General features: G+C 44.4%; 1 long non-coding RNA gene and 1 pseudogene across 1 annotated transcript; one reads left to right on the top strand and one right to left on the bottom strand.

Moving 5' to 3' along the window:
- The first annotated feature begins 24,323 nt into the window (after positions 1–24,323).
- Positions 24,324–25,355, top strand: LOC141372532 (uncharacterized). The gene is made up of 3 exons (XR_012377810.1): positions 24,324–24,462; positions 24,836–24,943; positions 25,265–25,355. It is a non-coding gene; the product is annotated as an uncharacterized lncRNA (long non-coding RNA).
- A 19,097-nt stretch (positions 25,356–44,452) lies between these two features.
- On the bottom strand, positions 44,453–45,000 carry LOC112825824 (ferritin light chain pseudogene; annotated as a pseudogene).
- Positions 45,001–72,089: the final 27,089 nt, after the last annotated feature.

Below are 72,089 nucleotides of genomic sequence, written 5' to 3' on the forward strand. Positions count from 1 at the left end.
GAATTGACTTATTCACAGTTACCTTATGAGTTGAGCTATTATTATCCTCTATTTTACAGTTGAGGAGACTGAGGTTCAGAGGGACTGAGTGATTTATTGCAAGCTTCACACCCACAAAGTGCCGTAGTTAACACCAGAACCAGTTTACAGCAGAGCCCTTGCTTGTAACCATGTATTATCCTGCTTCCCCGTGGAGTGTTCAAGACCTATGAGGTGTCCCAGAGAATACGTCTCGTGGGTAGTTGGAGTCCCAGAATTGAAGCTTAGATAAGAAATATGAGTTGGGAATACAGACTTGTGGTTTATCAGCCTATACATGGTATTTAAAGCCATGGAAGTGAATAGCTGTGCAGGTCAAAAAGAGAAAAAGGCTATGGGAAAAACTCTGAGGAACCCCAGTGTTCATAGGCCCATGGAAATGGAGCCTGCCTGCAGTGGCTGGAAAGTGAGAAGTCATGGAAACTTAGGGAGGGGAACCTTTTTAGGGCAGTATGGCCGCATGTATCAATGCTGTGACAACCTTGAAGAAGATGAGGAGGTGAGCAAATGGCGTCAGCACCATGGAGGTGACTTTAGCGAGAGCCATTTTAGTGGATGGCTGAGTGTGTTCCAGAAGTGAGAAGAAGTAAGGAATGGAGAAGGTGAGCATAAATCACTCTGTCCCCCTTTGAAAAACTTAATTTTAAGTATGAAGAGTAACAACAGGTTAACCTGAAGAGGGTTGGGCTAGAAGGGGAAACTTTTTCTGTAAGATGGGGAGATTTGAGCATGTGTAAACGCTGGTGGGATGGAGGCCAGACGGGGAAGCTGAAGACACAGGGAAGACAGAAGATTAGAGGAGCCATAAGGTTTCTGACCCAGAGTTCAGGTCCTTCTTTTTTAAAAGACATATCCCTTGAGTGTCTACTCCATAGAGGGTTGGGTCTCAGAGGTACCTTTTCATCGCTCCCACTGTGACTTAGGGGGGCTGTGTGGGAAGATTTCTGAGTTGGGGGGGGATGAGGAAGAGCACTACAGGGCCTGGGGAGGAGGGAAGATGATGACTCTGATTCATGGAGTTGAGGGAGGTTTGAAGGCGATGGGGAAAGAAGGAAATAGCCACTCTGGTGACTGGGGGCACAGAAGAGCTGTGTTGTGTTGTGGGCCAGCTGACTGCAGGATGCCATGGAATGGCACCCGTTTGCTCCGGTATGGTGATAACTTCCAGTGGCACCCAACTGTCTTGGGATGGCATCAGGTGGACGCTTGGTTTGAACCATGCTTTCATCCCCCTTCCTTTAGCTGGAAGCAATAAAAGGATAATAGGACAAAAGCATGAGGATATTGGGAAGAAACTAGGTGAACTGATGGACCAAATGGGATCTAGAATATATGTGGAAGGAAGTGAAAATCGAATGGGCCTGAGAAATTAGAATCTACAAACTGGCACTCCCTTCAAAAGGCAGAACCTAATTCCTCTCTCCTTGAGCATGGGCTGAACCTAATGCTTCCCATCTAACATTTGGCAAAAAGCAGAAGGTGCTAGGTTATAAACGACAAATGTGGGGCGCCTGGGTGGCTCAGTCGGTTGTGTCTGCCTGTGGCTCAGGTCCCGAGATCGAGCCCCATGTTGGGCTCCCTGCTCAGTGGGAAGTCTGCTTGTCCCTCTCCCACTGCCCCTCCCTTCCCCCACTCGTGTGCGTGCTCTCTCTCAAATAAATAAAAAAAATAAAAAAAAAAAACAAAAAAAAAGAAAGAAAAAGAAAGTCACTGTGGCTTCCTGCTTGCTCTCTCTTGGATGGCTTGCTCTGGGGAACTTAGTTGGCATGTCTTGCGTCCCAGTGGTGAGGAACTGAGGCAGACCCCTGGCAACAACCAACGTGAACTTGCCAGGTGTGCGAGTGAACAACCTCGGAAGGAAGCACATGCCTCCAGCTCTGTCAGATATCTGGGCCACAACCTCCCAAGAGACCTTGAGCCAGAGCCCTCCAGCTAAGCTGCTCCTGGATTCCAGACTCTCAGAAACTGTGTAAATCAATAAGGTTTTATTGTTTTAAGCGACTAAGTTTGGCGGTAATTGGTTTTGCCACGGTAGATAACAATAAAGGCCCTGAAAAATACGAGAATGGGAAAGGATGGTAGAATATTGGAATTCCAGATTTCAGAGGTTGTATGGTGGTGGGTTCATGGCAATAGCCGTCTGAAGTTGGGCTAGGAGTGATGGACACTGACTGAGAATTCCAAGAAACTGAGATGTTGGCCAGGTTACATCAATAGCAGCAGTGAAATTATCCAAATCAAGGCAGAGGTTGGTTTAAAGAAAAAGCCTATGAGCTGCGGGCTAGGTCTTGAACGAACACGGATAATTAGGATGTGGACACATGAAGTCCATGAGTGGGGGCAGATGGCACACACAGGAATTTTACACAGGAGTGAAGGAATAAGGATTTGAGAGTAACACAAGCTAGAGAGACGGACCGCGTCTGTCTCTGGATTACAGGTCCCCTGTGGTGTGGCGAGATGAGCAGTCGCACTTCGGACTAATTTGGAGACGGCTAGGCTTTACTTAAAGCCCAAAGCTAGGAATCCACTCAGGCAAGAGGCCAAGAGTATAAATGTAGGTAAATACGTTAATGGTGATGTGGGGATGCTGGCTGGCACAATGAGTGGTTTGGAAAGAAAGGGAGCTGAGTGTGTGTGTGTGTGTGTGTGTGTGTGTGTGTGTGTGTGTGTGTGTGTAGGACTGGGGGAGGAAGTGTGGTAGTAAATTAAAGCTGAAGCACATCAAAGAAGATCCACGCAAGGTTAATTGACTTGCTCGTTAGTTTTCCAGGATACCCCTCCAGTTCCTTGCAGAAGCACTAATTCAATTTATCAGTAGTGCATGCCTATAGTATGAGCATTACTGGAGTCTCACAAACACAGAGGCCTTGCGTGCTGGACACAGCATTCGGGTCACACTCGTTCGGAGACACTAAGATTATTTTCTCGGCTAAGATTAAACTAGAAGTTTATTATGCTCATAGAAAATAACGGCTCTTGGAAAAGTACGATTTATCCTTCACGTTGTTTGGAAGAATATAGCTAGAAAAAGACCTCTAAAGGCAATTTTTTTTTTTTTTCAATTCTAGACAGGTAGGTAATGGGTATTGGTTGCTACTTGGTTGGTGTCTTTTCTGTTGTGGTGGTTGGTTGAAGAGGTTATTTGTTTTAATTTCTTTTTGCAAAAAATGAAAAAAAAAACCCACACCCATATTTTCTATTCCTGAGGGTATCCTGTAGAAAATAATTCAGTGTTTGGGATTTACTCAGGTTTTGTAGAACAAGTAAATGTTGCTTCAGTATACAAACAGATAGTTATATAACAGGAATATTCTGGGTTGGAGTTACAAAGATGGTGACTTGAAGTCCTGTAAAGAATGGAGATGCTTATATGCACATACAATACAAGAAAATATATATTATTTGAAGGCCAGAAAGAAATATAAACTCACAGAAGTTTCCCTAGCTATCAAGTGACCGTTCTGTAAATGGGTAAAAAGATAGGCGATGAGGAGGGGAGGTTACTTAGTGTTCACTTAACATGTAGAAACAGCTAGAACTGAAGAATCCATTGAGTGTTTTCTGCAACAGAACAATGTAGCATTCTAGACGCTGTGACATCATTTTTTAAAAATAGCTGCTTTCACCAACAGATAGCAGCTTATAATGAAAACGTTTTTTCATTTCTTTTGGGAAGAGGGAGAGGAGAGTCGGGGGGAAAGGGGGACGAGTGACGAAGTGAGATAAATGTGCTAATTGTCCCCGGTCTCCATGTAAATAGCAATGTAACTGGCACCGAGCGGCAAAGTCACGTGCACGGTCTCTCATGAAAATATGAAGCCAATAGTTCATTTGATTGTTTGGTGTTATGACTAGTAAGTCGTTAACATAATGCATTGTATTATTAGCCTACTTTTAACAGATTAGAAGCCATCCACAGGAATAAGACAAGAATCACCCATGGATACCGCCATGATGACTCTGATGGGAACGCTGAAGGTGTGACCCCCAGAGATGTGACTGGGGCCAGGGCTGTGGTGTGTGGGGGCACAGAGGGCTGGCAACCCCCCCTCCCCAGGGTTGGCCTCAGCCCAGGCAGATGGTGACTCTGCTTTTGGGGTCCCTCTGTGCCTCACACACTCTTGTGTTGCTTGGTATGTCAGATTTCATTGCTTTTGGAGTCACAGAGAAACCTGGTTGCCAGGGCTGTGCTGGGAACGTTGGCTCTTGAGAAAGGTTTGGCGGTGTGAATGCTCACCCACCATGGCCAGTGTCAAGCTTCCCAACTTGGAATGAGGACAATTGGCTCTGGGGAGCCAGGGTGAGCAGGTTCCTGCTACACCCACTGCACCCCCAGACAGCACCTTCCCACCACATGCAGTTACTAGTCCACCATCAGTAAGGTGGGACTCCCTTCAAGATAGAAATCTCCCTAGAAAGCCCGGGGTGTGGGAATTCCTCCTCCTCCCTTCTAGGTCCTTCCTTCCCCCTCCGTCTCCTCCTCCGCCTTCTACTTCTCTTTACTTCCCCTCCTCCAACCCTCTGCCTCTTCCTCTTCCCTTTCAGAACTTACCGATGGCAACTCCATGTTGGACATCGTGCCAGACACTGGGCTGCAAAGACTGGTCAGGATTCGCCTCTGACGGTAGGAACTTAGGGTCTAGCTGGTGGAGACCCACGTAGGAAGGCCACAGACGTTTCCATATTCGGTGCCAAAGGACTGCAGGGCGCACAAGTGGCCTCAGAGGAGAGGGGTTAATTCTGTGCGATGCAGGAGTGAGTATGTAAGGAAGGGTTTCAAGAAGGTGCTGGTGCTTAAGCTGAATCATCAGAAGTGTTCCTCTTTGAACTTGTGTTTAAGATTGAATTCATGTCCAGTAAAAGCCCAACGGTGAGAATAAAAACAGTAGCAGCAAGGTTTACTGAGCACATCCTATGTGCTAGGCACTCTTCCGAGCCCATGTATTATCTCATGTACCCTGACAGCAACTTTATGAAGATTATACTTTCAGTGTCCCTATTTTATTTTTTACTTTTTTTAGAGACATTGAGAGAGAGAGAAAGAGCGAGAGAGAGTGGGGTGGGAGGAGAGGTGGGGGGAGGGAGAAGAGAGAGAGAATCTTAAGCAGGTGCCATGCTCAGTATGGAGCCCAATATGCCTGATACGGGGCATGATCCCACAACCCTGAGATCATGACCTGAGCGGAGTTCAAGAGTCCGATGCTCTGGCGCCTGGGTGGTTCAGTCGGATAAGCGTGTGCTTTAGGCTCAGGTCATGATCCCAGGGTCTTAGGATTGAGTCCCTGCGTCCTGCTCAGCAGGGAGTCTGCTTCTCCCTCTGCCCTCCCCCCCAACGCCCACCCCCACCCATGAGCTTGTGCGCGCTCTCTCTCAAAAATAAATAAAATCTTTAAAAAAATTAAAACAAAAAGAGTCAGATAGTCAACCAACTGGACCACCCAGGCACCCACCCCTTAGTGCCCCTATTTTAGACGAGATGACTGAGGCACAGAGGGAGGTTAATATCTTGCCGAAGACCACGGAGCTAGTAAAATATGGAGCCAAGAATGAACGCAGGCACTTTGACTCTGGAGCTGCAGTCTCAACCATTTAGGATAGACTGCTTCAAATAACGTCACAGTATATAATATAACCGAAAGTTTTTCAGGAATTCAAATAGAATAAATAGGAACGGTGTAAACCACCACACATGCCCTCAAAAGCCCTGGGCCAGGACATCAGTCCTGTATTGGCGGGGCAATCAGACGTTCTGTGTGGAGCCGATCACTGAGCACGCCAGCTTGGCAACAGTTCATTAGCTGTAAGTGTAGTGGTAAATGTGCCATGAAGAAATTTTCTGTAACCAATTCCAGTAATAATTGGATTAGATACTTATTTAGTACAGATTTCAATAAAGCTGCAATGTTAACTTCACGTTCAAATGAACAAAACTGCTTTGCAGAGATCAAATGACAGCGCATTAAATTGGCATTGAAAATCGCCTGCTGGCAGAGTTTTGGTTAAGCATGGGGTCGGATTATCTTGAACTAGCAAACAAAGCTTTGAAATTATGAATGCCATTTTGTACAACATACTATGCAAATAGAGGGTCTCTGCCTCGCTATTACGGAAGTCAAAGGACAGAGAAGCTTAAGTCAAGAGATGGACCAGAGGCTACAGGGTCTTATTTTTAAACACAACATGTGTGAGTTAATTTAACAAAACGTGATCCAGCATATTACATCGATAATGTTCATTTAGATATTATTGGTTTTGTATTTTGATTTGGACTTCCTGAGAAGTGCGTTTGCCTTGGTTTTTTTAAGTGCATAAGCGGCATAAGGAATTTGTCTCTTTTAAGTTAATATTGCAAATTCCAACTTCCTGTTTCATCCTTCGTTTAAAATATTTTGGTGTGTATAGTTTTTCCAATTCTTGAAACTGAGATTTTGACCCTTGGCTGAGATGATCTGTGGGCACCCAGAGCATGCCTTCTCTGTCCCTGGTGTTTGTTGATTACCCCCAAAGGCTATGGCTCTCAGTTTCATGTTGCAAATGTGTAGGTAAAGCACTTAGAAATGTAGGCAGCAGAGAATCCAACTCCACTGACCAGGGAGTTTGAGAGGGCAAGTATTTGTAGTCGAGGATGATACCCCCCTAAGCAAAGTCGGGGTATTGCTAGTAAGGAAGAAACAGAGATGGGGGTTGGGTGGGAAACTAGCAGAGTCTGTTGAAGTGACTGAGTCAAGGAAAGAAAGGACAAAACCATTCTCAGAGTTCTCTCTATACAGTCCCTCCCTCCCACTGTCCTTTCCTTGGTCTCTTAAAAGCAGTGGTGTGCTGATAAATGTTTCACACCTGGCTCTCGGTGGGGAAAAGCCCTGATTTATGTTTGCCAGTTTCTGTGGTGGAAATAGTCCCATCATGGCGGGTTTCAAGCTACTAACGTGCTGTCCCCCACTGTGCGCGGTGCGGGGGAGAGACGCCCAACGGCTCACTGTCACATAGCATTTCCCCCAGACAGATCCAGTAGGAGTCAGTCACCTCAAGATTATGGAACATAGTAAAATGTTGTATCGGTCAGCTTGGATGCACCAGAACAAAATATCACAGGCCAGGTGGCTTACACAGCAGACATTAATTTTCTCACAGCTCTGGAGGCTGGAAGTCTGAGACCAAGGAATTGGCAAGGTTGGGGTCCTGGGAGGTGTCTCTCCTCAGCTTGTGGGCAGCCATCCGTTTGCGGCCTCTTCACATAACTGTCCCGGCTTTCCATGCATGTGTGCGTCTCCAGTCTCTTTGTGTGTCCAAATGTCCTCTTCTTACTAGGACCACCGGTCAGAGTGGGTTAGGGCCCACGCTAATGGCCTCATGTTAACTTTACCACATCTTTATTTTTTTTTAAGATTTTATCTATTTATCTAGAGAGAGAGCCAAGCAGGGGGAGCAGGCAGAGTGAGAAGGAGAAACAGGATCCCTGCTGAGCAGGGAGCCTGATGTGGGGCTCGATCCCAGGACCCCGGGATCAAGACCTGAGCCGAAGGCAGACGCCCAACTGACTGAGCCACCCAGGTGCCCCAATTTTATCACATCTTTAAAGGCCTTGTCTCCAAATACTGTCACATTCTGAGGAGCTGGGGGTTAGGACTTCAACATATGAGTGTTGGGGGGGACACAATTCAGTCCATAACAAATGTCGTAAAAAACTAGGAAGTGATGAACTGTGAGTATTTCCTTTGTTTTTAATATCATTTAGTGAATCATAAGTTCATAGAATTTAGGTTTAAATAATGGCTGTGTTTAGCAGCTGAACTGAAAAAATTCCCGAAGGTTTAAAAAATCAGCTCTCATGAGCTGATGTGAACTGCTTTAAAATAAAACAAAAGCTTAAGCAAACCCCCCTACCCATCCAGAAAAAGACAAAGCACGATTGTGCCAGGGTGTCAATTTTCCTAAGGATCTTTTCCTGGCAATTATCTCATTATTGTGAGGAAACAGAATAATTTCCAGGATCATTCGAGCTCTAATATTCTTTCATTTTGTAAAAGATCTTAATAGTAACTAGAAATCTCATGATGCTTTGCAATTTAAAAAAAATATTTTACCTTATTCCCTGGTGTATTTATAAAGTCTTCACGGAGTACATGCTACGTGTACTCAGTGTGAATATTTGTGTCCCTCCCAAATTCATATATTAAAACCCTAATCCCCAGTGTGATGGTATCTGGAGGTAATTAGGTTTGATGAGAACAAGAGGGTGGAGCCTGGTGAATAGGATTAGTGCCTTTATAAGAAGAGACATGGGACAGCTTGCTTCCTCTCTGTCTCTCCCCTCTTCCTCTCTTGACTCGGCCATGGGAGGATACAGTTGGAAGGTGGCCATCTGCCAAGCAGGAAGAAGGTCCTCAAAAAAACCCTGATCTTGGACTTCCCAGCCTCCAGAACTGTGAGAAATAAATATCTGTTGTTCAAGCTGTGCAGTCCATGACATTCTGTTAGAGCAGCCTGAATGGACTAAGACAGTACCTTCCGGGTACACGGCACTGTGTTGGGAAATAGGGCCCAGAGAAGACAAGAGAGACACGATCCCTCCCCCGATGGTGCCTACATCTAGAGGAGGAGATAGATGTAGAGCGACTAGTCATTTAGTAACTAATTACAGGAGTTGTAACTGCTAGTAGGAGCATGTATAGGGCACTACAGGAGCATTTATCATAGGAGGAATTAACCATACCTGGGAGATCACAAAAGACTTATCTTGGGAAATGACATTTAACTTGTGTTATAGGTTGAATCCTCTACTACCCGCACCGCCCCCCCCCAATTCAGGTACTGAAGCCTTAATCCCTAGAACCTCAGAATGTGACTGGGTTCAGAGATAGATCTTTATTTATTTATTTATTTATTTATTTTTAAAGATTTTATTTATTTGAGAGAGAGAGTGAGAGAGAGTATGAGAGCAGGGTGAGGGGCAGAGGGAAGAGCAGACTCCCAGCTGAGCAGGGAGCCCGATGTGGGGCTTGATCCTGGGACCCTGGGATCATGACCTGAGCCGAAGGCAGATGCTTAACCAACTGAGCCACCTAGGCACCCCTGGAGATAGGATCTTTAAAGAGGTAAGTTAAAATGAGTCTTTTTTTTCTTTAAATTTTTTATTGTTATGTTAATCACCATACATTATATCATTTAGTTTGTGATGCAGTGTTCCATGATTCATTGTTTGTGCATAACACCCAGTGCTCCATGCAGAACGTGCCCTCTTTAATACCCATCACCAGGCTAACCCATCCGCCCACCCCGCTCCCCTCTAGAACCCTCAGTTTGTTTTTCAGAGTCCATTGTCTCTCATGGTTCGTCCCCCCCCTCCGATTTCCCCCCCTTCATTCTTCCCCTCCTGCTATCTTCTTTTTTTTTTCTTGACATATATTACATTATTTGTTTCAAAGATACAGATCTGTGATTCAACAGTCTTGTACAATTCACAGCGCTCACCATAGCACATACCCTCCCCAATGTCCATCACCCAGCCACCCCATCCCTCCCACCCCCCACCACTCCAGCAACCCTCAGTTTGTTTCCTGAGATTAAGAATTCCTCCTATCAGCGAGGTCATATGATACATGTCTTTCTCTGATTGACTTATTTCACTCAGCAGAACACCCTCCAGTTCCCTCCACGTCGTTGCAAATGGCAAGATCCCATTCCTTTTGATGGCTGCATAATATTCCATTGTGTGTGTGTGTGTGTGTGTGTGTGTGTGTGTGTGTGTGTGTATACACCACATCTTCTTTATCCTAAAATGAGTCTTTAATGTGAGTCCTAATCCAATCTGGCCAGTGTCCTTATTGGAAGAGGGAATTTGACCACACAGAAGGACAGCAGGGATGCAGGGATGTATGCACAGAGGACACAGCGAGAGGTAGCTATCCAGAAACCAAGGAGAGAGGCCTCAGGAGAAATTAGACCTGCCAACACCTTGATTTTGGACTTCCAACCTCCAGAACTGTGAGAACATAAACTTCTGTTGCTTAACCCCGCCGGTCTGTCGTATTTTGTTACGGTAACACCAGCAGACTAATGGAACCCGGGGCTCGGGTGTGAGGAGGGGATGAGAAGAGGAGGGGAGGCAGGAGGGCATTCTTTCTTTTTTTTTTTTAAAGATTTTATTTATTTATTTGAGAGAGAGAGAATGAGAGACAGCATGAGAGGGAGGAGAGTCAGAGGGAGAAGCAGACTCCCCGCTGAGCAGGGAGCGCGAAGCGGGACTCGATCCCGGGACTCCAGGATCATGACCTGAGCCGAAGGCAGTCGCTTAACCAACTGAGCCACCCAGGCGCCCAGGCAGGAGGGCATTCTAACCAGAGGAGGGAACATCTGGTGGGATCCTTAAAGCAACAGATCAAAGGCTCAGAATTTAATCTAGAAGGGCTGTTAGGGATATGGGCCCTGGAGTCAAAGGGCCAGACTCAACCCTGGAAAAGTTGTAGGACTAGGCGCCTCTGTTTTCTCATCTGTACAGTGCAGCTGATGCTAGGTTCTTCTGCAGGGATGATGGGGAGAGGGTTAAGGGACTGAGCTGCGAAGCAGTTAGCGCAGTGCTTGGCACACACTCCTGGAAATGCTCAAAAATGTGAGATGTCACTTATTATCTGAGAATAGCTCACCATTCTCAAAGTGTAGTTGGAATGTTCCTTACAGTGGCAAGTCTTTACTGGTACCACTCCAACCCGAGTAAAATCATTTTCTCTCCCTTACTGGGAAGGAAGACCATCTGTTTCTAAAATCTGGATTCTCCATTTTATCTTCCTGAGGGTTTGGATTTTGTCCTAATGTCTTTAGCTATGGGCCATAGAAACCTATCATTTAGAAAAAAGGAAATAAAGTTCAGGCTTTGGGGAGTGAGGACTGCCCAGGCTGTGGGTCGAGCCCTTGATGGTTTGGGGGACAGTACCAGGAGAGGGGAACTCTGGCTCTGACAGGTGTTTGGGTCTCCATCCCTGAGCTCTCAGGTCCTGAGAAGTGCCAGGAGGCCAGGAGAAGAGTCCCGTGGAAGGCACCACTAAGTGAGTATTGGGGCACTTTGAGAGGACATCGCCCTACAACACCGTATTTGTGAGCCCCTCGATAACTGGAAATTCTGCAGGATGGTGGTGACAGACGCACTTGCACCCCCACTTTCATGCCCCCCAAATTAGGGACTTCAGGCATAGGACAGCACGTTTGGCATTAACGACACCATTTTCTCCAATTTCCCTCACTGGACCCTGGTCCTTAAGGACAAGTATTCTGTTTTTCTCTCTGCATCCTCCACACTCAGTATAGAGCCGAACACCTGTATTTGCTGAATAAAATTTGTATTTATAAATTAGGCACCTGAAGCCGAGGGATTGAGTGACTCACTTGAGGGCATACATCTCGTTCTAAAACCGCATCCAAAAGCCTAAGGTCCATCGGTAGCGCCTTTGCTCTTGCCAGCCACCACAAGGGCAAGGGAGGTGTCTTATGCTTTTCCCATGGTGCCTCGTGCCCTGGTGAGCCCGCAGTCGAGCACAGGAAGAACCCGAGAATCAGTAGTGCTATCTAGAAGGTGGGTCAGTGGAATGATTGATAGAGTTGTTTGTGTGGAGGCCGGAACAGATAAGCGTTCTCAACCCATTTTGGCGGCACAGCCATTCATATTCATTTATTCCAAAGACATTTAGGATGGGGATGTCACACATCAGTTTTTTTTCCTCTACATTTATGCCCCGCGAGCTAGTGAACAAAGCATGGACTTTTGGTCATTCATTCAGCATATATTTATCAAGCAGTGTCCCAAATATTTACTGTCTGGCTGCGCAAGGGCCAGCTGGTCTACCTCTGCGTTTCGGGGTCCACACGTATAAATTAAGGACAATAACACCTATTGCATAAAGGTTGGCATAAAGTTCAAAAGAGGGTGAACACATAAAAGCTGCGCATACGTTCATATCACCTAGCCCTCCCATGCGGGACAATGACAGCTGATTATTTCACTTCTCTTTCACAGTGCTGGGGAGCCCACGGGGGCTTCATAAATGTGGTGGAGCTGGTTCTTGTGCCCTGATTTGGTCCCTCAATTATGGTAAAACAAGAGGAACAGGACTTCCCTGGGCAGAGTCTCTCCTGTGCCTGGCACATTAATGATGCACAGTAAACATACATTCAGTCAATCAGTTATTCTGGCCTCTGGAATGAGTGGAACATTTTGATGACGCAGCAAATTGAGATTCACCATACAGCTTTCCTTGTTCTGGCCACGGTCTCTTCCAACAAATCGAGAAAAGAAAGTCCGCGGCAAAATAGGATTATGCTGTTTCAATATCAGTTCTTTATCAATTTGGATTAGGTTCATCTGCATAAGGTAGAAACACTTCCCCACACATGTCCCTTTCCCTATTTAGCCTTTGATAAGATAAAATCCCATTTCTTTTTCATGTAAAAGACTAGAGTTAGGCATTCCAGGACTTGTGTGACAGCTCCACAAAGCCATCAAAGACCCAGGTCCCTTCCAGCTTCTCCCCTAGGGTGGTCTCCTAGTCCAAGGTGACTGCTAAGGCTCCCGCCAGCCATCTCATCTCTGTTCCTCGAAGCAAGATGGAAGAATTGGGGAGAAGAAAAGAGCATTCTCTCCCTTTCAAAAAGACTTCCCTAAGTCCCACACAGTACTTCTTCTATCTCTTCAGTGAGAGACTAGGCACAGGGCCAGACCTTTGCAAGCAAGGCTAGAAAATGAAGTCTTTCAGCTGGGCAGTAATGTGCTCAGCCAAAAACTGGAATTCTAACACAAAGGAAGAAACGGAGGCTGGGGTCTAAGGTAGGCAAATTACAACCTCTCTTACCTCCTCCATTCTGGAGAAGACACATAGCCGTTTTTCCCTTCTATGTTTCTGCCACCCCATGCACAGGCCATCATTAACGTCCTGACATCTTACGTTGAGGGGAAACAGATGAGATGGTGCTGAGGTTTTTCATCCTAGGCCAGAAAGAAAGAAGAAATGATAACATTTGTCCATGTGCACATTCATGCCCTTTTTCTCACATGTGGTGTCAGCCTCTCTCTGTCCCTTCCCGCCTATGTGCACAGAGCTCAGGTTAAAACTGCCCTCTGCCCCTGCAAATGATGATTGCCCTGAAAGTGATCACGGGGTTTTGTGCACTTGGCCCTGGGACATCCACTGCCAGCCGCAGACCTTCCTCTTGTTCAGGAAGACCAACTCTATAAGAGCAGGTAACCGCTCCACACGCTAGCATCTCCCGGGTGAAGAGTGGGGTTCTGTTGGGATTTGGACCTGTAGTCTTTCATTTAATGATTACCGAGAGTTCTCCCCCAGAATCTTCTTCTGTCCTCTCATTTTGAACATAGAGAATTAGTGTCCACCTCTTACCTTTCATATAATAAAATGAAGATTAATAAAATAAATAACAGCTGGCTGTGGCAAATTCCGGGTCAAAACATTTTGGAAGACACCCATTGTCTATGAATCTAATTATTGGTTGTGGCAGAAGTGAAGTCAGAATTTAACATGGTGGTTTGGGGGGAGGGTGGGAGGTGTTGGAATAGGAAGGCCTGGCTAGGCCCTGGGGTAGCCATTGGATTCTGGGTGAACCTGGGTGGTATCTTCATCCTTGAAATGTCAATAAGGATGTCTACCTCACAGCGCCATTTTAGCAGGCTTTCAATTAGATAACACACCCCCTACCACTGGGCCTGACGAAGGGCAAGGACTCCCTAATTTGTTTCCTTTTCCCTGAGGTGAGTAATAGAGAATAAAGGATCAAGAAGGGAAGGGAGAGGAGATAAGGAGTTGAAGTGGAAGTTGCTTTAAATAGGTTCTTACCAACTGGGGGGTTGAAGTCCATGGAGGCTCTGGAAGCAAGCCCACCATCCATTCCACTTTATTTCGTTCTACTTTAGGACCAACTCTGTTCGGCAAACATAGCTTATTCTATAAGACATATTGAGGAGTTATTTTTCAAGCCGCTAAACTCTAAATATTTTTTTTCAAGGTTAGAAATAATACTGGAGCTTTAAAAAAAAATCTGGAACCTAAATAATAGTAGTTTACTTTCCAAGAAGGAAGCAAAGGTAAAGAAGTTGAGTGACTACATCACGCTGCCAAACAGTGTTTCCCTCCTCTCTCATCTCACCCTCCCCTCCTACCCCCAGCCCCAGGACAGAGGCAGACCACAGTCTGAAAGTATTGGATCACAGAGGTGCTAGCACCGGGCCCGCCGTGGGCTCTGTGACCCCCTCCCCGCTCACCACTGGGGGTTCTCTGGCGGCCCCAGGGCTCCTGCCCAGGGGAACACCCCATGGGGGGCCTGCCTGCCGTGTCAAACACAAGTGGGTGTGCGGAAAAGAGGCAGCAGGAGGAAGAACTGAAATGACTCAGAGCAGATGCATCATCGCTCCTGGGTCTGCAGACCGGGCTGGGAGAACCACGGAGCGGCACGTTCCTACAGATGCTGTTTTCTTGATATTTTGTCGGAAGATGCAGACATTAATCCTCAACTGAGTTGTGGGTTTTAAACAAGAGACTGTGTGTGGGGCGCCTGGGTGGCTCAGTTGGTTAAGCGGCTGCCTTTGGCTCAGGTCATGACGCCGGGGTCCTGGGATCGAGTCCCGCATTGGGATCCCTGCTCCGCAGGGAGTCTGCTTCTCCCTCTGCATGCCGCTCCCCCTGCTTGTGCTCTCTCTCCCTCTCTGACAAATAAATAAATAAAATCTTTAAGAAAGAAATAAACAAAAGACTGTTTGAAAGAGGTGGTTCACATGGCCTCCAGCCCCCAAACTCAGCCCCAAATTCTCTATGTAATCCCTCAGCAAACATTATGAAAAGTCTACAAGGTGCTTGGTATGTTTAGATATATTATCTTATCTAATCCTCAGGGTTCTGACCAGGGTGAGGTGGCGAGGTTCTTGCCTCTTGTGCAAAATTTAAGAGGATGCCCCCAAACCCCACCCAACTCTGTGATTAAGATAAATAAGATTTCAATGCAATATTTAAAAAAGAAAAACTAATGCAAAATAACCAATGATGAGAAACACGGCAAGGTTTTAAATATAGTATATCCATGTTTGTGGTTTCCTTATTTGGCTCATCTCCTAAATGGCTTTTGTTCTGGTGCTGCCAATCTTTTTATTCTATTCTTGAGGTAGGGCCATGTCATAGATTGGGGTTCAAAAGAGCTGCATAAACTTAACTCTGGTAGATGGTAGACCGGGAACTTGAACCCGGGACTCCATTGTCTGTTTTCTTTTCCTAGGACTGTAGCCACCTGCCTGGTTTTGCAGGACTGATGTGTGCCTCCTTCAGAGGATTTGTTAATAGGTCTTCCAGGCAGCTGGTACCCTTAGCTTCTTTTTTTTTTTTAATAATTTTTTATTGTTATGTTAATCACCATACATTACATCATTAGTTTTTGATGTAGTGTTCCATGATTCATTGTTTGTGCATAACACCCAGTGCTCCACGCAGAATGTGCCCTCTTTAATACCCATCACCAGGCTAACCCATCCCCCCACCCCCCTCCCCTCTAGAATCCTCAGTTTGTTTTTCAGAGTCCATCATCTCTCATGGTTCGTCTCCCCCTCCGACTTACTCCCCTCCATTCTTCCCCTCCTGCTATCTTCTTCTTTTTTTTTTCTTAACATATATTGCATTATTTGTTTCAGAAGTACAGATCCGTGATTCATCAGTCTTGTACAATTCACAGTGCTCACCATAGCACATACCCTTAGCTTCTGAGATAACTGCTTCTCGGAGGTGCCAGAAAGAGATAATCTGTGGAGCGCCCGGAGGGTTAAATCACCCTGTAAGCCTAAAAATCATCTCGTTGGGGGAGGGCCTGGAGTGAGCAACACATTTACTTCGGTGTGAATGACAAACATGCTGAGCAAGAATTAGCCTGACTGAGTTCTTAACGCCGTGTAATCCTTCCATTTAACCTCTCCCTGGCAGAATGGGTTTCTCAGACCCAAAGCCTGCCCGCAGAATCAGTTAAAGGAGAAACAAGTTTCAAAATCCATTTTGAAAGCCAAGGTTAGGTAATGGTGTTTACAAACTCAGCTGAGGCTTTTCCGTGCTGTATTTTTTTTTTTTCCTTTAATCGCAAAGGTGCCTCTAGGCATCCCTGGTTTGTTTCCAGCACCGCAGGTTGACTAGCAAGAGGACGGAGGCGCTGGAAGGCATTCTGGATTGCAGTGTTTCCCCGGGTGCCGGACGTGGAGCTGGGCTGGGGTCCGGGCCGGGCTCCGGGGTGGCCACGCCTGCCTTCCGCCTCGAACGCTGCACACACACTGCCACCTACGGAGCTCGGGAGGCAAATGAGCCTCCCCGCCCGGCCCTTTCCTCCCGCGGAGCCGGGCCTGCCCTCTAGCCCCACGCAGGATTCCTGCAGGGGCCTCGCCACATTACCATGACAAAAGCTGAGGCTTTCCTTGGGCAACTGAAGACATTCTGTAAAGCACGTCTCGTTTCACCAACCCTCTCTAGCTAACCTTCGGTCCCTCCCCGACAGAGGCCCTGTCCTTTCCGCGGCTGGTAAGACTCCTTCCCCAAATGTACCTTTAGGGCCCGCTAGGCTCACCCTAACGCACCACACGGCGGTCCTCTGCTCCCCCACTGATTGTTCATATTTATTGAACACCCCTCAGATAACAGGCTCTGTACTATGTGCTTTACGTGCATCATTTTATTTAACTTTCTCCAAACCCTTTAAATGTCCTAGAATTGTCCTAGAATTGAGTATGCTGTAGATGATGAAACAGGCTTAGGAACATTATGTAAATTTATCTAAGGTCACTTAGCCAGTGAGCAGTGGTGCCCGGTTTTAAATCTGAGTAGATTTTAAATCCAGGGCCCACATCCTGACTCCCTTAAATTAGATCCTCTAGGGGATTCTGAAGGACCTCATTCAGTCTTCAAGTCCTGAGCATCAACATAGGCCATGTGCTCTGCTTAGGGCTTGGACACATTTTATCTTGTTGAATTCTTACCGTTCCATAAAGTACATACAGATGATAAGACTATTTTACAAATAAAGAAGCGAGGCTCAAAGAAATTAATGGTCTTTTTCTTGAAACCATAAGAGTCTCTTAATCATAGGAAACAAACTGAGGGTTGCTGGAGGGGATGGGGGTGGGGGAATGGGGTAACTGGGTGACAGGCATTAAGGAGGGCACCCGATGTAATGAGCACTAGGTATTGTATAAGACTGATGAATCACAGACCTGTACTCCTGAAACAAATAATACATTATATGTTAATTAATTGAATTTAAATAAAAAATGTTTAAAAAAAAAGAAATTAATAGTCTTTTCCTGTTGGCCATTGTGTCTGGGTATAAGAGCTGGAGTAGGGTAGGGCAGAAAGCTGGAAAGAACTTGGGTTATTCTCAACCAGCCACCTGGAGCCACCCTTTCCAGCTACTTCTGGATTCTTTGTCGTGAAAAATGACAGATATATTCTAAGGATTTGACTTAGGGTTTTTGTTATTTGTGGGTGAAAGCAAAGCAGCTGATGTAACGAGGATTCAAACACAGGTCTATCAGACCCAAGAGCTACTGGACATGTTTTCCAGGCTACCTTCCTGCCTTGTGTTATAAAATTATTAAAAAGTTGCAGATTCCTCAGGGATAAGGAGACTTCTACATGTGCAATCATGTGGTAGAAAGAATCAGGGGGCCTAGAGTTTGATCCTGACTCTTCCCTAGGTTGCTTGCTGATTCACCAGGGAAATAAGTCACCAACAAATGAAATACTAAGAAAAGTGAGTACTAGAATGGAATGGCCAAGCCAATGAATGCTTTCTTAGAAAGTCTTAGAGGGGCTCCTGGGTGGCTCAGTCAGTTCTAAGCATCTGCCTTTGGATTAGGTCATGATCCCGGGGTCCCCGGGGGATCCCGGGGTCCTGCTCAGTGGGCAGCCTGCTTCTCCCTCTCCCTCTGCTCCACCCTCCTCCCCTCCTCCCCTGCTCATGCTCTCTCTTGCCTGTACTCTTTCTCTCTCAAATAAATAAAATAATATCATAAAAAAAAGTCTTAGAACAGAAATTAAATAAGTCTGGCTATCAGGCATTCTGCAAAGGTAAAAGATCCAGATAAACAAAGAAATGGCCTATCCTTATTAACAGAAACTTATTTTCCAAACTCTGCTGAAGTGTTCATTCCACCTTGTATGCAGCCCCATCTGGAGCCCAGTGAAATGAGTAATGTCATTCAGTAACATCGAAGGGCAGTTGGACCACAACCCACCATGCTTGGGGAATGGCATACTCAGGTTTGTAAAATAAATATGCTCTCAAATAATACCCTGTTACTATATGTGCATTACCAGTTTTCAAGAAAATAAGAGGCAGCAAAGTTTAGCTCATGGCATAACCATGTAGGACAGGAGTCGTCCTTTGATGGCTAAGCAAGATTTGTCCTTGATGAACCATGCAGAATCACAGGGCCACTGGGATCGTCACTATAAGGTACTATTGGAAAATAATGGTTTCAGGTTGATGGAGTGCTAAATACACTAGCTTTGACCTAACAATAATTGCTGGGAACACATTTTAATAGCTTTCTAATAAGCCTGTGCGCACCTCTAAGTAAGTGGTTTTGACAAGACTTGCTTCTAGGGACATAGGCCCTGGACTTGATCTACTACATAGAAAGTGGTTGAGAGCCATATTTCATGACAAGCTCCCATCTTTTAAATAATTCCTATCACTGCTTTGTGCCTGCCTTCATTTATCTGTTTATAGAATGGGCATTAAACTCTTTCCCTACTTCCCAGAGAGGGGTAGAGTCTGTAAGGTAGCTTGAGATACAGGCATCATGTGAATATATGGATTTTCCTGTACTGTTTGTTTTCTTTGGATGGCCAGGCCATTCTGAAATAAATTGTTTCAGTTCCTAACCGTTGACTGGCAAATTAATAGTAATGATGGTCTAATCAGGGAGTTTTAGACTTAGCAGATAAACAGAGATCCAGTATCTCATAGAAGTGTGATCTCCTGGTGGTCTTTAGAGTCACCTTAAGGTGGGGGTTATTTAAAGCACATTACTTAAAATACATATTTAAATTTTATTTAAAGGACATTATTTCAAATACATTTGTCTGGGCCCTATGCCAAACCCCTGAATCAGTATATGGGGGGTTAGGGACTAGGAGTCTGCCTTTCGCAAGCTCCTCTGATATCTCTGGTGTATATTGAAGTCTGAGAGTCACTGGTGTGGTCCTTGGAAAACACAATAGCGTGAAACCTGAAGGGTAATCCATGTATCACTGGACATGACTATAGGATACTGCAGTGGAAGGCTCCTTTACCTCCTTCAGTATGTAGTTCTTCAGTCTGAGTGAGGAGGGCCGCTGAAGGAGTCCAGAGGTCTATGCGAGCTGAGAGCCTCAGCGGTGGGCAAGGGTGGACGCACCACTGACCCCCATAGCCCTCCCTCAGCCTGCAAAACTTGGCTTGACCATTCAGGGCAGCCTTGCCTTGCCTTTGTTGCTCTGATCTGTGGTGTAGTTTTTTGGTTTGTTCTTTTAAAAATTGTTCCTAATTATGCTAGAATACACATAGTTTATCATCTTAGCCATTTTTAAGTGTACGGCTCAGTGGCATTAACTACGTTCACCTTGTTGTGTGACCATCACCACCAACATCTCCGGAACTTTTTCATTGTCCCAAACTGAAACTCTGTCCCCGTTAAACACTAACTCTCCGTTCCCTCCTTACCCCGGGCCCCTGGTAACCTCCATCCTACTTTCTGTCTCTGTGAATTGACTACTCTAAGTACCTCATATAAGAGGAATCATGCAGTATTTGCCCTTTTGTGACTGGCTTACTTCACTCAGCATCGTGTCTTCAACATCCGTTCATGTTGAGCAAGTGTCAGAATTGCCTTCCTTTTTAAAGCCGAATAATATTTCATTGCACGGATAGACCACATTTTGTTTACCCATCCATCCATTGATGGACACCTGGGTTGCTTCCCCCTTTTGGCAACTCTGAATAATGCAGCTCTGAACATAGGTGTACAGATATCTTTTCGAGACACCGCTTTCCATTCTTCTTTTTTTTTTTTCCCAAAGATTTTATTTATTTATTTGAGAGGGAGAGAGAGCAAGTGAGAGCACAAGAGTGGGGGGAGGGAGAAGCAGGCTCCCCGCGGAGCAGGGAGCCCAGAGCGGGACTGGATCCCAGGACTCTGGGACCATGACCTGAGCCGAAGGCAGCCACCCACCCACCTGACTGAGCCACCCAGGCGCCCCATTCTTTTGACTTCTTCTGACCAAGAAGGGCAATTGCTGGATGGAATGGTAATTCTATTATTAACTTTTTAAGGAACTGCGACCACAGTGTTTTCAATAGTAGCTCTCTGGTGTGATTTTATGTTGATTTGTGTGATTATCTGATTGTCTGTCCACCCACCATGAGAGCAGGGATCCTGTTTATTTTTGCCACCTTGCCTCCTGTATCTCCATATCCTGAACAACAATGTCTGGGACGCAGTAGTCACCTAAATATCTGATGAATTAGTGAACGAGTCAGCCTGATGGGAACACGGCATTGCAGAGAGACTCAGTCTCTGCACTTAATGAGTTTATAAATTAGTTGGTGAGACGTGACCCACACAAGGCAGTGAGCAAATAAAGGAAGGATATAATTATATACTTCCCACCAACAGTGCACAAGAGGAGGAAACAGTCTTCGCTTGTGATTCTTTCTTGGGGGCCTACATTGGAGGGCTGGGTGCAGAGTTAGGTAAGGAGTCTGGAGACATCAACCCGGGCACAGCAGTATGCAATGTGGATTAGGAGTGGGCACGAGAGGTCCAAAGCACGTTGTTCCTTAGGTCACTGCCATGGGGGATCCAGAGAGCAGCCCCCACGTGACAATTAAGCAGGGGGGCGATATGGGGGGATCTACCATGTCTCCCTCAGGGAGGCACAACAATAGTCCACACCCAGGCCGAGGGCCTGGCAAAAGCAAAGCGTGGCCCAGTAGATAGGGTTGGGAGCTTAGGCAGAAACTGGGCATGCGGGTAGGGAGCACAGCTTGATCCTAAGAACTCAGATGAAAACCAGACTGAAAGGTGTGAGCTGGGCCTTCTTTTGCCACAAAACCATAAATCCCACAATTTTAAGGATTCTTCATGCTAAGGGGCCGCAGCCCTAATGTCTTTTTTTTTTTTTTTTTTTTTTTCACTTTATGGCCTAGTGGGGATGGGATCTGGAGCAGGGCAGGGCTGAGTATGCAAAGAGGGAGAGTGGCCAGCCAGCTGTGGGGATGTGGGGGAAGGAGGCAGAAGGAGAGGAATTGGTGATAAGAGAGGTATGGAAAAGGGAGGGGTGGTAAAAAGGTGCATGGGGAGCAAGATGGGGAAGTGGCCTGCCTAGTCAAGATGGCAGGCGCAGGCTGTAATGGGAGCCACAGCTAGAGCTGGGCTGGTGTTGAGGCAGGGTGGGGAGGCCTGGGAATCAAGGGGAGACATGCTCCTATTTCATTTTCCTTCTCCTTCGGTGAGGAGGAAAAAAAAAAACAAAACCACCGCTTTAATATTAGAATTTGGAGTTCCTAAGGGAGAGAATAGTCTATTTAACCTTGATGGACCAGCCTGGTCATGAAAAAATAGAACCCAGAGCCTCTGTGTCCAGGGTCAGGTATGAATCAGAGTCAGGTAATTGTCTCTGCCAAAGAAATGAACAGAAATGCTTAGTTTGAGGAGTGCGAAAGCTCTGGAAGAACTCTGAGGGGAAAGGATATTGCAGTTTGGCTTTTCCATGAAGCAGATGCCCCGATAGGGAGTGCAGGGTGTGTGTCAAGGAGGCCCCTGGGCTCAGGACCATGGGAGGCAGGAGGATTCACAGACGGAGAGACTGAACTGGACCTGGGACCTGGCGGCAGTCTGGGCCTGTCATGGCCTGTCTGGGTTGTCCCCAGCTGGGCTGAGTGGCCGGGTCTTCCTCTGCCCTCCTCCATCAGTCACTGGATGTGGGCTGCCTCAGAAGGTGTGGTCTTGGGCGAGGTGCGGCTGCCGCACCGCCTGGAGGAGAGGAGAGTTGGAGGTGGTCACACAGCATTCTCAGCAGCAGGGACAAGAGGTCCTTCCTTGAAGGGGCTCTGGGCTGAGCCTCTCTGTGTCCAACGTAGGGCCCTCAGGTTTTAGGACTAGAGCCAGATGTTGGGGTGGTCATCGGGTTTTCCATCCTATGCATGATGCATGTTGAAACAGAGTTTTAATTCTATTTCGAAGGGCAAGGTAACCCTAGCAATGTAGAAGATTTGAAATACGGAGGGGCCAGCATCTGTCCGGGTCATTGTGGTAGCCAGACTTGGAGATGGCCCCTGGTGATCCTTGGCACCTGGTATTCAAGCCTCTCCCACACTAAATAGTCCACCTGGGTGAGCAGTAGGCAATTACAGAAATGATGGCGCGTGACTTCTAGGGCTAGGGAAGAAGAAGACTTTGTGACTTCCACGTGGTTCTTTCTTGGATCATTCCCTCTGGGGAAACCAGTTGTCCTGCTGTGAGGACACAGGCGGTTCTCTGGAGACGTCCCTGGGGCAAGGAACTGATATCTGCCAACAGCCAGCACCAACTTGCCAACCGCGACGTCGGATCCTCAGTTCCAGTCTCACCTTCCATGACCGCAGGTCTGCCTTTCACCTTGACCGTAACCTTGTGAAAGACCTGGGGGCCATGAGCTGGAAACAGCCACCGAAGGTGCTCCCGAGTTTTTGACCCACAGAAATGGAGAAACAGTACAGAGTACAACACTGTTTATTGTTGATTTAAGTCATCGAGTGTTGGGTAATTTGTTATTGATGAAGAAATAACTAATCCATTGTGTTCTTAGTCAAAATTCTTTTATTTTGGCGGATTATTTCCCTTCTCTGCGCCCCCCATACACACTCAGAGTAGTGTGTCACTTTTCTCCCAGACGCTTCAAAGTACTACTTCAAGGATATTTTCAAAGGTTGCTGTGCATTAAAGCAACCTAAAAACTGACTTCTAAATCCTTGAGCCGTATGTATTTCTAACACAGACCAAACACAAGAAGGAAACAAAAACATCTGCTTGCAAGCATAAGGTTCAATTCCCATCCATTTTTTTTAACTTGTGACTTTATTTTATTAAGCATTTACAAAGAAAACCCCCCAAATTTACAAAAGAAACAGCAATACAATACTCCAATATACTGACAACAGAATGAAAAAAATACTATTAGATGTAATGTAAAATGTACACTTTGTGCACCATGCCTTGAACTTCTAAGTGATTATCGTGCTCAATTGTGCATCACTGATTGGTGTTTTAGACTAATTGGACCACAAATCGATTCGGTCGGTGAAAATGGCCATGCTGGCCACACACCATGGTGTTGACACCAGCAGTCGGTGACTAAGCTACAGTGGGAGTAGATGACAGGCTGGGGCTGCAACAATAGAAAAACGAATTATCCATGGCTAGTCATTGCTAATAAAGTAATAAGGTTACACACCTTCTCAAAATGTCTGTGTGTAAGAAGGAGGATAAAAAGGGCAGAGAATAGGAATCAAGTTATGTCAAAGGACCTCAGTAGATTATTTTGGAAAAACAAAACTTGCCACATGGATGGCTTTACCCAGGACTGTGTTAATGCCCAAGCAGCTTCAAATGCTGTTTGGACAGTGGGAACGAATCCAAAGTCAGAACAGGCTATTGGAGAAAGGGTGAGTTAAGACAGAGTAGTATTACTAGAGGGCTGAGAAGTGTTAAGAATCCAGTGAGTTCTGAGTTGGCATTAACGTGATCCACGGTCCGGGCAGGGATCAGCATCCGGCTGATCAGCCAATCAAGAGGACCTCCAGAAGGAGACTGTGATTCAGAGGCAGGAAATCCCACCCCCAGGGTGGGTCTGCCAAGCATATTGTGCTGGGACTTCGCCAGCTCTCTGTCCACTACATGGTCCCTAGATACCACTTCTTATCCCGAGGCAAGCTGCATAGCCATATCCCTCCAAGGCCCTGCTGTTCTCTGGTCCCTGAACTCTCTGAGAGCTTGTGTCGTCTGAGCAGGGGAGGCCCCTCCGGCTGGGACTTCCTCCCCGTTGGCTGTGGGCGGTCGAGCCCCTGAGCCCTCTGAGAGTTCATGGCTCCTTTCAAATTCCCAGAGGTAGTCCCGATCTTTCAGATATCCAGCCCCCTTTGTCACTGCCTTAGACCAAGTTCTCATGACCTGGGAAGGAGGCTCCTTGGGGAACTACTGCTCTGTGCTACACCGGTTCTCTTCCACTGGCCTAACTCCCATCATGAGGACGCAGCTTCTTCCTCTTTCAAGGCGGCTCCATTTATCTTCCTTTCAGGGGACTTGGGGCCTGCATTTTTCTCCTCTCTTTTGTACAGGAATCTTAATACTTACGCCCAGGCTGTGACCTCTGACCTGTAAGTCCCTTTGCAATTTCTCCCCAGGGTCACTCGTGAGGAGGGATAGCCCAGAGTTCGGAAGTGGGAGTGAAGGCTACATTAGCTCGTTGCCAGGCTACACTTATTTTAAGGGATAGAGTCCTCTTTTATTTTTTTCTTCCTCAAGCTCCTTTCCAAAGCATTGTTTATAGCTATTGTGTCTTTAAAAAAAAAAATTGGAAATTACTGCCTTTAGATTTGACCCTTGCAAAAGGTCTAAATCTGTCCTGGGAACTAGGGGTTACAAGATAGAACAAGTCTGGGCAAATAATTTATAGTCTCACGTGGGCCAAGGACGAGCAAGGAAATGTGCAGTCCTAATGCAGATCTGAACGAAGCATTCTTTCCTCAGAAAACATCTAGGGTTACCAGGATCAAGTTCAAGGTCCCCAGCACAGTGCACATGGCTTTTCAAGACCTGACTCCATCCACCTTTCCAAACGCATCTCTCCATTCACAAGTAAGTTGCCCCAGGTTTGCTTATGACTTTGCGTTATGCCCTTTGCCTTGTGTGATCGTTAATTTTATGTACCGACTTGACTAAACTAAGGGATGCCAAGGTAGCTGGTAAAACATTATTTCAGGGCATGTCTGTGGAGGGTGTTTCAGGAAGAGAATAGCATTTGAACTGGTAGACTGGGTAAAGCAGATAGCCTTTCCCCAGTGCGGGTGGGCCTCATCCAATCCATTGAGGGTCCAAATAGAACAAAAAGGTGAGGAAGGGAAAATTCACTCTTTCTGCTTGATTTGGGACCTCCCTCTTCTTTGTCTCGGTTCTCAGACTTTGGACTCAGACTGAGTGATACCACTGGCTTTCATAGTTCTCCAGCTTGCACACATGGGACATGGCCTCCATAAGTGCGTGAACCAATTCCTATAGTAAATTTGCTCTTCCATCTATCTCTATGTATCCTACTGTCTCTGTTTCTCTGGAGAACCCTGACTAATAAATACACCTTGAATGCCTTTGTCCACCTCTGAGCAATTTTTTTTTAAAGATTTTATTTATTTATTCATGAGAGACAGAGGGAAAGAGAGAGAGGGAGAGAGAGAGAGAGAGAAGCAGAGGGAGAAGCAGGCTCCCAAGGAGCAGGGAGCCCGATGCGGGACTCGATCCCAGGACCCTGGGATCATGACCTGAGCTGAAGGCAGACGCGTAACCATCTGAGCCACCCAGGCGCCCCCCACCTCTGAGCTCTTATTTATCTTTCACGAGGCGGGTTAAATGTCACTGTCCTGGTGACACTTCGCCAGATCTTCCTATAGTTAGTAACTCCTGTTCTGCTCCCACTTTGTCCACACCTCATGTCATTACATTGTAATGATTTATTTAGATGTCTTACTGCCCCAATAGCTTATGAGTTCCTATGGCATGAGCTTTATTCGTATCTGTATTCCTAGTACAGAGTAGACACTCAATAAATGTTTTTTAGTAAAATGAATGAATGAGTGAATGAATGAATGAATGAAATCTTGTTTGGCAGGATAATTTTGGGTATTTGGGTCTAGCATGGGTTAATTAGGAGCATGGAGGAGGGACTGGGAGAGGCAGAGGACCATGTTCTCGAATAGGAAGATGAGGGGGGACACCAGAAGTGAACGTAATTTTCTTAGTAATTTTGCCTTAGATTTGCTCTGCCTAAGGGGGTGTCTTGTATGGGAAAGAATTTCATTTGACTCAACCTTTGACCATTGACCCTTTATGGACATTTCTCAGGAAGTTTATGGTCCACATGACCCAAATCTCAAATTAAGTGGTGATCATATTTGGATTTCCAAATTTACTGTGTAATTTATTTAATTCTAATATAGTAATAATACCATACAATTATATGGTATCTTTCATCTTCCAACCTCAAAGCATTTTCTAAATATTAATTGACAGGAACAGCTCCAAGTGTTTGATGCTGCTGGATCCATTTCTCTGCTGGGTAAGTGTATGATGGAGAGTTAGCTAACTTGCCAAGAGCATGTTATTATTTTTCAAAACATATTTCATTATGGAATATTTTAAGCACACAGAAGTAGAGAGGAGAGTATAATGAACATCTGTGTACCTACCACTCAACTATGAAGTTGTGGCCAATCTCGTTTTACCTATTTCTACCACCTTGTGTTATTCTGATGCAAATCTCAGGTATCATACATTTTCATCCATAAATTTTTCAGTATCTACAAAAGATAAGAATGCTTTAAAAAAAAACATGACCATGGGGGAACTGGGTGGCTAGGTTGGTTGTCCGACTCTTGGCTTTGGCTCAGGTTGTGATCTCAGAGTCTTGAGATCAAGCCCTGCATCAGGCTCCCCACTCAGTGCAAAGTCTGCTTGAGATTCTATGTCTCTCCCTCTGCCCCTCCACCTGCGCTCTCTCTCTCTCTGTCTCAAAAAAAAAAAAAAAAAGACCATGATAACCGTATCACACCATCGACAGTAGACCATAACTTTTTAATATCAAGTATTCAATCTATTTTTAATTTCCAATTGTTATATAAATTTTAAAATTTTGTGGTTTTGAATCAAGACCTAAATATGGCTCATATATTGTGTTGGTTGATATCTTTTATGTTTCCTTTTTTTTTTTTAAGATTCTATTCATTTATTTGAGAGAGAAAGAACAAACAGAGGGGAGAGGCAGAGCAAGAGGGAGAAGCAGGTTCCCTACTGAGCAGGGAGCCCAACGCAGGGCTCGATCTCAGGAGAATGAGATCATGACCTGATCCGGAGGCAGACACTTACCCGACTGAACCACCCAGGCGCCCCTCTTTTATGTTTCGTTTTAAACCTTTTATGTTTCGTTTTAAACCTACAGGTTTCTTTGGTGAAGAAATCAGATTTTGTCCTACAGAGTTCTCGCTCTCTGGATTTTTCTGATCGCACGTTCATATTACCAATTAACATGTCCTTTCCTCCTATTTCTTGCAAACTAGGAGTTGGACCCAGAAGCTTGATCCAGAATTGGGTTTAATTGTTTTGGCAAGACAAGTTTATAGGTGTTGGTGTTTTCTTCCATCAGGAGGTAGATAATGTCTGGTTGTATGTTTCTTTTCGTGATGTTTGTAGTTGTTGCTAATCTATGTCTACAGTCATTAATTTATTAGGGATTCCTTCATTATTTGTTAATGGGAATATATCTACAAAGAGAAACTTCATCTACTCTTTGGTTATTCTAACAGTTTGGGCAATCCTAAAATTTGTAGGAACCGCAAAAGATCCTGAATAGCCAAAGCAATTCTGAAAAAGAAAAACAAAATTGGAGGCATCATGATTCTGGATTTCAAGCTCTGTTACAAAGCTGTAGTCGTCAAGACAGCATGGTACTGGCGCAAAAACAGACACATTGATCAATGGAACAGAATAAAGAACCCAGAAATGGACCCACAACTATATAGTCAACTAATCTTCAACAAAGCAGGAAAAGAATATCCAATGGCAAAAAGACAGTCTCTTCAACAAATTGTGCTGGGAAAACTGGACAGCAACATGAAAAATAATGGAACGGGACCACTTTCTTACACCATACACAAAAATAAATTCAAAATGGAAGGAAGACCTAACCGTGAGATAGGAAACCATTAAAATCCTAGAGAACACAGGCAGCAACCTCTTTGACATCAGCCAGAGCAACTTCTTACTAGACACGTCGCCAGAGGCAAGGGAAACAAAAGCAAAAACGAACTATTGGGACTTCATCAAGATAGAAGCTTCTGCACAGCAAAGGAAACAATCAACAAAGCTAAAAGGCAGCCTACGTAATGGGAGAAGATATTTGCAAATGACATACCTGATGAAGGGTTAGTATCTAAAACCTAGAACTTACCAAACTCAAAACCCAAAAAACAAATAATCAAGTTAAGAAATGGGCAAAAGACATGAACAGACATCTTTCCAAAGAAGACACACACACACACACACACACACACACACACACACATATATGGCTAATAGACACATGCAAAGATGCTCAACATCACTCATCAACAGGGAAATACAAATCAAAACCACAATGAGACACCACTCACACCAGTCAGAATGGCTAAAATTAACATAAGAAACAACACCTGTTGATGAGGATGTGGAGAAAGAGGAACCCTCTTGCACTGTTGGTGGGAATGCAAACTGGTGCAGCCACTCTGGAGAGTAGTTGGAGGTTCCTCAAAAAGTTAAACATGGAACTACCCTATGATCCAGTAATCGCACTACTAGGCATTTACCCAAAGGATACAAAAATACAGATTCGAAGGGGTACATGCACCCTGATGTTTATAGCAGCATTATCAACAACAGCCAAACTATGGAGAGAGCCCAAATGCCCATCAAGTGATGAATGGACAAAAAAGATGTGTCATATTTATATAAAGGAATATTACACAACCATCAGAAAATGAAATGTTGCCATTTGCAATTATGTGGATGGAGCTAAAGTGTATTATACTAAGGGAAATAAGTCCACTGGAGAAGGACAAATACCATGTGATTTCACTCATATGTGGAATTAAAGAAAGAAAACAGATGAACATATGGGAATGGGGAAAAGAAAAAAAGGAGAGAGGGAAACAAACCATAAGTGACTCTAAACAATAGAGAACAAACTGAGGGTTGATGGAGGGAAGTGGGTGGGGGATGGACTAGATGGGTGATGGGTATTAAGGAGTGCACCTGTTGTGATGAGCACTGGGTGTCGTATGTAAGTGATGAATCACTGAATTCTACTCCAGAAACCAATATGGCACTGTATGTTCGCTAACAAAATTTAAGTTAAAAAAAAAAAGTACAATTTGGGTTAGAAAGAAAAAAATGCTTGATTCTCTTTACTAATTATTGAAAATAATGCCTTCATTTTTAGCATTATCCAATACTAAATGATTTGATTATTTAATCTATTTATATATTAACATGAATATTGAGGTATAATGGACACGGATTGCACTTATTCAAAGCGTATAATTTGATGAATTTTGATAAATGTATACATCTGTGAAACTGTCACCATAATTATGAAAATGAACATATTGCTCATGAATTTGATTTTTTAGGTATTTTATAAGCTGACAAATTTAAACATGTTGATATTTTCAACCGTCTTAGTTATTACTCTTTTTGAAGCTCCAATGGTCTCATTTTTGCACAAAGGGAGCTTATGTAGGTTCTCCCATGGTCCTTTGGAAATGACTCTCCTTAGGCTTTGTTAATTTCCTTGCCATCTTGTCACGACAGGATGCTCCAGATCTGACATCAGCCCTTTCTCCACGCAGCCCTGGTCCTTTCAGTGGGAAACAGGATGTGTCATATATTATATGGTGGTTAAACAGAGCAGCAAAATCCAATAAAATTTTTGGTCTGAGTTCACTGTAGTCAGAATGCAATCGCGCTTTACCAAGCAGCTCTATAATTATGTCTTTTGTTTCTGTAGTTCCTTTCACTGAAGTGTTCAAAGTGATTTTACAGCATCAAATTGATCTTTAGGGCAATCTAAGGATGGAAGAAAAGGTTAGAGATATTATTATCCCATTTTATAGTTGGGGAAACAGATGCAATTGTTGTGACTTGTCCATTAGTTTGTAGAAAATTGGGTACAAGTTTGAATCGAATCCTAGCCAGGAAAACAGGGATTCTCATCTTGCTGCTAGGGTCACCCTGGCTTAACAACCTCAGATAAACTTTTCCTTTTTTCTTTTTTAATAAATAGGGGATAAGATTCAATAAGCAATGGAAAGGAAGGGAAATAGTTTTTTCCTTTCTTTTCTGTTTCCTTCCTTCCTTTTTTTTTTTTTAATTTAAAAATTTTCAGTGGCTCTCCTAAGGAGTTGAAAAATATATGAGAAGTGGGATGAGAAATTAGGGAATCACAGGATCCTGGGCTTTGAAGAGTCTGTAAACCTTGCAAGCCCAGCCTCTTTCATCCAGACAGCACTGCATCGGGGCTAAATCCAGATAAATGGGCAGCTCTCCTTTTAGACAGATGCAACGAAGTATAGTCCACTGTGAACTAAATCAATTTAGACTTACAAAAGCAAATCCCAAAATAGCAGCCTGGAGTTCATGAAAATGAATCCAAGTCTGAGTGCTCTGGGAAAAATAGATGACCAGGAATAGACTGCGCTGCGAAACTCTGAGAGTGCTTTGCAGCTGTGGCTTCCATTTCACTCTGGTCCTCGCTGAGGAAATGGGAAGGTAGCCTACTTTGTGCTAACTAAAGAATTAATGATTCCATTAATTAGCTTCACAGATTTTCTCTGCAGCTTCAATGTAGGCCACGGAGAAACATTATGGATTCATCTTCCCTAGAGGTCTTTAAAACTGTGTAGTATCAGAGGAAGGAGAATCAGAGGCTTTGGAGTCTGGGTTGAAGAAGCTGGAAGCACCTTGTGTAGCATCCAGGACAGTGTTTCCCAAACTGGTTCCGGGGAGCACTAGTGTTCTGGGGAAAACAGAGTTCCGTGGTAAAATAAGAGACATAAGGCTATATCGCTGTCTCAAAGATTCCCAAAGCATATCATTATCTGAAAGGCTTTTAGAAGTCCTGCAATAAATATCTTGGTCTCTGTTTAAATCCGTTTCCTCAGATGTATTTGACTGTGGAATCCTCCAATACCTTTTCGCCTTATGCTGTTAACTTGTGGACATGAGTGTACCAAGAGACAGTAATTTTAGAAATGTTGACATAGCCCCTTCCTTGTACAGACAAGGAGAATAAGGACCAGAGAGGTGGGACAGTTTATTCGGGAGTCACAGCGTGAGTCATTGGGAGCCAGCATTAAATAGAGGAGAAAGCAGGGCATTTGGAATGAGACAGACCTGGGTTCAAATCCCTGCTCCGCAGCCCTCTAACCATGGGATCTTGGGCAATATCCTAATTCCTTCTGAACCTTGATATTTTTATTTGTAAGATGGGCAATATAACGCTGATATCCTGGAACTGTTACTTGTGAAATGTGTTGTGAGTTGGTGGTTCCATTAGAGAACAAGTCTGAAGCCCAGGTGTCAGAACAAGGACAAGCTGGGTGCCCGACTAACTCTGAGGTGAATGGAATCTCATGGCTGGGAGCCTGGCTGAGTTGTGGGATGGACTCTAGACGAGGATCCGGACAGTGAGTGCTACTGTAGCAGGAGGAGGGGTTGGTAGAAGCTGGGAACCAGACAGCGCTAATTGGTAGTTCCCCACAAGGAAGTATGATTAGAAGGTAGAGACAATGCCTCACTTTCAGACGAACACAACACCCCCTTCCTCTTTCACTCTGCGTTACAAACTGAAGCAGCTGGACCGGAGAAGGGGGAGGTTGGGGAGGGAGTGGTCTAACTCGACAGTGAGAGCTGATCATTGTTTATCTTTGGTCTTTGTTTCCATGCTGGTGAAAACTTGCCATGTTTTACAGGGTCACCCACTAAATAGAATGGTGACTTAGGCTTTATTAATTGTAAATTAGTAGCAATTTGCATGGATTATTATGTTTCATGCTCTACTAGGCTTTGGATCAATTATATATAGCCTTTCTGGGGGTGTTGGGATATTTTCGACTGGGATGAGGGTGTTGCAGCACGATCTCCCCTAAAGCAAACTAGTGCTCATATTTACGTGGTGGGTTTTCCCGTCCGGCGTGTCGCTGGCATGTTCCCCCACACAACAGGCTCTATGTGGGTCAGCTCGTTTTTCATTCTAAAAATAATCTCCACTTCTCTATTTTTTCCAGCTTTATTGAGACACAATTGGCACATAACATTGTGTAGGTTAAGGTATACAACGTGATGATTTGATACATGTATATATTGCAAAATGACTACCACAATAAGGTTAGTTATCACTTCCATCACCTTGCAAAATGACCATTTATTTTCTTCCTGTAGATCATTGGTCTTTTACAGATGGAATCCTCATCCCTATTTTACAGATGAAGGCAAGGAGCCCGTCCTTTAAGTAAACATGCCAGAACTGGGTCCCTCTGAATGAGTATCCTCTCTCCTACAGCATCTTCTTGGCACTCTCAGTGCTTGTGGCAGAAGTGACCTTGGCCATGGGTGTCGGTGTCAGAGGCACCTCCTCTCACATGTCCTCAGGGCTCACTACTCTTATACAGCAGATTTCATTTTTGAAATCAGTTCCAAGTCATTTGGAGCGAAATCTGGTAAAAGAAGGTGAGTGACCCAACTTGAAAGGGCCATTTCTATTTCAAAAGAAAGTCCTAGCTGACACAAATCAGAGGCAATCCCAAGGAGAAATTCCAAATACCTTGTGAGCAATGATAATGTCAATGGAATGAGTATATAGACTTTGGAGAGGAGAGTAGTCCTTTAGATTCATGAATTCTAGTGTTTTGGTGTGAAACACCTCTTTAATATGGAATCAAACCTTTCAGAGCTGGATTCAAATAACAAATGAGAGTGATAAATTCAATCCTTTGAAATGTACTTTCTTTTCTGGCCAGGCCCCAGTTCAGGCTCCCAAGTTGGTTCCCCTGCAGCCACTGATAACATCATGGGCACCTCCAGAGCCTTTCCTGGCATTGTTCTGGGTGTCATTGATGTTAAGCAAATGGGGAAGGAAATGCAATTCAGAGCTCACAAAGCTAAGGCGAACTGATTTTCGAGTTCATGACTTTCAAATCCATGGTACAAAAGCATATGCACGTTCGCTAACTAGGTATGTGAAGATGAAGTTATGGCTCTTGGATCTGTTCTTCCCTTTTAATGGGAAATGCTTGTTAATTAATGTTTTTTTGAAACTTACTTTACCACACGAAGAGGCTTGTTCTCATGCATTTTTGATTTAATGCCTTCCTACGTGTTTGGGTGAAAAGACTGTGTAAATAAGGCTCTGGAAAATCAAAGGTCTCATGAACTCTGAGCCTATTTAATTCAGCAAACGTTTATTAAACACTGGTGTGTTCCAGGCAGTGTAGTAGGACCTGGGTGCGGAAGAGGAGCAAGACATAGTGCATACGCTCAAGTAATTCACAACCTGATAACAGGATTGACAGGAACACAAATAAATGGCAGAAGAAAGGGCTAGGAGAGCAGTGTGAACAAGAGATAGGGAAATAGGTGGGAGGATGGCAGAGGACTCGAGGGCACAAGCGGTATTTTAGTTGAGTCTTAAAGGACAGATTAAATCCTAAGTGTGGTGAAGATGGTGGGCAGGATGGGAAATCCAGAGGGAAGAAAGAGTAAGTTAGGACCTGGAAAATGCAGAGGATCCTGGTGACATGGTGCCGATCCAGTCTCCCTGACCATTGAGGTGGGGGTGGGGGAGTAGAGGCATAGACTCTGAGAGAGAGAGAATGCCAGAGAATGGATGCCTGAACTCGTCTCTCATGCTGTCATGCGGTGGGATCCCCCTTCCCTCTGCTTTCTCTTAGACCTGAGTGATTTCAGGTGCTGTCCCGCAGAGCTTGTTTTGCACACCGATTCATACTAACGTGACTTGACTCTTCCTGCGTATGTCTGCATCTTAAAAGGAAAATATTTAAGAACACAGTGATGGAGCTGATGGAATTACTTTTTTACAGGGAATTTTAAAGATTTATTTATTTATTTATTTGAGAGAGAGAGAGAGAGCAAACGCGCGAGTGTGAGTGTGGTGGGGAGGGGGGGGCGGGGGGAGAGAGAGATATAATCCCAAGCAGACTCTTCACTGATCCTGGAGCCCAACATGGGGATCGACCTCACCCCCCTGAGATCATGACCCGAGCCAAAACCAAGAGTCAACTAACTGAGCCACCCAGGCGTCCCTACAGGAGAGTTTTGTACCTTGAGCAAGGGGCCTATAAGGAATGTACTAGCCATGGGGGCTGGGGGGTGGGGGGCATTGCTGGAGCACATAATCATTTCATCACAGTGGGTATGTGAGCATTGAAGAAAGAGGGTCTCTGTTCAGGGGTGGGCGTTTGGGGGAGCAGAAGAGGGAGGCGGTAGATGAAACCCCGAGTTGGGATTGGTGGTCCTACGTCTTATCTTGGTATCTTCCAGTGAGCTCACCAATAAGCTCTATTTCTCCCTGGTGCTTATTTATGTGCCAGTCTCCCATTTTTATCCTTTCTCATCTTCTTCCTTTAACTCCATCCGCTTTTTCCAGATCCAACACCGTCATACATCCACCATATGGCATGATGTTATAATTTGGCAAACACCAGTAAAATGAAATCAAACTCTCCTTTACATTGCCCTTTTCTTCCCTTTCCTTCTGTTGCTAGTTGTGGTTCTGTGGGAGGCTCACGCAGCTGGTAGCCTGTTGAAGGAGCCATAAAATGATGTAAGGCGCCACTTCGGAGATAAACACATTGATCCTGCAAAATGCCCAAGCTTAACAGTGGAAGGGAAATCCAGCAGAGGCCTGAGACAGATGAGTTCATTGTGATTGTGTTCTTTGGCATTAAAGCATATCAGTTACACCATATGTCACATACCCACTATCTCGAAGGCATGAAGTATTCCACTGAAATGCATTTTAAAAATTACTGAAGTTATCATGTCAGGGATAAAATTAACACTTTTCCATTTGAATCTTTATAAAACACAATCACTCTCTCACCTTCATTCTGAGTATTTTAGTAAGAATGTAAGAACAACCTTCAGATCAAAAACTAATGATGTAATGTATGGTGATTAACATAACATTAAAAAAAAACAGCCTTCAGCATATTTTTTCCTTTGTTTTAAACAAGAGCAAATTTACAGAAAAATTGGAAGTACTGTACAAAAACGCTCATTTTCCCCAACCATTTGAGAGCAAGTTGGTGAAATAATGCCCCATCATTCCCCTTAATATTTGTTATGGGCTGAATCGTGTCCCCTTGACATTCTTATGAGTCCCTAATTCTTGGGACTTCAGAATGTGACTGAATTTGGAGGTAGGGCCTTTAAAGAGGCAATGAAGTTAAAATGAGGGGATTGGGATGGGCCTAATCCAATGTGACTGGTGTCCTAATAGGAAGAGGAAATTTGGATACAGATGTGAAACAGAGGGAGGTTGATGTGAAGACACAGGGAGAAGCCGGCCATCTACAAGCCAAGGCCCGGAACAGACCCTTCCCTCACAGCCCTCAGGAGGAACCAACCCTGCTGACATCTTGATCTTGGAATTCCAGCCTCCAGAGCTGTAAGAAAATACATTTCTGTTGTTTAAACCACCTAGTCTGTAGTACCTTGTTATGACAGGTATAGCAAATGAATATAATACTGTAGCGGACATTTCCTAAACAAGGACATTTTCCCACACAACCAACAATACAACCATCAGAACCAGAAAATGAATACATTACTCCCATCTAATCCTTAGCTCTCATTCACGTTTCATGAGTTGTCCCTGTGCAGAAAAAGGATCCAGTTGAGAAGCACGTCTTGCATTCAGTAGGTCCTTAGGCTGGAGTGGTTCCTCCGTTTTCCCTTGACTTTTGTGACACTCATGCTTTTCAAGGTTGCAGGCCAGTCATTTTGTAGACTGTCCTTCATTTCCTTTGTCTCATGGTTTTACACTATGATATTCAGGTTATGCTCTTTTACAGCAAAGATGGTGGATGATTTCCATTTGTCCTTTTCCAGGTGATGTTCACTTTGTCACTTGATTAATGCGGTAGTGGCTTGTCCTCTGTAAATATTTTCCCTTTACAAATATCAAGTGTTTTGTGAAGAGTTATTTTGAAAATGAAAGTATGTTGTTCCCTCTCAAACTTTCAATTAATTAATTAATTAATTAATTTTTCTATTAAGTTTCTATTTTATTTAATGGGTTATAATATGTTACTATCATTTCTTTTGATGCTTAGATTGCTCCCAATTTAGAAAATGGGAGCTTCTTCAAGATATCCTCTGTGTTCTTTTGACATGTTCCAATATGCTTTGAATCCTTTCTTGCTTTTTAACACAAAGAGATACTCCAGGCCCATATTGCAATTTTCCTGCTTTAGGCCTGGAATTGGCTATTTCTCCAAGGAATCTGGTTGCTTTAGTGGATAGTGGTATTTGGAATCCAAAATTGGGAAAGTAGGTATGCTCATTCCTGTGGGGCTATCACTGTTCCCGTGACAAAACTAGAGAACGTGTGTGTATATATATTCGCACATATACATGCACCTTTATTTGTTTCTTTATCTAGGCCTGTGTCTATCTATGTATCTACCCATGTCTGTCTGTCTATCTACCTACCTTAAAAATAATGAGTTCAAGCTGATACCTTCCATTTCAATTCACCATTATGGGGCTCTGACTTCCCACACTAGGCTGCCCACTCTCCTCACCTTGCTCAGGGTCTGATCCCCACACTGGGCAGCCCATACCATGGGGGTACCCTCCTCCCTTCACTTCTGTCCTAGGCTCTAACACCTCATATAAAGGCCCTCTTTACACCTCTTTATACCTGCGCCGAGCAGCCCTCTCCATGTATGCACTTCTCAGACTGCTTGGACACTGAATTCTGCGCAGGTGCTTCTCTACCCCCACACCTACCTTATCCTACAGCCTTCCCTGCCCCATCTAATGGCTTTAGGATTGAGTTGTTCAGGACTAGAAGGGGAAGGGAAAAAGAAGAGAAAAAAAATCATGTGTAAGCTCACTCATTTTAAGTAACTATTTTCATTTTAGTTTACTTTGAATCTTGACCTTGTGTATATATATATATATATATGCATATATATATATGTATATGTATGTATGTAGGTAGGTAAGGCCTTTAAAGAGGCAATTAAGTTAAAATGAGGGGATTGGAATGGGCCTAATCTAATGTGATATACATTGGGCCTAATCCAATATATATACACATACATATATATATTATAATATATATATATTTCTACAGTTATCATAGAGTAATGCAATTGTTTTATATTTAAGGTTAACATTGAAATTCTTCTTATTTTTCTACATAGCTTCTATAAAAAGTGATTATTGGCCATAGAAAATGCCTTAAGAAGATAAGCCTTAATTTACTCAATCATTTCTCTCTTATTGGTTATTTATGTTGTTCCTAATTTTTCCCATATAGATAATGTGGGGAATCTCCTATGAATATGACTTCCCTTGTCTGTTAGATTAATTTCCTTGGATGATGCCTAGGAGTGGGATTATATGGCTGGAGAACATGAATCCTCTTGAATATGTGCAAAGCACTTAGTAAGGGTTTAGCACCCTAGTAAGTCCTCAACACATGTTTGTTGAAAATGAGTAAGGATATCGCTTTCCAAAAAGGGTGTTGCAAATGACTGTGTTGAGAACAGCGTTTGAGAGGTGTTTGTTTTCTTCTTAAACAATTTGCTTGATTTGGACAAGTTGCTTAAATTTCTAAACCTCAGTTTCCTCATCTCTAAGTAGAGTAATCCACAGTCTAATTGTACTGTTAACTCCTCACCCCTTCTCACAGGAGACTGTGTGAAGTCCCTTATCTGTAGGTACTTGAGGAAAACTAACATCTGCCCAGTCTCCCTCAGACCCTGTCTGGTGCCCCTTGGTTCTACATTGCCCACACAGCATGTCCTTTGTCCTTCACAGGCAATTCCTAGTGTCACAGCCTCTAATCCTAATTGTAGAGTTCTCAGAACACCGACTGTTCCCTGCTTCCTGCTTCTGTCTCCACTGCAACCACAGCTGAGGTGGGCCCATCTCTCCATTCTGCCCAGTGGTGAATGAGGAGTGATAGACATGGCTCTGGATGATTTGAGTGGAAAGGAAGCATCATTCCAGAGCAAGTGGAATCTAAAAAGAATTTCTTGACTGTAGAAATCAGGAATGTATGATATTTGCTGTGTTCCACTGTAAAACGTTGTCCTCTGCATTTAGAAGCCTGAGGCTTTTTTGTTATTGTTGTTGATGATGATGTCTTAATGGTTCCCTTAAGCCTTTTTGACTTTATTATTTTTTTAAAAAGTTAAAAACATCAAAGCAATGTATAAATGAAATAAAACGTGACCTAGCACTGCCAGATTTTTAATAGAAAATGGCAGCTCTTCTCCATCCCTTCTTATCTTGATTGCTTCTCTGAGGCAACTACTTTTAACTCTTTTAGCCATTGTTTTCCTAATATTTGCCTCCATATTTCTAAATAACATTTTAAAATACAAGTTGCATTGGCTTTTTATCTTGGTAAAATAACTAGAGTGAATTTTGTTATTTGTGTTTTTTTTTTTATAGATTTTATTTATTTATTTGAGAGAGAGAATGAGAGAGAGAGAGAGCACGAGAGGGAAGAGGGTCAGAGGGAGACGCAGACTCCCTGCTGAGCAGGGAGCCCGATGCGGGACTCGATCCCGGGACTCCAGGATCATGACCTGAGCCGAAGGCAGTCGCTTAACCAACTGAGCCACCCAGGTGCCTGAATTTTGTTATTTGTTAAGAAAACAAATGTATTAAGGGATTTAGGTGGCTTACTGAATTTGGGGGCATTCTGGAGAAAATGGATTGAAGCTGAACTTCTAGAAATAATGTCCCAGACCACACCACAGATTAGCCTGCTGGGGAAACTGGCTACTGACCGCAAAACCACACAGCCGGGTCCATCCTTAGGAAGCATGCCAGCCAGGGGTCTCTCAATCAGTGTTTATGTGGGAGCCAATCATGGCTGCATGTCTATATATAGATAAATGTGTAAACTAAAACTCATTGTGCAGCTCCCCTTTAGCTCACTTCGGCCACCACCCACGCCAGCCCCTCACCAGTGTTTCCTTTGCTTTCTCACTTCTTTCAAGTATGTATGTGTGATTGGTGGAATCTAGCTGCAAGTTTAAACATGAAAAGTGAAATGTGTCATTTTTTCACAGAGAGCTTGGTGACCCAGTGTGTGGGTTGCATGTTGTCTACTTTTTCCATTAGAATATTAATACTATAGTATATTAGTTATAGTATATTAATACATTAATCATAGTTATTTTTTGATGGTCTAATAATTTTAACATCATTGCCATATCTGAGTCTGGTTCTGATGCTTGTTTTGTCTCTTCAGACTGTGCTTTTTGCCTTTAAGGATGTCTTATAATTTTAGGTTGAAAGCCAGACATGATGTACTGGGTAAAAGATGCTGCAGTAAATAGGCCATTAGCAGTGTGGTGGTGAGGTGTGTGTGGGGAGTGTTCTACAGTCCTATGATCAGTTCCCAGTCTTTTAGTGAGCCTGGCCTGGGACTGTGAACTTCACGTGTGCTTCTCAGTTCTTCCCTCCCCTCTTGGGTGGGACAGGGTGGCTAGAGTCAGCCGGAGTTGGGTATTTCCCTTCCGCAAAGTCAGTTAGGCTCTGATAAAACCCTGGCAGATTAGGGCCCGACTAAACAGTTTCTCCTAAAGTCAGTCCTTGTTAAGAATGGAATGCTGCTTTTCTCCTTCTGCTGGAAGCATGAGAAGAATTTTTTCTGATCTTCACAGTGAGAACCTGGTAGAGCTCCAGGAGGCAAAATTCACAAAAGTATGGGGGTTCTCTCATGACTGAGTCCCCATTAAGTTTTAATGCTCAGACTTGTCCACTCTGTGCCTCCCCCAATTTATCAATTACAGTTCAGGTTTCCGATCCTCCAGGCACTGGTTCCTACTGTGGTTTCTACCCTGGTGTGTTGTGATTCTCTGGTTCCATCTACCTATCTCTCCAATTTTGGGAGAAGCACTTCGCCCTGTGACCTCAATTCTCTGATGGATCTAAGAAGACTTGTTGATTTTTAGTTTGTTCACTTTTTACTTGAGAGGACAGAGTGATGACTTCCAAACAACTTATATGCTGGACCAGAAACTGGAAGTCTCCTCCTGACAGTTTTGGATGTTCTAAAGTATTTCTCCGCCAGAGGAGGACCAGTAAAATTAGAAAAACCCCATTCAATGTGGCAGATTAATTTCATATGGGTTTAGTAGGTTTTATTTGAGACAACCTGAAAGACAGGGGCTTTGGAATTGGCTATGGTTTGGAAACCTGATGTGACTGATGTCTGCCTGTGTGATTTTGGACATGTTACTTACTCTCTCTGAGGGTCAGTTTTCTAATACATAAAATGGAGGTTGGATTATACTCCTTATACAATTGCCTTCCTGTTGTTATTGTTATTCCTAACTTAGAGAATAGGAGGCAGCTGGGCAGGATAGTGAGGAAATCTCTTCCTCTACTGTGTCCTCAATTCCTTTTGTGCCCTGCTCTACTAGTTTACTTCTAACAGTAACTGTCTTTACTACCTCTTCTATCTTTCATGGTAAGCCTTCAATGTCATCCTTGTCTCTATATAAAGATAGAATCTATAGGGCTTTGCTATAGTATTACATTCTTCGATGAGCATCAAGGAAACCCTGATATAGACATCTGGCTGAAGTTTGTAAATTGGTGATTTCTGTTTCCAGCTAGTTTTCTTTTCTGAGTCAGAATAATTTGAAACTCCCTGTATGTTCCATTGGTACTATGTTAAGTAGCATCTCAATTTCAGTGACCATATTAGTAGTCAGGACATTACTGAGGTTAGAGTTGGGTTTGGCTGTAGGAATTCCACAGCTTCTTTCCTCATGTCTTGCTAAGTGAAGTACTTAGACTCTCAGTTCCTCATTATGAAGATTCTAGGACACACCTCGATGAGTACATTCAATTTGTTTCTAGCAACCTTTCCTTGGCAGATGAGCTAAAAGGTCAACTGTTAATTAAGGTGGAGCAAAAATGAGGTGAGCCCTGGCTGAGTCATGGGTTAGGACTTGGAGCACTTCAAAGCTGGAGATGGTTGGGTCCAAGTAAGTTGGATCTGTTTCCTCCTGTTGCTATTTCCAAAGGCCCTCATGGAGGAGGGGAGGAAATGAGAAGCAAGATGCAAAAGACCAAAGGATGAAGAGAGGAGAGGGCAAGAGATAAGGAGGAGAGATAAGAAGGAAACTAAACTTTATTGGGTGTTCCTCAGGTATCAGTAACCATCTTATGCACTTCACGCTATTGCTCCTTAGAGTCATCCTCTAGAGTAGCGATCACTCCTGTTTGTCTAGTATCTGCTTTGTGTCATGTACTGTGTGATGGGCCTGGTGATGTCATGATGAATACTTCATTCACATCTGCCTGAACAGGAGGTGTTGACAGTCTAGTAGGGGACTCTGACATTGAAAGAGTTTCCATACAGGGCACTAAGTGCCTTGGGAGTGCCTGAAGAGTTTTCAGGCAAAAGTAATTAGTATTGCCTGGGGGAAGTAGGTCTGGAAAGAATAAGGTGCATGTGGAGAGGGTTCTCTAAGTGGAGGGAGAGGTATATGCAAACTCATGAGGGCATAGAACATCATCATATAATTTGTTGTGCCTGGAACACAGGGAGTAGAGGAAGGGAGTGGCCTGATCATGGTGGGTCCTATGCGCCAGCCCAAGTTTGGGCTTCATGATGAGGGAGAAATGCCTCAGCAGAGAAATAACTTGGTAGCATCTGTCTTTTAGACAGGCTCCTCGAGCAGCATCATGCAGGATGGGTTGGAAGTTGTTGAGAGTGAAGTGCAGGTGACTCCAAGGAAAGGTCTGTTTAAACAGTCTAGACACAGACTAATACATGTCTGAATAAGACATTGAGGGTGAGAAAACTCATGGACTCCAGTGACTGTTATAATACAATCGAACTTAGTGACTGATTGTATGGTGATGGGAAGGATGAGGGAGATCTAAGATAATACTCAGGCTTCTGCGTAGGGTAATCAGGATCAGAGTAGCCCACTACCTTGTGTTAGAAATTGGTCCTGGCAATCAGCCCTTGCTGCTTCTCTAATGCAGTTGCCAAGGAAGCAACAGTGACAAAATTGTTCCTTTTGGAACCAGTACTGGGGCTGGAGCATGCAGATAAGAGTCATCTCCTCTTCCTCTGAGTCTCAATATTGGAACATCCTACCTAGATGTGGAAGAGAAGGGTCAAGCCGGTCAAGTCAACTTGCCTGTCCAACCACATTCACAAATGAGATGGAAGAGCAAGAGAGTGGAGGATACACAGAATTTAGTTTACAGTAATCTCATGCCACCACTCAATGTGCTTCAGTCTATGTCTTGGATTAGGACCAATCTGTTTTGTAATTCTTCCACTTTGAGTGGGATGGATGGAAAAGTAGGAGGCAAATGAAAAAAAGGAGCAAGAATTTCCTCTTCTATATCCTGGAGAAGAAATTTAGGAGAAACAGGCTTGAGATGGGGAGATGATAATCATTTCATTTTTTTTTTTAAAGATTTTATTTATTTATTTGACAGAGAGAGAGAGAGGGAGAGAGAGCACAAGCAGGGGGAGCAGCAGGCAGAGGGAGAAGGAGAAGCGGGGCTCAATCCCAGGACCCAGGGACCATGACCCGAGCTGAAGGCAGACACTCAACTGACTGAACCACCCAGGTGCCCCAGTCATTTCATTTTTGATGTGCAGAGTCTGAGATGACGGTAGAACATCCAGGTAGTAAAGTCCATTACAAAGTTGAAAATAAGATTCTAGAGCTCAGGAGGGAGGTCTGGGCTAGAAAAATGGGTTATGGTATTATCTGAAAATAGGTGATAGTTGAAGTCTTGTCTGCGGTTCACAACAGGGGACGCAGAGTAAAAATCCGGGAGCATGACATTTAAGGGACAGGTGGGGAAGATAGCTCATGAAGGTGAGTGCTGAGAAATTAATGGGTAGGAGAAAGACCTGGAGAGTGAGGTCTGGGAAGCTACAGGAAGAAAGTCCTGAAGAAGAGTTGTCAGTAGGGCACAAGGACAGGTATGGAGCACCAGGAGAATAGCTTGGAACAGCTACGAAGAAAAGGTGGAAAGAGCAGAAAAAAGATGAGTAAAAGGCATTTTCAAGCTGCCGTGAGAGCATAGCTGAAAATGGAATCCCATCAATCATGGTGCCAGTCCCCATGAAAATGCCACTTCAGCAAAAGTCAAATGTCAGATTGCTAGGATTGGGGATTTGCTGGGTGAATGTGGTGGGAGGACAAAAGCACGGGGAACCAAAAATGTTGGGCTCCCGTTCAAAAAGAAAAGGAAGATATTTCAAGTGGGATTGGGAGACTCTAATAGGCTGCAGAGTTCAAGCGACTCCCTTGGGGTCTCTATGCAATAAGAGAGTAGTGCAAAGGCAGGAAGATGAGGAGGTGGTGGTTTATAGACTGAAATGTTGGGGTTTAAGGTTTCAGAGGCAAAACTGCTCCTCATGATGACAAGGGCCACTGTGGCCATGGGAGTAGATTGTAGAGGGGGGAGGGAGTTGGAGTTTATCGTCACTGAGGCTTGGGACTAAGAGGCTAGTGTGTTGGGTGTGCTGCCCAGGTGGAAGGTGAATTCATTTAAGATGATAGCAGATCTAAGGTGGAGAGGAAGACAACCAGTTATCAAAATACTTGATGAACGTAGAATTGTGATGCTCACTTTGGTGGATTGTTACCTAGAAGAGTAGAGGGAGAAATACAAAATGGTTGAACCGTAAGAAAAAGGGATTTGGTACAGGAGGAAAAATAACATCTTGAGAGCATTATTAGAGACTTAAGAGAATGCCAATACTACCTTTGGTGTCCCTGTAAGGGAATGAGCAGCCTCCATGAAAAAAGAATTTAATATCCTCAGGGAAGAGACAGGATTCAAACAGCCAAGGAAGTAGAGAGAACATTATAGAAGGAGGATGTCATCCCGGAGGTGGCTTATATTGCTTACGGCATTTTCTGTTTCATTGACTTTTTTTCTATTAAGTATTATTAATATATTGTTTAAATTATTATGGCTCTAGAATAAAATTTAATTTCTGGTGTTTGAAGTCCAACTTTGTTGCTCTTTTTTCCTTTCAAAGTTTCTTAGTTATTCTCACTTAATAAAATTATTTCACTGTTATTCAAACAGATTTTGAATAAATATATATAGTGGGCCTTTGAACAACCCAGGTTTGAACGGCACAGGTCCACATACATGTGGATTTTTTTCTTTTCCTGTGAAAAGCTTTATTGTTTTCATTGGATCCATGGCTTGGGAGAGGCCTCCAGGGTATTTAAAAAGCTGCCTGCAGGGAAAGACTCAGGCAGAAGCTCTGGCACCAGGGGGATGCCAGGGGGCCCCTCAAAGACTGCTAGGCTCCTGAGGCTCCTGGGTGTGCTTGAGCGTGAGTCTTTCCAAGAGATACTCATCCAGCCCAGCCCGGGGGCCAAGCCTGTGAAGTTAGCCAGGTGGTCACCATCTTCTCAATGAGTCTCACCTGCTCACCCAGGAAGCCGTTCTCCAGGAAGCTACAGAGATGAGGGTCTGAGTGGGCGGAAGTGCGGGCACACAGATCCAAGAGGGCCTGCTTCAGGTTTTTCTCCAGGACCACGCGGATTCCACGGAATCCAGGGCTTTATCCCACTCATCTTGGAACAGCTTCTGTATGTCCTGGAAATGGGCGCAGCCCTGGGCTGGTTTTGCGTCTTCAAAGGATGCTGCCTGTTCTCATTTTTCTCCTCTGCCAACTCGCGGAAGAAGTGGTCCATGCCCTCCAGAGCCAGATCTTCGTGGTCAAAATAGAAACCCAGAGAAAGAAAAGTGTAGGAGGCCTGCAGATGCATGTTGACCAGGCAGCTGATGGCAGTTTCCACCTCAGTGGAATAATTCTCATGAATCTGAGCGCTCATGGTTGCTCAGCAGTAAGGAGCTAAGCTCGGAAGGTGGTGTTGGCTGGTTCCAGAGGCAGAGGATGGCTGAGAAGATGCCTCTACAGGTCACGACTGGACAAGAGTTTGGAGGATGGTGGGAGGCTGAAAGAAGGGGTGTCCCTGGGTCTGTTCTGTCCAAGCACGACTGAAGCAACAGACAGATCTGGGCGACTATCAGGACCACTGCCTATACAAGGATTTTTTTACAGTGCAGTGCTATAAATGTAGTTTCTCTTCCTTGTGGTTTTCTTAATAACATTTTCTCTTCTCTACCTCTCTTTATTTTAAGAATACGGTTTGTAGTACATATAACATACAAAATACAGTGTTAACTGACTATGTTATCAGTAAAGCATCAGTCAGCACTAGGCTATTAGTAATTACATTTTGGGGAAGTCCAAAGTTATGTGCGGAATTTTGATTGTGTGGAGGAGTCAGTGCCCCTAACCCCCAGGTTGTGCAAGGGTCAACAGTACTTTAATCTGGGTCTAATTGATATCCTCACCTTTTGTTGTAGGTCAAGTTCTCTGGGAAGCAGACTCTGAGAGGAAGATTTCCATGTAGTAGGTTTATTAGGAAGTGCCCTTGGGGTGGGGGGCATCTGGCTGGCTTAGTCGGAAGAGAGTGTGACTCTTGATCTAGGGGTTGTGAGTTCAAGCCCCACATGGGGTATCTCTATACCCCATTTGCTTAAGTAAATAAAATCTCGGGGAAAAAAAAAGTACTTCTCTGGGCATGAAGGAAGTGGGATGAGGCAGAGCAAGGGGTTGAAGTCACAGACAGGGGCCTCAGCTGACCCCAGAAAGTTCCGGGAATAGGATGGAACTTCACAGTTGTCCCGAACTGAGGCAAAGGGGACCAGGCCTTTGTGAAACTTTCTCCCCCACCACTGAGCAGTCACCTGAGAACTACCCAGGAGAGAAGGCGGCTTTCTTCAGATAAGGGAGGCTCCTCAAGAACAAGCAGGCAGGAGCTGTTAGCAGCCAACACTCCGCAGCTAAAGGAATGAGTGTCTTGGTTCTGAAGTGGGAAATCTGGATGGCACATCACAACACGTCCGCTTCAACAAAATGGGTGCATATTGCATCTTCTCATTTATTCAAACCTTTTTTCCAGAGATTTTCAAAGATTCAAATAATCACAAAGACTTAAAACATTTTTTTTTCATATATGCCTACCACACTGCTTGTTAAATTTATTACAGGTTGTTTTGTATTTTGTGTTAGAATGTTGAATAAGAACTTTTCCCATAAGATTTTCTAGCTGTGTATTCCTTGTATGTAAGAACAATGTGTATGGATTACTATATTTGTTTATTGTATTTTTTCAGCTTTATTAAGGTATGATTGACACAATAAACAACACATTTAAAGTGCATACTTAGATGAGTTTTTTAAAATTTAAATTCAATTAATTAACATATAGTATATGATTTGTTTCAAGAGTACAGGTCTGTGATTCATACTTATGTGAGTTTTGACATATATATTCCTTTATAAAAACATCATCGCCCCCAGAAGCTTCCTTATGACCGATTGTCAGCCATTCTTCCCTAGTGTCAGCTCCTGGCCCAGGGCAACCACTCCTCTGCTTTCTGGCACTATAGATTAGTTTACATTTTGGAGAATTTCTTATTAATGGAATCACAGAGTACCTATACTTTTTTTGCTTGTCTTCTCAGCATAATTATGTGGAAATTCATCCATGTTGTTTTGTGTATCAATAATTCGTTTCTTCTCATTGTCGTGTAGTATTCTATCGTAGATAGACCACACTTGGTTTATCCATTTACCGGTTGATGGTTATTTGCTTATTTCCAGTTGGGGCCGATTATAAATAAAGCTGCTGTGAACATCTGTGTACAAGGCTTTGTGTGGACATATGACTTCTTTTCTCTTGGGTAAATGTTTACAAGTGGAATGGTTGGGTCATAGGGGAAATATGTGTTTAACTTTTTTTTTTTAAATCAGATTGCCTGTTTTCCAAACTATTTTCAAAACGATCATATCCTTTTACATTCTCAACAGCAGTAAATGAAAGTTTCAGTTCTTCCATATCCTTTGCCAGTACTCAGTATGGTGAGATTTTTTAATGACCAATGATGCTGAGCATCTTTTCATGTGCTTATTGTATTTATTTTTTACAGATCTAACTTAATTCTTTTTTTTTTTAAAGATTTTATTTATTTACTTGAGAGAGAATGAGAGATAGAGAGCACGAGAGGGAAGAGGGTCAGAGGGAGAAGCAGACTCCCTGCTGAGCAGGGAGCCCAATGTGGGACTCGATCCCAGGACTCCAGGATCATGACCTGAGCCGAAGGCAGTCGCTTAACCAACTGAGCCACCCAGGCGCCCAGATCTAACTTAATTCTGATTATTTCTAAAACATATTTATATATTTAGTTGGGTTTTCTAGGTACACAAATAAATCATGTGTAAGTTACGCTATTTATTTCCTTTCAAAGATGTTGTCTTAGTTCTGTTTTTTGTTGAGAACTTAAAGAGTAGTGCTATCTTTGGCTTCACCCTGACTAACATAGTCAGTTACAAGTCATATAATATTATTGGCATTAGAATATTTAATTCTTTAAATATACCTGTTTCCATCCAAATTTGCTAAGATTTTTGTTAAGCAGTTTACCCTTAGGGCTGCCTGGGTAGCTCAGTCAATTAAGCGTCCGACTCGATCTCTCAGCTCAGGTCTTGTCTCAGCTCTCATTTTGTAAATAAGACCTCAGCTCAGGTCTTGATCTCTCAGCTCAGGACATAAGGAAGCTGAGTTCTTAAAAAAAAAAAGAAAGAAAGAAATTTACCTTTAAATTACATTTTTTCCACAATATTAAGATAATTATGTTTCTCCTTTTTCCTTTTTAGATATAAAAATGGAAAAAAAACTATATACTATTTTCTAATTTTTTTGTAGATGTAAACTTTTATGATGAGCATCTTCCTATGCATTGACAATCATTCCATAACATTATGATTAAAGGCTGCATAGTATTTTATTTTATAGTGGTACTGTAATTTAGTTGGCCAGTCTTCTATTATAAAATATATAGGTTATTTAAATTTTCTCTTTTGCTATTATAAATTTTGTTGAGATAAATATTATTGCAAATTAAATCTTGGTGGGCATGTAGGCCTATCCAGCTAAAATTTCTAGATGTGCAATGCTAGGTCAGAGTCTGAATATTTTTAATGCTTTAATATTTACTATAACATTTCTCTCAAGAAAGTTAGTAGCCATTTACAGTTTACCAAAATTCTAATCTGCTCTTATAATTTGGGGGATGACCAGTGTTGCCTCATGTGCCGTGAACATTTGCTTTAGTAATTTTCATTTGCCATTGATTTTACTGATCATTTTATTTTTTTAAAACACTTTTATTTATTTGAGAGAGAGAGAGACAGAGATAGAGAGTGGTGTGAGGAAGAGAGAGAGAGGGACAAGCAGACTTCTGCACTGAGTGTGGAGCCCAATGTGGGACTTGATCCCAGGACCCTGTGATCATGACCTGAGCTGAAATCAAGAGTCAGATGCTTAACTGACTGAGCCACCTAAGTGCCCCTGATTACACTGATCGTTTTAAATGTGTGTTTTATTTTTTATTTTCTATTTTACTTCTTTGTTTCCTTTCTGTTTTGTTATACGTACAGTCGATCCTTATCATTTGTGAATTCTGTATTTGCAAACTCATCTACTAAGTAGATTGGTTAGTAATCTCAAGCTCCACATGCATGGCATTTCTGCAGTCATCCACAGACATGCGCAGAGCAGTGAAAATTTTGAGTTGCCTGACGTACATGTTTCTGGCTGAGGTCAAACAAGAGGACTCTCCTTTTGTCTCAGCTCTCATTTTGTAAACAGGAGTACTTTACGTGGTCTATGTAGTGCCATGCTTTTGCAGTGTTGTGCCTTTTGCTGGTGATTTCACCATTTGAAATGACCCCCAAGCACAGTGCTAAAGGGCTGTCTGGTGTTCCTAAGTACAAGAAGGCTATGATGAGCCTCACCAAGAAAATACTGTGTTAGACGAGCTTCGTTCAGGCATCAATTATAGTGCTATTGGCTGTGAGTTCAATGTTAGTGAATCACAATATATATTTAAAAGGTCTCTTTAAACACAAAAAAAATCAAGTCATGTATTGATCGATGGATGTAAACATCGTGACCAGAAGCTTGTAGGTACCTAACCCTATATTTACCCTAGGAGCAGTGGCTCAGTATTTGCTAATTCAGTGTTTTTTGAGGACTTTAAAAACATAACTGCTGCCAATAATGAGAACTGACTGTTCTATGTTTTCTATGGATTTTCCCTCCAAGATTTAGAAGGTCTGCTCTCAGCTCATTATCATCTTTGCCCCTTCCTGAGCACTTGTTTCCCAGAATCACTTGCCATCTGGGTTCCAGTTCAGGGTCTACTGGTGAAAAGTAGTCATGTGAGGTTAGGAAGGTGGAAGAGGAGAAGACAGCTGTTCCCTGCCACCAGCGGCAGACCTTTAAGTGGGCAGATGGTAGCATCCTGGTTTCTGTGTTACATGAAGCCTGCAGCAGCTTCCCAGGGAGATGTTGCAAGGTGCCTGTTTTGATGCTTTAGTGGGCTGAATCATTAAGAAATCATCCTTTCCCAACAGCCTACCACAATAGTCCCGACCTCTGCTTCCTTCAGTCTTCCAATAATTCTCTAAGCACCCGGTTCTCTGTTGCACTCCTTATTTGAAATACTAGACTAGTTTTTGTTTTCTTGACTGAAGCCTGACTCATACAGTTTTAATACTGGAAGAGGGTGCCTTCTCTCTGAAGGATGAAAGGAGCACAAATGTTGGATGACCAGACTGCTGGTCTTCATCAGAATCCATGTCCTTCTCTTCACCTTAGGCATACAGCTAAGCAAGATTTCTTGCTTTCCTTATGTCTAGGTGGGCCTTGTGAGCAGAACTCTTCCCAACACCATGGACTATGCCATGAGCAAGAAATACATTTTACTGTGATGCGTCATTGAAATCGTGGGACTCTTTGTTTTAGCAGTTTGCCTACCCTAATACAAATGGTATTTTAAAATGGTACTAGTCCCTCCTTTTTATATTTCTAAAAATATTCTTGGTTCTGTTATCACCAATGATAAGAATGAAACAGTATTGATTAATTCTTCCATTAGTAAGATGAAAAACTTACTGTGTGTTTACTTCCATTTACTTTTACTCCTGTCTTTGTTGGTATAATCTGAAATTACACTGAGGTTATACTTAATTTTTTTGACATTTGCATTCTATCTTAAGGTCATATTTCCAATAATCATTTAGGCTTCATTCAACATAGAACAGGTGTTAATGCTCACCAGTCATCCTTTTACTGCATAAATTAGCCTTTGTTGAGTTCTTTCTTTGTTTTATGTCTCGGTTTCTGTAAGAAGCCTTCCGGTACTTGTCTTAGGAAAGAGACAGAGAGAAGATAATGCTTTCAGAGTCCTTGAACAGCTGAGACTGTTTCTTTGTTGTTTTTCTACAGGATTTGACTGAGTCCATAAACTTGATCAACTACCTTAATCCCTCAAAACTGTAATAGTTGACATATCTTCTTTTAGCATTTAATATGGTTTTATAGGAGAAGGTTGAAGTTAGATGGATTTTCTTCCTTTTTAGGTTACCCTTCCCTCTCCCTCAAATGCTTATAAGATTTTTTTCCCCCAAATCTTGATATTTACAAATACTGTCACGTGTATCTATGGGTTGGTTCTTGTCATTAACTTTGCTTGGTATTCAGTGAGCCCCTTTGAAATGTTGAAACTTCTGCCAGATACAGTGCCAAGTGCTCTATATGTATTACCTTATGATAACACTATGAGGTGACAGCTATTATCCCTCCCAATTTACAGATGATGAAATTGAGGTTCAAGGACTCATAGAAGATCATCAACAGAGTTAGGATAGGAACTTTGGTCTACCTCACTATAGGGTCTGAGCTTTTAGTCACTGTACCACACAATTTTTTCAAAGGAAAGAGAAATATCTCCTGTACTGTATAATCTCTACAATTTTGCTTTTGCTTCCTTGGTTCCTGATTCTCCTTCAGAGACAAGACAATTGCCCATATGGCAGGTCTCTCTTGTGTAGTTCTTACATATGCTGGTTTTTATTTTGTCATTCTTTTCTTTTATATTATCATAGAGTTTGGCAAACTTACCCTTCATATTTGGATTATGTTTTCTGCAATTTTGTGCTTGTTCTTTTCTGATACTAATGCATTTAAATTTTTTAAATAGGATTTTTCACTTTTCACTTTCCCTGCCTCATCAATTTCCTTTTCTATTTCTCTGCCCTTTAGCCAGATTCACTGACATCTCAGTCCTTCCTCAGTTTTGTTAAAATCTTGTTTTATGGTCTGTTTTCTAGCATTTTCTTCTGTTTCATGTATTAAACAGTGCTCAAGGGTATGCTCTTCCTCTATGCTGAGTACTGTGCTCTCCATCCTTTATGTCTCGGGATATTTTCATAAGCCCCATGGTGGTTTTGTTGCCTTTAATGACCCGTTGGTTGGTGGGAGTTCTGCTCAGTGCCCGTGGTTTCCCATAAACAATGGAAGTGGACGCTGTTTGAATCTTCCTCTCAGATCATAAGGAGAAGGGATCATCAACATAAATGTACATTACCTGTCCAGCAGTACATCATTCTGGGGAGAAAGTGGAAACAGTGGATGCAGAGGTGGGTCTGGGGAGAGGAAGGGAGGATTTCACTTTTGTATCATTTCTTTTGTCACAGAATCATCTTTTGGACCTGCCTCTATTTGGGCCAACCTCTATGGCTGCAGTATTACCTGGTAAGGTCATGATATTGCTGTCTTAGAAGGGAAACTTGAGACTTCGGTGTGGATAATGGTGACAGCGGGACAGACCATTTGTGGTAGGTGTGGTGGGTAAATGGTGGCAGCTGTTGAGCACCTGTTTCACACTATTCCTGAGGATCGGGGCTATGCCTGCCATATGCAGAATAGCACTAGGGCCCGAAGCATCACAGAATCTTGCTCCCTTCAGCAATGGTTCAGCCAAGATAGGCCAACACAGGTTCAGAACAGTCAGTCATGGCTCTGCAGCCACTCCCCTGCCAGCAGATAACAGGATGGTACTATGACCTTGAGCTTGTGCCACATGGTATATTAAGCCCTGGCTCCATCCCTGGGACTCCCGTTTCTGGTAAGTCACTCCTCCTTCCTCTGCCAGACCCATGCCTAGCTGACCTCAGGATACTGTTGAGCTATCAGATGCAGTTAATTGAAGTTAGAGAAGTACAGCTCCCCACCTCCACCTCTTCATATCTTTATCAGCAACATAGTTATCTGTGGGGAAGGCAGACAGTTCCCAGCCTAGAATGGAATCTATACCTCTTCTCTCTCTCTTTCATTCCCTCTCTCATCTACATTATTGACCTGCTAGATGCTTATTAGATTTCACCGTTCTTTCTTAGCCTTGCTGATAGCAGCTGTATTGATGGTGAAGATGGAGGCACCAAAGCCCTTGCTCCAGATGTCAGAACACTTGGTCCAATGTTGGCAGCGGCAGCATGGGCAGCAGCACCAGCACAGGACATCTTTTGTTTGCCTTTCCAGGTGCACTCTCCGTCCTTTCCCAACCTGCTCTGTGTCCTGGGAGGCTGACCCATATGGTCTACTTCAGTGATGTGCTGGAGCCTGCAAGAGCTGATTATGTGCATCTCTTCCTAACTCCATGCTTGGTGACCATAGTAGGAATATTTCCACCTTGGAAGTGGGTGAACACTACAAATAGGCATATATACACCTACCTCAGAGCTTGTTATTAAATATTTATTGACCAGCACACCACTGGGGCTGTGTCAGTGTATCAGTAGACTCCCTTGCCCTCTGACTTCTGGTTGAGTTTGGCCTTTGGGAGCCCCTGAAGGGATGAAAGGGCAGGAAGAGGGTGTGGTCAGAATTTTCATTCTTCTGGCTCCATCCGTAACAGGTTCCCACAGATTGGTTGCCTCCCTCTACAAACACTTCAGCTGCTGTCAGGCACCCTCTCTAAACATCCATCCTCTGTGGAAACCAGACACCCCTTCTCCTCCCTTCTTTGGGCCTTCGGGGTGTTCTGACTGGGTGGGGGCTGGTGGTGCAGCTGGTGAAAGAATTCACCTGAAGCAGAACGAAGGAGCTAGAAGTTTATTGAACACACTGCAAGGGACAGCGGGCAGGACAGCAAAGGAAAGATCATGTGCCATGAGGTGGTGGTGAGGGACTATATTTATAGGGTGGAGTGAGGAAGTATAGGGAAGTATGGAATTTTCCCTTTTTTGGTAACTGTCTGTGCCTGTTTGTAAGCATCCCATTGGCTAGTTAGGTCCTATGGCTATTTTGAGGTGGATCATTTAATGAACCTGTTTGCATTCAGCTCGGTGGTCACCATGGGCCCTTTTGCCTTGCTCAAGTTTCCATGGCTCAAACCTGTTGCCTAAAAGTGGTCTCTACAAGGCCTATGAGTGGTAATGGCTCCCCCAAACCCTACCTACACCAGTAGTCCCTTCATGATGCCCTTCTCTAACAACACCTTTGGGTGCATGTCACTTCTTTCCTCCCATGACCATGACCCTGACCCTTCCATGACCAACACAAAACCTAATCACATCAGTCAGGTAGGACTACTTACTTGCTTCCTGGGTGTATTTCCTTGGTCTTGCTTGGTCCTAACACCAGTGGTTTTCAAACTCTTCATAGGCTTTCTTGGGGATGTTTTCTTCAAATGAAATCTTATCTGAAAACTCAATGTGTACATCAGATAAAGTAAAGATTCTTGTCTTAAGTAGAGTAGGAGCTAAAGGCTGGCTGCCCCCTACCTCCACCCCTCACCTTTCTCTGCCATCATGAATATACATCACTGGAACCTTCAAGGATCCAAGAAGCACAATTTTAATACCATATTCCTAGAAGACAGAGACCATGACTTCAATTTCCCAGGGCACCTAGAGAGATGTGGGTAAACTACAGGCATATTTTCAAGCTACCATTTACAGAGTACTTACTTTATGCCAGGCTCCCTTCTGAGTGCGTTCCGTTGGTTCGTTCACGTAATCCTCCCAGCAACCTGGTGAGGGGAGGGCCTCCATTACTTAACACTGTCTGAACGAGGCCACTGAAGCACAGTGTGGTGAAACTCACTCAGGAGCTCATGGCTGGCATAGCTAGGGAGTTGAGCTACAGAGCTGTGCTCTCAGGCACCTCGTATGCTCCCCTAAATACGCTTCTGAGTAATGAAATGAGAAGCATGTGAGCACAGGTATGAGAAAAACCTCACAGCATCAGAATCCAAGTGAGGAATGCCCACTGCCCTGTGGGTTTCCTTGGTGGCTTCACATAACCTCCATCTCTGACAGCTCAGTTACGGGGAGACAGTCCCCGATGCAGGAACACGGCACTGTTGCTCTGGAAATGTGGCTGATGAGGGATTTTATCCTCCGGCTGGCAACCCATTTCTGAAGTAATCAGTGAAACAAGACAATGGCTTCTTTTTTTAAGCTTTTAATTTTTTTTAAAGATTTTATTTATTTATTTGACAGAGAGACAGCATAAGCAGGAGGAGTGGGAGAGGGAGAAGCAGTCTCCCCACTGAGCAGTGAGTCCAATGCGGGGCTTGATCCCAGGACCTTGGGATCATGACCTGAGCCAAAGGCAGATGCTTAACAACTAAGCCACCCAGGCTCCCCTTTTTTTAAGCTTTAAAAACTCTAACTGTGGGGTTAATTACTGCAGTCTGGGTGCTGGCTGTCTTGCCACTGGTCTTTTGCTCCACTCCAGATGTAGAAGGGCAGATGCAAGCTTCCTAGGCTGCTGTGGGCATGGCGCCGGGGCTTCCTGAGGACCGTACGAGTTTGAGGCCTTTGAGCCACACCCTCTGGGGACTGAACTATCAAAATCTGGGAGTTTTGATAGTTCTGTTTTGTTTTTGGGAGTTTAATAGCACCTCTAATCCGAAATGTTAAAAAAACAAAATAATATAAGCCAAGCAAACCTCACACAACATGGGGGTGGTATGGAAGTCTCAAGTTTCTGATCTGCCATATATTTGGGAGTGATGTCAAATGTTGTTTTGAAAAACTTTATCCATTTCTCAATTAGGAGTTCTCAAAGATGTGAAGACATCAAGAATACCTGAAGAATATACAATCATCTATTTGTCCTTTCCTCAGGTAGAAAAATAAACTTATTAGAATTTTGGGGAGAAGTCAGTGGGGGAGACTTGGCTTTTAGTAAATAGCAGAAGTGAATTATTACTTCGTGTGAGGAATGAGAGCACATTCTCATGCCCTAAATATTTGGAATTCTAGAGCCCAGCCTGCACACTTCCTAGCAGCAGGCCTGGCTACACAAAGTGGAAATGAGGGGCCCCTTGCTTAAATGCGTTCAGAATTTCCAGACAGCAACAGCAGAATTTTGAGGTGAGTGCAGGCCTGTCAGAGTGGGGAGGCCTGTGTGGACGGCCACAGAGCTGGCCCTGCCTGGGAGCAGCAACCCACATTTGAATCCTGGGAGGGTGAGGATAAGCCTACCATCCTACCAACGGATGCCTGAGAAAGCAGCAATCATGTGTGGAGTCCCCCGAAAGATGGCTGAAGTCAAGCCACTGCTCCCAATATCCTCCTCCTCCATGCTTGTGTTTAGAACAAGAATCCCATGCTCTCCCCACTCACTGATCCTGTGTGTGTGTCACTATTAGATGAGACCCACTTTCTGGAATAAAGAAGAAAGGATTGGTCTATGCCAGAGGATCGTCACTTTTTTTTTTTTATTAATATGCTTTATTTTTTAGAGCAGTTTTAGGTTCACAGCAGAATTGAGAGGAAGGTACAGAGATTGCCCATTTACCCGGGCCCCACACATGCAGAGCCTCCTTGACTATTGATATCCCTCAGCAGAGCTGTACATGTGTTATAATTGATGACCTTACACTGAAGCATCATTGTCACCCAGAGTCCATAGTACATTAGTGTTGTACATTCTATGGGTTTGGACAAATGAATAATGTCATGTATCCACCACACAGAATGGTTTCACTGCCCTAAAAATCCTCTGTGCTCTGTCTTTTCATCCCTCCTTCCTTCTAATGATCCTTCACCTTTTCTTGGTGCCATGGACCCTTTCGTTGGTCTGGTGTAGTCTTTGGGCATCTTCCCCAAATAAGAATTTTTATACATAAAATATGATAATAATTGAAGTACAAAGGGAGTCCTACTAGTTACGAACCCATTACAAAACAAAATCATGTTGGCATTATTTTGCTTCTTTATTAGCACACGAAATTACTAGGTCTAGCAGCGAGTCTAACACCTATAATTTTAAAGTAGTGATGGTAAGCATAAATGGTATTTTGAAATATCTGCCACAACTCTAATGTGCAATGAAAACATTGGTGATGGAATTACAGATACTGCTTACACTACTGTGGTTTTATCCATTTATTTTTGGCTCATATTCATAAGGGAAGGAAATGCTGGATCTCAGAGAGAAGACAATGAAAATAAAGCTGTGACTGTGTTTTCCACCCAAGCCTCCATGCCCTGGGCTGGTTGTTAAGCTCTCGTCTCTCAGCTCCCCATCCATCCGCCAGAGTCAGCTCTGGGATGCCAGGGCTTGGCACTCCGTGTTTCTCCCTGACAGCTGGCCCCCTATAACATGGACATTGGCCAAAGAGCAATGAAGAGGGAGGACCGGAAGGCTGGAGGAGAGAGCATGTGATTAGGGTTTGCTCGTTGTCTCTCTCAGCCTCATGCCAACAATGGTGTTCCAGCCCAGCAGTAGCGGGTGACTCCAGGAGTGGTTGTTTTAGCCTCCAGTTATTTCCATACCCTCAGAATCAGCCTCAGGGTCTCCCCTCAGAAATACCTCCAGCCGGCACTCTCTTCTCGGCTACCCAAACAAAGCACCAACGGCTGAGTGGCTGAAAGCAACAGAAGTTTATTTACTCTCTTACAGCTCCGGGGGCCAGAAGTCAGAGATCAACTTGTCCACGGGGCGCTGCTCTCTCCGACGGCTCTAGGGGAGGATCCTTCCTTGCTTCCTCTGGTGTTGCCAGCAATCTTTGGCCTTCCCCGGCTCTTAGAGACATCACTCCAGTCACACGGCTGTGTCCACATCTCCCTCGTCTGTAAGGACACTGCCATATTAGATTAGGGCCATCCTCATTACCTCATTTTGACTTGATTACCTCAGGAAGGACCCTATTTCCAAAGAAGGCCATATTCAGAGGTCCTGGGGGTTAGGACTTCAATACATTTTTTTGGAGGGGCACAATTAAATCTATATCTCCCAGAGGTCTGGGTCCCAGTTCTGTGGAATGTTTCCACAAGCTTCTCTGTCCACCAGACCTAGGTTGGAAGCTGTGTCCTGCAGTTATTTCTGTGCTATCTAGTGTCTCCCTTCTGTCTGTTTGTCCTCCAATACCTGATTAATCAGTTCCTTACATGACCTTCTCTCTGTTGAAAATAACTGGTGTGGTTTCATTTGGCTGACCAGGTCCTGGCTGGCCTAGACCCCTGTATCTTCAATGTGGTCCCCAGATGAAGAGGAGCTGATGTCTTAAATGGATAGCCGGAAATTATTTTAAGAGAGAAGCAAGGATTCTAAGCAAGGATTTATAACTCACAAAACAGTAAGACTTCTAAAGTTTTTGCACTTCTTTCCTTGTTTTAAGCGTCTCAGTTATTCCGTTTTTGTGTTCTTGCAAGGGATGCTTGAAAGTGAAGTGGACCCATGAGTTTGTCCGTAGAGGCAGCGAGGAAGGAGAGGGCTGGCAGGGGCTGGGGTGGTCCTGGATGGGGATCGACCCAGGGGCAGAGATGGGGCAGCACTAAGGAGAGAGTGCGAGTGGTTGAGCCCCTGGGTCTGGGGTAGGGCAGAAAAGAAGAACACGGTAGCTGGGCCTGAGAACTGGGGTAAAAAAAAAAACAAAACTTCGGGGCTCTTTAACCCACTAGTCCTGCTTCTAGGAAGCTCTCCCAGGACAACCATTCAAAGGAAATCATGTCTAGCCCCCTGAACTCTTCCCATTCTGTCTGGCCTGTGGGTGCAGACACGAGTCCATTAATGTTGTGGGTGCAGACGTGAGTCCATTAACGTTGATGTCCATAGCCCTTGGCCTCCTTGGCCCATCTCAAGCCCCTGCCTCATAGCCCCCCAATTCAGCTCTTAGAGTCCCCCAAAGTGTCTCACACATGCTAAGGACCAGACGTACTTCCGTCCTGCTCCAGCCTGCTTGGGAAAGTCACGGGCAGTTGGCACGCTGCTTCTGCGCCAACTACTCCACCCACATGAAAAGGTAGCACCTGGGCCATTTTCAGGAACATGGCAAGCTCTGCCGCCGTCCCCTGCCTCCCTGACTTATAGCCACTGTGTTGTTCACACCTGAACCAGGAAGTGACAGTGCTTGGCTCACGGGTCTCATAAACCTTTCATCCAAAAGACACTTCCTGTTGTTGTCTGTTCACCCTGTCTCTACCAAAGATCAGAACCAGTGCCTCTGGCCAGCTATGGAACAGACACCATGTTTTCCACTTCTCTTGTCTTCCCAATCTTGCCGGCAATGCCACCCCCTGAAGCCAGAACAGGCCCACTCCCCATTGTGGGTCACGTCATGCAGAGGGTCGCCTGCCAATTTGCCAGCACCTATCCCTCAGTCTTCCCTGCGGCGTCTGGACTCTGAATGCTGCACTAATGTGTTCATCATAATGTTAGGTGCAAAGCGGAGAGCAATCTAGAAGAGCCCCGGAAGGGAAGGGATTTGGTAAACGATGTGGTATAACCTCCTGTGGGGTAGACGGTGCCAATAACAATTATGAAGACTCCATAACAACATAAAAAAGCACTTATGACTTGATTGTAAGTGATAAAAAAGTGTACACTATTCACGACCATGATTTCAGCTACCCCAAAATGGCAAATGCCAATGCAAGGAAGAGAAAAGAAACTCGAGTGAATGAAAACCAGTTCAGCCTGGAGTGTTCCCTTAATTTATCTGTAATGTCATTCATTTAAGAAAAATGTAACGGTTATTAGCAAAGGGTATGAAACTGCTTGATCCTGCTTCGAGAGCCTCTTGGTACACACGGCAGGTGCACCTGAGCTCCAGGAGGGGGCTCGGCCTGACCAGACATATGGGGTTGACCGGATCCTCTCCCTGGGAGCATTTCCAGCTTGGAATTCTAGAAGCGATCCAAAAGACCCTTCTTGTCTATGGTGGCAACGTGCAACCCCAGGGCTTCAGGAGGGAAGAATCGTAACATCTAAATATGGAGTGTTGGGGACCAATTAGAACATGGACATTCTGAGAACTGCCTCCTTCAGAGCTGCCTCGATCAACCTGCAGTGTGGGGTTGAGAAGAGAAAGCAATTGGTCGAGGGTTAAGAGACTGGACCTCTTTTTTTTTGGCACTGACACCTATTTGTTGTGTGTGTTTAGTGTTCCTCTCACATCAGCTAGGAAACCACTGATCCACACTTGAGCCGCCACAGCCTCGCCCCGTGAAGAAATGAATCAGCTTGCTCCTTTTGGTTTGCTTTCACATCTGGGTTTTTCTGTTTGGATTCATGATTCACTCTAGACTTTTCCCCCTAGCTCTGTGGATTGCTTTCTGTGATGAAGCTCCTCTCTTCCGACACACTAAGACCACGGGGCGAGTGTGGAGGGCCACGCAGGCCTCACCTGGAAAACACCAAATCTCACCCACCTGGAGTCCAGCACCTGAACTCATGCTCTGACTCCAGGAAGTTCTATAGGTATACGGATTGACTTTGATCCTCCATCATTTCCAGTGTGCTTGGCTTGGCATTTTGGCTCACCTGTCTTGCCCTGCCTGTTTGGATTTCTATGCCTGCCTCTGAACTCTGTATCCCCTACTTTTTATAATTACCCCTTGGCTGCAAAGACTACACTGGGGGCGGCAACAGATCAGGGCCATCCCCAGCTGCACTCTCCATCACCCTCCTGGCCTAGGGATCCTGACGGGACCAGTGGGTTACGGATGAGCCTCTCTGTTGCTCCCTCAGTGAAACAGGAAACATAACAGCTGTTCTGTGAGTCTTACTGAAATTCTGTAGCCTTAAACTGGTTCATGGGTGAGAAGTTATTTAAATGCTTTGCAAGCAAGTACCAAATCTTGCTACTTTTTAAAGGAACTACTGAAGTGCTTTGGACACTGTGCTTTCAAGTAGAACGATTTCTCCAGGGACTCACTCAGAGGACTCAACAGTAGCACACGAATCTCTTGCTGAGGGCAGGGGCTTGGAATGAGGGGACCTGGATTCAAGGCCTGGTTCTGCCTCATTCCAGCTGTGTGACTCAGGCCTCACATTTCCTCATCTATAGAATGGGAATAACAATAACATCTGTCTAACAAGGTTGTTCTGAGGATCAAATGAGGTGCTGTGAAAGTGTTAAAAATAAAAAGCAGTTGTCTTAATTATTAGTGCTATGTACCCGATTATTGTATTAATTACAATGGAGCAAGGGTTAAAAGGACATGGAAGACTTGGCCTTGCCCACCAAGATCTCAGGCACAGAAAGAAAATGACCATGCTGGCTGTGCAGGCAAAGGGTTCAAGTTCAGGGTTCACATCAGAGAGTCCTCTCTGGAGGAACTGAATCAGGTGGGCCCCCACCCTAATAAGAGAGACCTCCGCTCCTGCTTCTGTGCCTGAGATCCCAAGCTGGGTCTCAGAGAAAAGCCTCTGTGGGCAAACCGCAGGCATGATGTCTAAGAAGCCTGCCCCACAAGCCGCTGCCAACCAACCACAGGCCTCCTCGCACTCGGATCTCCTGGGAGAAGCATCCTGGGAGAAGTCGCCGCTTCCCGTCTCTCCCCGCTTGACGCGGTGCATCGCGCATCGCAGGGCGCGTCGCGGGGCTGGGCTCAGGGCGCCGGCACCTGCGGTACCCTGTGGCAGGGGGACCCCCTTGCCAGCTGAAGTTCCGGCGAACCGCAGAGAGGGGAGAAGGAGCTGACAGCAGCCCCCCCCACCCCCCACCGGAGGTCTGCCGAGTGAGATGAGAGCGAGCAGCTGTGGCTGCGTCCGGTAGGAATCTCTGGGATAGTGCCCCTGCCTCGGTTCGATAACTTGATGTCCTGAACTCCTCGCGACCGCCTCAACTTGTTGGCTCACCGGTAATAAATAGGTTGTTAAAATTCCGTGAAAAAGATAGTAAAGAACTTGCTAATTATTCAACAAATAGTAGCTGCTGTTGTCCCCATCATCAGCAGTAGCGCTGCTGTATCATCTGTGAAGGCTGAGTCAGCCCTGCCTCTTGCGGCGCCAACCCGCAGGACCGCCACGTGTCCGAGGCTCTTTAGCGCCACCGTCTGGGAGGCGGCTGCCATAGCCTCTCCGCCGCGGGAGACCTGGAGCCTGCGAGCCAGGGATCCAGAGATCGGAGCTGGAGCGGCTTTCAGGTCACAGTTCCCGCATGGACCTCCCCCTGCCCCCCAGCCTCCCTCGTTCCCCGTGCTTCTCGTGGAGCCATCCAAGAACTGGATTTCTGCCGGTTTCCTTGTCCCCACGAGGACTGCGGGCGCTCGCTGGCCCCCCAAACTAGGCAACCCACCTGGCTGTCCCTTCCTGCATCTCAGGGATTCCCATAGAGGAGAGAGACTCCCCTCCTGGGGGCAATTGGAACTTGGTGGGAGCATTTTTATCACTCAAAGGGGAGCCTTACTTGCATTTAGTGGGGTTGGCCGGTGATGCTAGAGCCCCGGTAAAGTGTGGGACACTCTTGCACAACAGAGAATTGTCTTGCATGACTTATGGATGTCTTGTAAGCGAAAGGATATTATTAATTATTTGAGCTACACTCTAACTCCATTTTACGGATAAACAAACCTTTTTTTCCTGCAAGACTTTTTTTGGGTATTTTATTATGGTGGTAAGAATACGCAACATAAAATTTCCCCTTTTAATTATTTTTAAGTGCTCAGTTCCATGACATTAAGTACGTTCACAGTGTTATACAACGGTCACTACTATTTCCAAAACTTTTTCATTACCCCAAACAGAGACTGTACCCCGAAGCAATAGCTCCCCATTTCCCCTTCCCTCAGCGCTTTGGAACCTCAAATCTACTTTCTGTCCCTGAGAATTTGCCTATTCTAGGGACCCCATATAAGTGGAATTATATAGTGTCTGCCCTTTGCTTCATCAAAAACTTTACCAAGAGTCGCTCCTCATATTGGGAAATTGCGATCACCAGTGACAAAGCCATGAATGGTGTTCAAATCATCGAATCATCGATACAATTTACATGTGTCAGTCTGCTGCATTCTACACAGCTGCGAGCCTCTGACACTTTGTTTCCTAACGTCATTATGTCCCCACATTCACATACTGAAATACATGTTATTTTATTACACTTTACACTCCTTTTTTTCCCAAGTTAAAGTATTATTTATTTATATTTTAATTAATTTATTCATTTAAAGATTTTATTTATCCATTTGACACAGAGAGAGAGACAGAGAGAGAGCACAAGCAGGGGGAGCAGCAGAGGGAGAGGGAGAGGCAGACTCCCCGCTGAGCAGGGAGGCCGACGCGGGCTCAATCCCAGGACCCTGGAATCATGACCCGAGCCGAAGGCAGACGCTTAACGGAATGAGCCACCGGGTGCCCCAAGGCATTTTTTTAAAATTATGTGTTTGTAGCTTAAATAAGCTCTTAATTTCATTTTAGCTTAGTAAAGGGCACATTATAAAATATTTATTATAAAAAAAGGCATTGGGCCCAGTGGGCTTGAGAATCAGGGATTTCTTTCCTGTGGTCCCTGACAAGTGACCAGGTATGAGGGAACAGATTTCTGGAAGTGAAGTGTGCTGTTGACCAATCCTGAGTACTGCCTGTGATTACAACCTCCCACAGCCAGCCCACCCCTCAAACAGGAAAGCCTCAATCAAACTACTGAACCCGTTGTCTCCCGGGTCACCACTACGGGCTGGATGGTCTGGCCAGTGTGGCCAGGCAGCGAATTTTGCTCCTGTCGCCAACGCTAGCCAGTGCAATCACCACCATTCTGGATTTAAGGATGGGCATGGGCATCCGAAACAAATTGCGATCGGACAATATCTAGGCAGGCACCTAGAAGTAAAGCTGGATTTTCAGCATTCAACAAAATGACTGATTCCAGTGTAAGTCCTGGGCCTCTCACGAGTGGGAATTTGGGTCCATGCTGTATTCATATCCTTGTTTCAGATTGATCTCCATCTAGTTGGGAGCATCCAGATATCAGATTTCTTCTAAATAAAAAGGCCAGAAAAAGTAGAGATATTGTTTCCTAACCAACTGCCCCTTTAATATCCACACTTCCTTAGATCAGCCTCAAAGTCTTTCTTGAGAGTGTGTAATATCACAAGAGTTTAAATGGGCTAAAATGTGTTGCTAAAATCAATTCTAGGGGCATCTGGGTGGCTCAGTCGGTTAGCCTCAGGTTCAGCTCAGGTCATGATCCTGCAGTCCCATGATCGGGCTCCCTGCTCAGTGGAGAGAGTCTGCTTCTCCCTCTCCCTGTGCCCCTCACCCTGTTCAAGTCAGCTTCTCCCTCTGCTCCTTACCCTGCTTGTGTTCTCTCTCAAATAAATAAATAAAATCTTTAAAAAAATAAAGTCAATTCTAGGCATTATAATGATGTAAATAATTATATATACATGTATCTATCTCTGTAATGTGGAGCCTTGGATCTGTGGTACTGTGAGAAGAATGTAATGTGACATCTGAATGATATTACATTTCCTCCCTATTCTGGGATTCCTTCACTGAAATGCTTTCTAGCTCTTCACTTGGAGCTGATGTCACACAGATGAATAAGATCCTTGGCCTCAAGGAGTCTGGAGGCTTACACAGAGACTGGCAAGCAAAACATGGCCATGCGGTGTGATGGATGTTTTCTCAGAAGAGGGAGGGAGTGGTCACCCTGACTCAGAAAAAGACGTCTGGGAAGGCTACTCAGAGTAGGGAGCCTAGGGTGCTTTACACACAGACACACACACACACCTGTCAATCTAAGTGCTTTAACAAATACTCAGTTGAAACCCTTGTGAGAGCTTTGTGTCACGAAACATGAAAAAGACAGCTTGAGGCCGAGAAATGTCAAGGGCTGAGCACCTACTGTGAATAGATCTAAGCCAGTTTGGCTGTTTGCAATTATGAGGTCTTTTTGGTAGAGATCAGTGGCTTCCAAAAGTTGCAGCTAAGTGAGGGTTACGGGTGTCCCCCCTTCAGTCTTGCTGTCAAGTGGTATGCTCCCAGCAAAACGTGCATCAGACTGAATTCTGCAATCCATTATCAGTGTTTATTAGCCAGGGGCCCAGAAAGAGTCCTATAATCCATTTAACTGGTAAATTTGATGAAGTTTCTGCTCTCTGTCCCTTCCTACATTGCAACAAGTCCTTTAATGAATGTTATGGAATGGAATGCCATTTGAGGCACATTTCAACCAATGTTCGAGTTGGATGAGGAGACAACACCCTTCTAATGGCCTATCCCAGATCTGACAAAGTTCGAGGCCAGGATGCCACTCCAAAGGGTTTAGAGTCTTCTGGTATGGCCAGATTATTATCTCTTGTTCATGTAAAGGTGAAGATGCCTATTCAGTGTATATAACAAATCTATGTGTCTTTTTTTTTAAATGTTTTATTTATTTATTCATGAGAATCAGAGAGAGAGAGAGAGAGAGAGAGGCAGAGGCAGAGGGAGAAGCAGGCTCCCCGCCCAGCAGGGAGCCCGATGTGGGGCTCGATCCCAGGACCCTGGGATGATGACCTAAGCCGAAGGCAGACGCTTAACCATCTGATCCACCCAGGTGCCCCCATTCTATGTGTCTTGAATACCACATACTTCGTCAATTAAAATTAATTTTTTTCTTTTTTGAGAGAGAGAGAGGACATGTGTGTACGGTGTGGGGGGCAGGCAGAGAGAAAATCTTAAGCAGGTTTCATGCCTAGTGAGGAGCCCAATTCGGGGCTCGATCTCATGACCTGAGCTGAAATCGAGTCGGATGCTTAACCTACTGAGCCACCTAGGCACCCCCAAATTAATTTTTAACATCACTCTTCTAGTTAATAAGCCCTCTGGGGCAGAGGGAAATTAAAAAAAAAAAATAGTTGTAGTGGCTGTAGGTGCATGGGCTGCTGGTTCTTGTACGAGGTAACTGACAACCTCTGGAGGGTGTATTCATGGCTTAGGGCACTCCAAGGGTTACCTTGCTGCCTCTAAGCTGTAGAATAAAAACCAATGAACACACACATATATATCACATTTTCCTTGATAAAATATTTTAAAGTAAGTGAATGAGATAGCTCTCAAACCATAAAACAGCCTGGTGGAAATGCTAGAAGAGTATCTGAGGGGGAACTAAGTTGTGCTGTACCCAGAAGAAATGAGCTCTACCCCTAGTTAATTGATAGTGAGAACATATTTCCCGTAACAGGTAAACACTGGTGAATGTGAGGTACATATGGATACCTGGATTTTTTTTACCTTTTTATTTAAAAAATAATTATAGATTCACAGCAAGCGGCAAAGATAGTGTGGAGAGGTATCTTCACCCAGTTTTCTCCAGTAGTTTCATTTTTTTAAAAAAAGTTAATTATTTTTATTTTTTTAAGTGTTATTTATTTAAGTAATCTCTACACCCCATGTGGGGCTCAAACTCATGACCCTGAGGTCAAGAGGTGCCTGCTCTTCCGACCGAGGCAGCCGGGAACCCCGAAAGTTAATTATTTTTTAAATTTTTCTTTGGGGTCAAGTACACCTAACATAAATTTTGGCCATTTTAAGTGTATAGTTCAGTGGTGTTAAGTACATTCCCATAGTTGCGCAACCAATTTCTAGAGCTCTCTTCATCTTGCAAAACTGAAACTCTGTGTCCATTAAAAAACCAACTCCCTGTTTCCGTTCCCCCAGCCTCTGGCAACCATCATTCTACTTTCCAAATTTATGAATTCGCCCACTGCAGGTGCCCCCTGTGAGTGAAATCATACAGTATTTGTCGTTTTGTGACCCTAATGGTACATCTTATATGGGTATAGAACAATACGAAAGCCAGGAAGTTAACTTTGGTACAATGTGTGTATATCATTGTGGCCCATTGTATCACATGTGGAGATTCCTGTAAACACTCCCAGAAACAAGATCTAGAACGTTCCCACCACCACCATAAAGGGATTGCATGGGAGCCAGTATCCCTCTTGCGGCTCTTCTGTAGTCACACCATCCACCATCTCTAACCTTTGGCCACCACTGATCTCTACAATCTCTACGATTTTATCATTTTGAGAAGGTTATATACAGTAGCATACGCAGATTTTTCTCTCACACTGTAGCATACACAGATTTTTCTCTCACACTGTTGTAATTATAATAACCAAGCTAATGTTCTGGCTTGGGGAGCAAGTTCAGTTGTTTTTAAGGCTGCTTTTTGTTCATAGTAATATACCCATGCCGTTAGCAGAGCGGGAGCCTGGGGCTTCTATTTCATTTGTTACAGTGGCAGCCATACACACAATTCATCTAACTGGCTGTGTCTTGCTCTTTAAATGTGAACTTAGAAACACCGGAGAGGTTGGGGCGCCTGGGTAGCTCAGTCTGTTAAGTGTCCGACTCTTGATTTCAGCTCAGGTCATGATCTCAGGGTTGTGAGATGGAGCCCCACGTCAGGCTCCATGCTGGGTTTTGTGCTGGGCGTAGAGCCTGCTTAAGATTCTCTCTCTCCCTCTGCCCCTCCACCCCTCAAAAAACAAAACAAAACACCAAAGAGGTTAAGATGGAGTCCTTTTACCCTTTAATACTTATTTGTCAGTTTGGTCTTTTTTTTTTTTTAAAGATTTTATTTATTTATTTGAGAGAGAGAGAGCACATGAGAGGGGGGAGGGTCAGAGGAAGAAGCAGACTCCCTGCTGAGCGGGGAGCCCGATGCGGGACTCCATCCCGGGACTCCAGGATCATGACCTGAGCCGAAGGCAGTCGCTTAACCAACTGAGCCACCCAGGCGCCCTGGTCTTTTTTTTTTTTTTTTTTTAAGATTTTATTTATTTATTTGAGAGACCACAAGCAGGGGGAGTGGGAGAGGGAGAAGCAGGCTCCCTGCCGAGCAGGGAGCCCGACACAGGGCTCAATCCCAGGATGCTGGCATCATGACCCAAGCCAAAGGCAACCACCTAACCCACTGAGTCACCCAGATGCCCCAATCAATTAGGTCTTTAAAAAAAGAATCTTGTCTGGGGTGCCTGGGTGAAAGACACTTGGGGGGTATATGCTATGGCGAGTGCTGTGAATTGTGCAAGACTGTTGAATCACAGACCTGTACCTCTGAAACAAATAATACATTATATGTTAAAAAAAAAAAGAAGAAGAAGATAGCAGGAGGGGAAGAATGAAGGGGGGAAATCAGAGGGGGAGATGAACCATGAGAGACTGTGGACTCTGAGAAACAAACTGAGGGTCTAGAAGGGAGGGGTGTAGGTGCCCGGGTCAGCCTGGTGATGGGTATTAAAGAGGGCACGTTGTGCGTGGAGCACTGGGTGTTATGCACAAACAGTGAATCACGGAACACTACATCCAAAACTAATGATGTAACGTATGGTGATTAACATAACATAATAATAAAAAAAAGAATCTTGTCTGCTCTAAAGTTCATGGACGTGAGGCTTTGAACAAGTTCTCAGGGGCTGGAGACTAACAGAGACTCTCTCCTTGACCAAACCTTAGCCAGGCTCCTCTGGTCCTTTTCTCAACCAGGCCTCAACCTTGGCCTATAACGACTTGAACAAACACTAACATAGTTTCTAACAGCTCAAGGCCACATCGTTAGGATGACCCTACCTCCCTTAAAATCTGAGAAAAATGAAAGCCTGAGAAAACCCAAGACTGCCAAAAAAACACCTTTACTGTTTATTTCAACCAATACCTGAAGATAGGGCCCCGTTGCCCAGCCTCTGTGGGGGGGAGTGCCGTTAGCAAACCCAGATACTCTCCTTCCGGCTTTTTGTAACTTTTCATTTGCCTCCCTCTGCCGCGCCCCCGCCCCCCTGCCTTCCTGTCCTCTCATTCTCCCTTGAAAACACCCGGTCACCTCTGTCCAAATAAAAATTCACTTAAGCTCCGCTCATGCTGCACTTCCCCCCCTACTGCAGTCGTGTATTGCTGATGAAAAATCTGTCCTTACCTCTGCAGTCTGGCTTTGTTTATCCTAACAGTGTAGAAAGATTATTCGGCTTGTCTACCTCTTTGCAAGCACCACCTCTTTAAACAAAAATCGGTGAATGAAGGATGAAGTGCCTGTCAGACAGAGCTTGGTCCCTTGTCAGTCATAGGAAATGTTGCAAAAGTGATCCGCAACATCTAAAACCTGCCTGAATCCCCTGTTAAGACTTTATGAGAAACTGTTTAATCAGGAGAAGGGCTGGGTTTTGAAAAACACGACACCCCCTCCCCAAATAATTCAGCCATAATTCTGGAGAGACGGGGGCTGCCATTTTGAAAATGGGGTCAACCGTATATCAGTCAGTCCTGGGAGATTTTTATAACTTGGGAGGTAATGAGGGTGTAGAAATTAGCCAAGATTAGGGCTAAACGATGTTAGAGGTGACCCTTTCTCCTGTAGGTGACTGCTGTGGTTCTAAAACAAGGCATCAGAATCACCTTGGGGGGTGATTTGACTTTTGTGTTCTTCAGATTCTGGTTCTGTAGGGCTGCTGGGGCCTGTTTGTCTATAGTTGGGTCTGATGGCCATTTCCCTCTTTCCAAGATGATCCATTTAGGGAAAGAGTTTCGGGCCTCACTACATGTGTTTTCTGGGAGCCTCTCAGCTAAACCGTGGGAAGCTCAGCTCTGCTTCTGATCACCACCCCTCACCCCCTGGCTGGCAGTGGGGGGTAGATGTGGGTAGGATGCTCTTAGCTGTCAGACTTCTATATCCCCAGCGTTTTCACTCCAAGGAAATAGAGGCTTACTCCTAGAACACAAACAACTCTGCCTTGAATGTTAGACACCATTGTGTATTCTTTGGCCCACTGATATGGATTGCACTGTGTTCCTGCAAAAAAGATATGTTGGAATCCTAGCCCTTTTAGAATGTGAAGTAATCCATTAAAATAGGTCATTAGGGTGGACCCTAATCTAAGATGACTGATGTCCTTATAAGAAGAGGACATTTGGACCTAGGCATGCATACAGGAAGCACATCATGGGAGCATGAAGATGGCCATCTGCAAGCCAAGGAGAGGGGCCTGGAACAGATTCTCCCTCATGGCTCTTGGAAGGGACCAATCCTGCTGACACTTTGATCTTGGATTTCTAGATCCACCTCCCAAACTGTGAAAAATACGTTTCTCTTAAGGCCCCCAGTGTGTGGCACTGTGTCGTGGCAGCCCCAGTAGACAAATACATCCACTTACCACCCAGACTGTTGCCCTTCGGGGACCTTCTTCTTCAGACTTCAGACCCCTCCTCCCCTGTCATCTCTTCTCTGCCCCTTCCCTCCCCCTCCCTTCTCTCTCATTCTCTCTTGTCCCTCAACTCCCTCTTATTTCTCACGCAGGGCAGTTAGCTACTTCCTTGCTCGCAGTTTTCTAGCCTCGGCCCTCGGAGGCTGTCCCCTGCTCACCCTTTGTACTGCAACATGTTTTCCTAAACAGACATGTCCCTCCTCCAAGGGGAACTCCGGTGGTAACCGTCAAGATCAATGGCCTTTTTTTTTTTTTTTAACCTGTGACAAGTCATTGCTCTTAAAGCTCTTGAGGTGATTCTGGTGTGCAGCCAGGGCTGAGCACTACTGCTCTAAAATGAATTGTGTCACTGTTGCTCGCCCGGGAGAACCCCGGGCTTAGACAGTGTGAAGAACCTGTCATGCCAGCGAAAATTCATGTGACCTACCTGCGATTGTCAGCCGAAGTTTGTATTCCTGTAATCCTTTTGCAGAAAATGTACCGGCAGCAAACATATAAATTCTTCGTTTGATACTGGCTTTGATGACTATTATGGATGGAACTGTGTCCCCCCACAAATTTATATGTGGAGGTCCTGAACCCCCAAGATGACTGTGTTTAGAGAGGGCCTTTAAAGAGGTGATTCAGTCAAAATGAAGTCACCAGGGTGGGTCCTAATCCAATATGACTGGTGTCCTTGTAAGACAAGGCGATTAGGACACAGACATAGACTCACACAGAGGAAAGACCGTGTGAGGACCCAGAGAGAAAATGGCTGTCTCTAAGCCAAGGAGAGAGGCCTCAGGAGAGACCAGCCCTGCCGGCATCTCAGACTTCCAGCCTCCAGAGCTGTGAGAAAATAAATGTCTGTTGTTTAAACCACCCAGGCTGTGGTATTTTGTGATGGCAGCTGGAGAAAACTAATACAACGGCTTCATCCAAAGCTAAGGTATGATACACGATATCATGGACTATAAGATATAAGACATAATGTAATATAAGGTATAATTAAGGTACAAGGTATAATTCTGCTGAGGTATATAATTATTTTTTAAGAATGAAAATGTTTAGAGAGAAATTTCATTTAGCAAAGGTAACAGGAATAATATTTTGAAATATTAAACTGACATGTTTTTCATACCCCTGTAAATCATGTAACCCCACAGCCTTCCACCGTGAATGCGGAACCATGAGCCGCAGGGAAGGTGAGGGTGGGTAGTGCCTGGAATAAAAAGGCCATTGATGAGCTTTGATTTTCAAAAGCTGACTTTGTTGATTCCATATTGAAAACATAGTTTTAAAAGCCAGGCTTTGTGGAGAGAGCAAATGTTTATTTTCTGAACTTTAAAAGCGCTCTTTATATATGGAAAGTTAAAGTTGGCATTTAGACGTATAAGCCTTAGGTAGAGAGAACTCAGGTGATTTCATTAGGGAGGTGCTGACCAGACAAGAAGAGTTAAGATGGGAGGTAAAATAATCAGACACTCGTGTCCCGGCTCCGTCCCCTGAAAGAAGGCCATGTTAGAAACTTCGAGGTCGTTTGGGGGAATCCCAGAGCAGTGGCTTCCCTTGCTTATCCAGGTGTAAACAGGGGAAATGTCAAGTCCCAGAGTCTAGCTACATCCAACATGGTGCCATAAGGGAGTTAAAAAGGGCTGGACGAAGGGCCTAGACAGAGAGAGGACAGGGATGGTCCCACCCTGCAAGTGTTTCTAGGTTCCTGTGTGGCGCAGGACGGTCCTGTGCGCTCCTGGTGGAAAATGCAAACGGTAGCTGAGTTGAGAGTCAGGAGCCTTGCTCTGAAGCCACCCAGGGAAGCGGGGACCCTATAGAAGACGCTGTTTGTGGAAAGCCAGGCCAGGGAGTGAGGACACTGTCAAGATTCAGAGCATTTGCAACACCGGGGAGAGCCAGAGAGAACCAAGATGGCAGAGTTGGGAGGAAAGGTGCGAGAGGGCGCCCATGACCAGGTGGGATGAGAAAATTTGACTCTTGCATAAGGACCCACACTTTGATCTGAGATTCTCCTCCTGCGGCTGAGCTCATGTAAGCTTCTTCCTACAACTGAAGGCCAGGTGGCGGTGGGAAGGGGCCAGAAATCTTGAAAAATGGTTTTACCCGGAAGAGATCAAAGAAACCCAAATAAGACTGAGATATATTTAAATACTTCCTCACCAACTTCCCACCTTTTCTACTCCAAGGAAGAGTGTAGTGACAGTTATAGAAAAACAAAGGTTTTTCTATAGAAAATCTAAAGATTTTCTATAGATTTTTCTGGCATCTCTAAATGCATGGGACAGAGTTTTCAACCTCATGTGTGTGATTTCTTCTGATTTTTCTAAGGTTTTGACTCACTAGCTTTTGCTAGACGTCTCTGAGTTTCTTTGTAGGTAAATAGCATCCAGAGAGAGGGTGAGTATTCCTTGGGTTCTTTATTTAAGATAGTTTATGCTCTGTGGTAGGCAGTTACTTTGATGACTAATAATGTAACGTATCCTAATAATACCATGCAAGCAACACTTTTATTTTTTTCTTTGTTTATTTTAATGGGCTAACATAGGAGGTGGCAAATTTTTTCTAGGGGCCAGATAGTAGATATTTTAA

The sequence above is a fragment of the Callorhinus ursinus genome, unplaced genomic scaffold (assembly GCF_003265705.2).
Source record: "Callorhinus ursinus isolate GAN/ISIS: 27379988/994484 unplaced genomic scaffold, GSC_fseal_2.0 scaffold4, whole genome shotgun sequence".
In the NCBI taxonomy this organism is placed as follows: domain Eukaryota; kingdom Metazoa; phylum Chordata; class Mammalia; order Carnivora; family Otariidae; genus Callorhinus; species Callorhinus ursinus.